Source organism: Schistocerca nitens, chromosome 9 (genome assembly GCF_023898315.1).
Source record: "Schistocerca nitens isolate TAMUIC-IGC-003100 chromosome 9, iqSchNite1.1, whole genome shotgun sequence".
In the NCBI taxonomy this organism is placed as follows: Eukaryota; Metazoa; Arthropoda; class Insecta; order Orthoptera; family Acrididae; genus Schistocerca; species Schistocerca nitens.
Window position 1 is genome coordinate 170,147,804 of NC_064622.1, and position 72,089 is coordinate 170,219,892.

General features: G+C 43.2%; 1 pseudogene; it reads right to left on the minus strand.

The window, feature by feature from the left end:
- Window positions 1-16,856: 16,856 nt before the first annotated feature.
- LOC126204821 (5S ribosomal RNA) lies at window positions 16,857-16,974 on the minus strand (annotated as a pseudogene).
- Between the last annotated feature and the right edge of the window lie 55,115 nt (window positions 16,975-72,089).

Here is a 72,089-nt window from a genome sequence, read left to right on the forward strand (position 1 = left end):
ACAGAATTGAAAGATTTAAGATAAAGAAATTTCAAACACAGCGTCAGCTTGACGATTCACAGCAAAATGCGGAATCGACCCGAAAATTTGTGGATGAGATAAACAAACTCACCCCGTTGTTCAGTAAGGAATTTAATTTCAACCCCAACCATTCTGGATCCCATAAAAGTGTGTGACATTGCAATTCATACCAAGTGGAACCACGGGACAAATTCAGTCTCTGGATGTTTCTTTCCATACCTATAAAACATATTATTGTACTGTCTGCAGCTGTACCTCAAAAGATAGCCAGTTTCACAATAAGCTCCATACAGACTCTTTGGCATTCGGTGGCATGCCATAACATTCCATCAGCTCTCATCATCCCATTACACCAAAATGATGCCATAGGCATTCTTTAAGAGTGCATACCTAGCTGAACGTCCTGCAAAGTTTGTAACCCCAACCAGTTCGACTTCGATCTTCATGGTGCAAACCTTTTAGATCACTGTGGCGCGCCATTTGTCATCCGGTGTTCGTGGTGCAAGTTATGGTTTTGTTTAAACATTTCTTTAAAGTAGATGCTATCCATTTTGTGAAGTGTAATGCATGTATCACATAGAAGGTAGATCTCTGCACCTTCCGGACAATGATTTTCTGTCGCCCTCCTGATGCACATGGTGAGTCATTAGCAGCTAATATTTTTCGTGTCGTAATTCTTAACATTTTCAAATGAGCCCCACTAAAGACTAAACTTGCGGCCTCGCACTCAAGGTGTTCCTTGTAATCAATCTGTTGCAAACAGCTGTACCATCACGGCAATGTGCCAGGAGTTAACACTCTTTAAAGGCTGGGTGATAACTTTTGCAAGGGGCATGGATTGTAGCATGTCTGAGATTGAAAAGAACTCAGAGTTCTGAGGTCAAAGTGCCTTAACGAGTCCTCAGTATTGCAGAGACAGTGTTTCCATTCGCATAAACTATAGCACATGACTATCATAAGTGTCTGAGGAAAGGAAGTCACGTCGCCTTTACAGGGCCGTACCAGATAGGATTGACGGAGGAAAAAGAGAAGATCCAAAGAAGAGCAGCGCGTTTCATTACAGATTCATTTAGTAAGTATGAACGCGTTGCGGTGATGCTCAGCCAACTCCAGTGGAAGACTCTGTAGGAGAGGTGTTCTGTATCACCGTATGATATACCGTTAAAGTTCCGAGAGCGTACGTTCCTAGAAGAGTCAACCAATAGAATGCTTCCTCTTATGTATACATCTCACTAAAAGAAAATGAAAGTAAAATTAGAGTGGTTCGAGCTCACACGGGGCTTACTATCAATTGCTCTTCGCTAGAACTATTCGTGACTGAAACAGGAAAGGGAGGAAGCGAACCACCACGACACACTTCACGGTGGCTTCCGGAATATAGGTTACATGTAGATGCGTTGTGAGTCAGCTCTGCGCCATTTTGAATGAGGTGTGTTAGGATAAGATTTCCACCATGATGACAGAGGCCAACACACTGCATGAGCTTTAGCATCCCACGAACCACTCGCTTCCCTTCGCTTTCCCATGATTTCTGGCCGCTTATTGTATTAGGTAGGTTTGTCTTTGCAATAACACGGCCAAGTAAGTCAACTATCTGTTGAAATTAAAAAAAAAATCGACGTGTCACGTAATGTATTGTCGCCATGTGGTTTCCTAATTTCGACTCAGTATTGCTCCACCACATATCACCTTTTTTTAAAGGAATCTATGCTTCACTAAGGGCTGGGCCTTCCGATTACAGAACTTGTATTATTTTCATTCTTAAGTTTCCCAGCGGACAGCTGAGATATGGAATGAAAAGACACTTTAAATGAAGTAGGTGAGGAAAGAAGTCTATTAGATAATCCTTGCCAGAAAAAGGGATAGGTTATTCAGATGTCTTCTACAGTACCCAGGAATAGTCAACATAAGTCGTGGACAAGGAGGGCAACCAGGACAGTTAAAGCCACCCTGAATTACTTTCCGTCACCCCTGCCCCCTGCCCCAAGATGGCGGATCCGGCTCCTTTATTCTGGTGAAATTCAGGAATAGTGTAGGTGTAATTAGATTCTTATGAGTTCGATCCCCAGAATTTTAATAGCAGCAAAAGGCTAAATCCACCATCTGAGGTTGGGAGAGAGGGTGCAGACAGGGAGAGCATGACCTTAAACTGTCTTAGTTTCCTTCTCATCCACTACTGTCTTGACGCTCGAAGGAGCAGTGAAAGAGCAAATTTGTATGGGCCTACAAAGAAATAGTGTGATACACAAAATAGTTTATAGAGGGTATTAGTACATGTGCAGAAATGAAAAGATTAGAGAAAGCTAGACGGCATCAAACTCATCAAGAGGCTGATGACGAGAACGTTCCCCAGATGCGCTGCTTACCAGAGCTGTATTCATTTATTTGTTTTAGTTCTGGCCTGTTGGTAGTCTGTGTCAGAGACATATTATTATGTAACTATTCATTACATACCTATAAATATTTAAATGAAGGAAAAGAAATACAAAGATCGACACACGGAGCTCTAAAAATTTAAACCAAATGTTATGGGGACAATAATAAACATTCAGTAGAACTACTACTAGCTAAAAATGTTGCAACACAACACATTTCACATAAGGTATTCATACGTGAACAATATTTTTCTATTTTCTATTCATTTTAGTGAGTCTTAGCTACCAAAGGAAGAACTTTACGACCCTGTGACATAACTACGTTATGGTCACTAAATAGTAATCATACAGGGTGTACAAGAAGTTCAGCAAAAGAATCGATATGAAACTGGATGCAAACGTGGTTCGTTTGTACAGCCTTAAATTTTTGCCGAAGCCCTCTAAAACGTATATTTCATAGCGAAGTATAATTATACTGATGAGCACGTACGATGTAATCGCTCGCAGTGTAAAAGCTGTGTCGTCTGTCTTGCGTTCACGAATGGATGCTGCTGTTGATGTCCAACAAGTACATTTTGTTAATGACAAATCTCGTAAACGAAGAGATGTTAGTGTAAGAAACACTAGATTCCTAAGTAAACAGATAAACGTTTGTGAATTGACAACATGTGCAGTTTCGAACTTTTATTGCCTACTCTCGGCCATTCTTCCGATAGTATATCCTTTTCTCATTAACTTTTACAGAATTGATTTCGCATCCTGACTCTGAGACGCACAACAGCGTTACGTAGTTGAATACCGTTGCACTGCCATTTTACTTTCAGACATCAATAGAAGTGAAAGTAGAAGTAGTCGCCTTCGCAAGTCTCGGTACCTGTGAAGCTTCATGTGGGATCCACATCGCTTTCCCCATCCTGCCACTATAACCTTTAACTCATCAAATCGTGTAATAGATAAATGCTGTGAAAAAGGTGGCCTCCCTTTATATCGTGACCTGTTTTTATAATCTATCTGTCTATCTCTAGACATACTAGTAACCACTATGTATCATAATAACGTACCGAGAGCTCGTTTTTCATGAGTTACACTGTTTCATATCGTGTGATATGAAAACTGCCAAATTCTTTGTCCGTAACTTCAAGATAGTAGTTACGTTGCTAGCCACATAAGAAACGGACGTGCTTTTACAACATGGTAGCAATATCTCTGAAACGCCTTCCAGCCTTATAAGTTTTACAGGTATTTTTTTCCGTCGCACTGCTGTGGTTTACACAATTTCTCTTCAAACATTATCGTGTCGTCTTTCTTTTTGTATCTCCCCTTCCTGTGATTTCTAGTTGTTGAGAATCAGTTTCCGAAACTGTCGAATGTAATGCCTCGTGACGGTGCACTTCTATAGAAACGCACCTGGCTTCAAGTCGCATCAAGTGTTTGAAATATCGGCTAACTCTCGACGAAGTCCACTGTGTCATTGCCGAGGAGTAATTGAATACCATGTGATTAAATGACGTCATCTTTATAAGGATGGTACCCATTCACCACACGATGTTCAGTAATTGCCCGACAACGGCAGGCTCGCACTCGGACAAGAGCACGTGGTAGTTTTAAATAACAGATTTGATTAGAAATCATAAAATTTTCTTGACTTTCAGTAACTACTTACCGAACTTAGTTCAATGAAAGTATGCGGTCTCCATTCTAGGTAACAGATATAGCCTCCTGATGAGATTACATTCGTTTTAACGTTTAGTACATAGTAATGACACACTTCAAGCAGACGCTGTAACTGTTACAACGCGAGTTTGGCAGATGTTTCTCTCTCTTTCTCTCTCTTTCCCTTTCTCTCTGTCTCTCTCTCTGTCCGTCTCCCTCTGACTTACCCCCACTTTCTCTCTGCATACTTCTTTTCTCTTCATCCTTCTTTTCTATGCTTGATATGTTGTCGATTCTAAGTTAAATACAGGCAGAGCGTTTCAGAGTGGGAAACGATAAGATCGATTTTAGGCTTACGTACGAACGATTCCATGGATTCTCTAGTGTGCTGTTTGAAGTTTCCAAATGTAGCACATATTCGTAATGGTCTCTGGCAATACATCGGACTGTATCGCTGCAACTCCACAATACATCCACGGACCACGTGCTCGTTGAATTCTTTTACAAGTCCATTTCATTCCTACTCTATCTATGACCTCATGTTTCAGCTGTTACTGACTGAAAGGGGTCGGATATTCTGATCCATGTTACATATGCACTTGCGGTGCAGAATCACTAGGGTCGATGATTTAGTGTTATAGGTCTTTTCGAACTGATTTTGTACGCTCAGCGTTCGATTCATCAATTCTGAAGACAGTTGAAGATTCTAGAGATAATTCTCCGGCAGTTCACGTTAAATGATAATTAATCATTTGTTTCTCGTTTCTTTCAGCTGTTGTGCTGCCCTCTACTTGTCTTTAGAGCTCCTTGTTGTTTATAATAGTGCAGGCTGTGTATCTCCTTGCTAAAGCGGAATGATAAGTCTTTTCCACGGTCTTTAACTATTTCCAGTATCTCGAGTTGGCCGTTTCGGGCGTCTTTGAGGAATTTGCACATCCTGTATAGGACGGCGAGTGGGGTGTGGCCGAATAGTGGAGATGGTTTGTCAACGGCGACTTAAAGTCATGAATACACGGAAACAGTGTGTGGGTTTATTTTAGCTCATGTTTACGTTGGTAGCCTACAGGAAGGATGTAGTTATACAGTACGTCAGCCACATAGGCAACTGGGATCAGTGGCCGCAACTTAAAGTATGTTAGAAAGGACCGGTGACATTCAGGGGCGAAAGCAGAACCGCGGAGAGGACAGACACATTTAGAAAAGAAACAGTGACAGACGCAAGTTCGAAGAAAGCAGTGGCAGATGGCGTAAGCCTTTTGCACTGCACAGAGTTAAAACCAGAGAGCATAATTCAGAACCGTCTCTCTGCAGCCAGACAGGGGAAGCAGTCTCATGGCCTATCTCCCACGCGTCCTGACTGGTTACTCAGAAAATACTGCGCTATCCCGTGTCTTAGTACCGCCCCTGTACTGCCACTGCACTTTGGTCCATCAATTCAGCACTCATGTAACGGTGTCACGTGTATATCGACTGAGTACTGAATGTAAAATCTTATAGGATAAAAAGGCAATAAAAATTAGTCTATTAATTTCTAAGTATCCATCCGCGGACTGAGAACTACCGTTGTGCAATCCAGTATCATCTTACTGCAATGCTGTCCGCAGCTCGTGGTCGTGCGGTAGCGTTCTCGCTTCCCACGCCCGGGTTCCCGGGTTCGATTCCCGGCGGGGTCAGGGATTTTCTCTGCCTCGTGATGACTGGGTGTTGTGTGATGTCCTTAGGTTAGTTAGGTTTAAGTAATTCTAAGTTCTAGGGGACTGATGACCATAGATGTTAAGTCCCATAGTGCTCAGAGCCATTTGAACCATTTTTTTTACTGCAATGCTGCTGTGCCTAAGTTTGAGTGAAAGGGTCTAAACGTGGATATGCTCGAGCTTACATGATCAGTTCTCTCCATTTTGATACCTGCCTTAGTCACTGCAAGGTCCTCACCAGAGTTATCCATTCTTGAAGACATTTGTAGGCTTATATGGTTAATATCTGCAGCTACTCTTCCTCGGTTGCTGGTGCTATGTTGTTTGCTTTTAGATAACAATGAATGTTATTCCGGGTAATATTTATACTTACAGGATAAACTGCATTTGAAGGAATTAGCCCTTTATATCATTTGCCTCATTTTCTACGTTCTAGCTATTTATCCTGTAATTAAGAATAAATGTTATTACGAATAACATTTGTTCTTATCTACAAGATAAAGAATATTTGAAGAAGTTAGCGTTTTATATGACTCTGGCGCCCAGGAAGATTAAGTAAGACGCTTTTCTAATGCTGCTCAGGAACTCCATTTTGATAAACACATTCTACTGTCCGATTACTTCTGGTATGTGTTTCAGGAGGGATAGATGATGATTAGTTCGTTCCGCAGGCGATACTAAACTCTGAGATCATACGAAAACCAATATAGCGACTGTTTGTTGGATGTAGATGTAGATGTTAGCTTGTACTTTTTGTCGCTGAAACTTAAGACAGTATTGTCACTAACACACACACACACACACACACACACACACACACACACACACACACGTTTTTTATTTTTGTCTGTGGCAATGGACAAAATTTTCCCAGAAATAAATTTAAAATAGTTCAAACTCCTTGCGTCCGACCAAGATATCCGTGAGATTGCCCATGGTTGTAAAGAAATTTCTATATCTGGTAATCTCGTCCTGCACATTCCCATTTGGGAAGCTCTCAGTTCAACTACCAGAAGAGCCAAAGAACTGTGGTACTAGATAGGGTTGCATGTTCAGCAGCTCACTCCACCACTTGAATAAGAAAAAGAGAGTCTGAAACTTTGAAAACAAACTTCAAGGTTCACTTTATTACGGAATCTTCTGGCAGATTAAAACTGTGTGGCGGACTGGGAATCGAACCTGAGACATCTGCATTTCGCGGGCGAGTCCTCACCGACTGAGCTATCCAAACGCGTCTCGCGACTCGCTCTCGCAGCTCATGCCAGTAGGTTGTCACCTCACTTCCAAGCTTCATTGAAGTTCTCCTGCATACCTTCCGGCGCTAGCACTCATGGAAGAAATGATGCTGCGGAGACGTAGTCGAGCCCCAGCCTGGGGGATTGTTTCTAGAATTAATTATTACCTTGCAGTGGCTTGTAAGGCGCTTGTTCGCCCTATTGTTGAGTATTGTTCATCCGTCTGCGATCCCTATCAGGTAGGACTGATAGAGGAGATAGGGAATATCCAACGAAGAGCGGCGCGTTTCGTCACGGGATCGTTTAGCTAGCGAGAGAGCGTTACGGAGATGCTAAACAAACTCTTGTAGTCCTACTGAATAGAATGGGTATAGTTATGGGGGAAGAATATAATATGAGAATTAATAAATCAAAACAAAAGTAATGGCATGCGACAAAAAAGATCAAGTGAAAGTCCAAGTTCATGTAGGCAATGAACTGCTTGAACAAGTTGATAAATTTACTTATCTGGGCTGTAATATTACCAGGGATGGAAGGAGCAAGGCAGAAGTGAGAAGTAGAATTGCTCAAGCAAAGGCTGCTTTTAACAAGAAGAAAAACACCTTAACATCTAAGAGCATCAGCCTTGAAATCAGGAAAAGAATTTGGAAATCGTAAGTGTGGAATGTAGCATGCTATGGGTGTGAAACATGGACTCTCGGGACAGAGAAAGACCAGAAGCTAAATTCTCTTGAAATGTGGTGCTATAGGCGCATGCTCAAAATAAAATGTATCGACAAGGTCACAAACGAAGTGGTTCTGGAAAGAGCAGATGAGAAGAGAAGCTTCTGGAGTTTCATTGTCAAAAGAAGAGTGCAATTTACAGGCCATCTATTAAGACATAAAGGACTCCTGAACATAATCATAGAGGGATATGTCGAGAGAAAAAGACCAATAGGAAGACCACGGCTGAGGTACATGGATCAAATCGTGGAAGATGTGGGATGTAACACCTATAAAGAAATGAAGAGAAAAGCTGAAAGACGCACAGAATGGAGACAAGCTGCCATTGCAGCTGTTGCAAACCAATCCTTGGATTGACCACTACAGAAGAAGAAAACTAACTCCACTGGCAGACGTTACAAGAGAGACGTTGTGCATCACGGAGAGATTTACTATTGAAATTTCGGGACAGCACTTTTCAGGAGTCGGACAGCATATTACTTCCCCACACATGCATCTCGCGTATTGACCACGAGGAGAAAATTCGAGACATTAGAGCCAATACAGAGGCTTACCGACAATCATTATTTCCACGCACTATACGCGACTGGAACAGGGTTGGAGGGATCAGATAGTGGCACTGAAAGTACCCTCCGCCACACACCATTACGTTGCTTGCGGAGCATGATGTAGATGTAGATGTAGATGCAGTGCAGTGAGGGCTGATCTGATAGTTCCTGACAGATTAAAACCCTATTCCGGATCGGAACCTGAGCACTCCCCAGCGGAAGGCAAAGGTCTCAGGTTTGAGTTCCAGTCAGACACACAGTTTTAATCTGCCAGGAAGCGCAGACGCCACTGCAGAGTTATAATTAATTCTGAACACTTTTTACCATATTATCACTCACTTTGCGACCTGCTTTCATTACATTTGTTTCACGGCGTGGCCCTTGTCACGGCTGAGCTCGAAGCGTCAAGTCGTAAACGGCTTGCGCTGTACGCTGGGCTGGGCTACCTCTCCTGTGAGCCCTGGCGCCGACTAGAGAGGGAGAGTGTCGGAGCCGGCCAGCTGTAGCTTCAGATGTCCGCGCAGCTGCCGACGTCATCGCGTGGGCGGCAGTCACGGGTAGATCAATTAGGCACACGTAGCGGCCCCGCCCGCTCCGACGGCAAACCGAACGCCCGTGACTCGTGGCGAATGCCTAAATGAATTTCCAGAATACGGAACCTACTGGCCAGACAGCCGACCTGCCGCCGTCCGCGATGAAAATAGACGTATGAGTGTCTTTTCAGCAAATAACCTATTGCACATAGATATGTGAAGGAATGCACTACTGTTCGATAACACGGGAAACCTGGAAACGGTACCTACCGTAAAATAAGCAGGAGATAGCATCCGGAGCAACTTGAAGTGGAATGACCAAAAAAGAAACCAATTATAGGAAAAGAAAATGCTAGGTTGAGAATCATTTGGAGGGTCTTTCGTAAATGTAATAATCAAATTAAACAATTATTTGCGTCAGTCACTCTTTTTAATTCGTACCACAATGCGTTTCAACAGTTTACACTCTCATCTTCAGGTGGAACAATGATGTTACGTTACATTTTTGCTAGCTCGATGCAGCCAGTTAGTTTTCATGCTTTCATTTTGCTGCAGAGACTTCTAACAGGCACTTGTTAGTGTAGTATGGAATTAAGATCATACATTTTAAATTCTGACAGAGTTAGTTACAATCGAGTGCACACAACCCTGCTGTTCGTCATGAACACACGTGTTAACGTAATTTGTCTTACAGAACACGATCCAATAACATAAAAAAGTCAAAGATTATAACGATGTAAGGATATAGGGGCTTGCCTCAGAGATCATTCATTACGAACTCACACTGTGGATCATAGATACATATAAGCTTTATAAAATCATTTCAGTCTTTACAACAACTTGTTAAAAGTATTATTATTTCGTACATGACGGTAATGACACAGATAAAAATAAAATGAAGAAACTTAAAAAAATTAAAACTTGAGGACTTGGTATCGACGTAAATAATTTCTTACCTTTTCTTTACAGTGCTTTGGTAATTATCTTTTATTAAGGTCATTAAGGAAGTAGAAAGTGGAAAGAATTATAGTGCATCATCTAGCATACCTGAGAAGAGGCTGAGCTATAGCGCGTCATTTAGTATATCTGCGGAGCTCTTAAAGAAGCTCATTGGCACTGCCTTTGAGACCTTCACCGATATACTTGATGATGCACTATAACTCTTTCCACTTCTCCTTCCTGAGTGGCCTTAATAAAAAAGTAATTCTTGAAGCACCGTACAGAAATAACAAGAAGTCGATACTAAGCCTGCAAAGTTTACATTTTAATATATTTTATTTTATTTTATTTGTTTCTTTACTGTGAAACAGTATTGCTTTTAACAAGTTGTTGCTACGACTGAAACAATTTTATAATTGTTATATGCATCTATGATCCATAAGGTAAGTTAGAACTAATGATCTTTGAGGCAAGGCGCTGCATGTTTACATCGTTACATCTCTGACGTGTTTATGTTATTTCTTCGTGTTCTGTGAGACAAGTATTAATAATCTTAGCGGACTTCCCAAAAATATTCGTCATATATCACGATGTTGAGACTGTTGTACGCTGTTTGGTTCAAATGGCTCTGAGCACTATGGGACTCAACTGCTAAGGTCATAAGTCCCCTAGAACTTAGAACTACTTAAACCTAACTAACCTAAGGACAACACACACATCCATGCCCGAGGCAGGATTCGAACCTGCGACCGTAGCGGTCGCGCGGTTCCAGACTGTAGCGCCATAACCGCTCGGCCACCAGCGGCCGGCGTACGCTGTTTGCCCTTGTATATTCCGACGCCGGTGAACACTCTGAGGCAAATTAGCGGCCTACTTACGACGCCACTGGCAAGCAAAGCATTGCTCTCGAAGAAAACGTGAGCCTTCTCTATTGTCAAGTTCCGCTTTACTTCGAGAGTTCATGTATTTCATATACGGTTTCAGATGCCGCAACCAGGTTTCAGCGAAGTGAATGGTCGTAAAGTGTCGTGTATTTCGCAGTGTATTAACACTTGTGGTTGTTTAAATGCTGGCGTCCTGAAAGAACTAAATATTTTTTAACGGGCCGACGTACAGATGCATGTAGTAATGTCTGAAGTGTTGTGTGTAGAACACAACACCGTTAAACGCTCGCCAACAGACACCCATAAAAACAGCCGGAAATCTGTTAAATACGAAACGACGGCTATACAGTCCTTATCTTTGCTACATCTTTCGTCGTCTCGAATTCGATGGGCCAAACACTATACAAATTTCTTTCCTCCTTGCAACAGCTCTGAAACGCACCTGATTCCATTAAAAACATAAGTGCTCTCGAATATTTGTAAACAGAAAAATGCTAGAGCCAAAAGCACTCGAGCCTTTCTTAGACTTACTTAGTGGAAACCTTGAATCGACTTTACAGTGAAACATCAGAAGTTTTCACGTTACGCGAGTAATTGCAACTACTGATAAGGTTTGTGTTTCCTCAAATAATGATACTTTTTGCTGTAGTGAAATTTTCCTTAACTTAAAAACTACGCAACGACAGAAAGCGTAAACATACTAACGAAAAAGTGAAACATTCTCACTCATACTAAATACAGGGTTGTTAGAAACAGTCTTTGAACATTTGTGAGGCTGTCGCAGGTTAATTTGTGCTGAGAAATAACTGTTACCAAAAAAATCGGTCAGTTGTGCCATTTCCGGGAATTAGAGCTGACGTTAGCCAAAATGCAAAATGGACAGACAACTTTGGATGCGGGATTCGCTACTTGTTCGAATGCTCGTTACCAGTCAAAATGTAGGGGACGTAGATTGAAGCTAGGCGAGCAAAAGCTACTTTTGTTCTCTTTATGTTCATATTTTTAGAGAAGGTTGCGGGACTTAGCTGTTCGGTAGAGGATGTCAAATTACACGCCTTTCAGCCGTCAATTTTCAACCTTATTATTTCAAGTGTGTAACAGCCGGCAGGTGATGGCTGAAGTGATCACTGCAACAAATATCTACTAATATCAGTATTGCTGGCCCCTGTTTTGATCACAAGCGTGGTAGATTATTCCTACACGTTGGCCAGGGGCCTGGGGATGGCGTAGTAAAACGCTGAAACTGGTTGCCCAATAAAATAAGGCTGAAATTTGACGGCTGAAATTCATTTTATTTGACATCCGCTACTTTTGTTCGGTTTGAGGAAACCAAACGAAGAACACTTTTGATGACGCTATCTGTGGCAGGCTGCTTGAATTTCCTCGCGCAAACAAGCTTCTTCAGACTGTTTCTGACCAACCTGTATAAGTGAGAAACAAACGCGTGCTACACGTACAGATAATGAGTCACAGTTTCGACAGTTATCAATGGGAAGATTCAGACAGATACGATGTAAAATGTAAAATGGTCACCGAATAAATACAAGTAAGTAGTTGCATAACGTTATTGAAACAGCAACAATGAAGAATTATTTAACAAGTGAAGAACCCACAGGAGGAAACGCACTGTGGAAATAAAGTAAAATTAAATTCGGTTCGTAAAGGCAGAAGACAATTTCCGTACTCGAAGACTTGTAGTGGACCGTGACTCATTCTTCATTATTGGGGAACTATATGAGAGATTTATTTGCAGTAGATTCTGCCTGTGGACTGCTGAACTAACAAATGCCGGTCACGTAGACAAACTCGCCCGCATGACGAGAAAGAGAAAGCGTGCTTTTAAAGTAGCGCAGACGTCACCGGCGCTCTGCAAGACGCCTGACAGAGATCTCCCGTTCCGGACGACAAAAAATACCCCAACAGAATTGTATGTAGAACCCACAGGAGGACGGGGAACTGTAGCGATTCTGTTGTATATTAAGTGAATGGAGGTCTGCCGGAACCTTATTTCATTCATAATGATGAAAAACGAAATTAAGAAAAATACAAAATGCCAGTGGCAACTTCGCGAAATGAATTATTTCTGTTCTAGCAGCTACCCTTGACCTTAAGCGCGACTCGCGGAAATTACAAAATCGTTCCCCTTATTGCGTGCAAATAAATGTGATTAACAATACACGCAAACATACCCAAAAATTATTGAATGGATATGGTACCCACAAACACAGCGGACGAGTGCTTCTTTTAAAGTAGGATACAATACATTATGCCGCCAGTGAGCCATTATTTGGACACGTATACGGGGATAGCACATACATGGTAGCCTGTGTAACACAGGCATTTCAAAACATCGTTCATTGTTAAATAAATCTGCAATACTGCTTTGCGTAGTATATAAACCAGTAGCGGGCCGCAGTGGCCGTGCGGTTCTAGGCGCTGCAGTCCGGAACCGCGGGACTGCTACGGTCGCAGGTTCGAATCCTGCCTCGGGCATGGATGTGTGTGATGTCCTTAGGTTAGTTAGGTTTAAGTAGTTCTAAGTTCTAGGGGTCTGATGACCTAAGATGTTAAATCCCATAGTGCTCAGAACCATATAAACCAGTAGCTATGCAAATGATAACACGCATAGGTCTAACTGTTGCTTGTAGTGTTTTATCATAGTGAAGCAAGTAATTCTTCGGTCTCTCTCTATGAAACAAAAATAAATTTTATCCTAGAGTTTTGTAAAGAGTGGGCTTGTTCCTTACAGCTAGAATATTTGCCGACTGCCTCTGTACCTCACAGCATTAATGAAGTACTGGCGACTGCAAACGTTGTAGTGATAGTGAAAATGATGTATTTCTATGAGAAGTTTTGCCCGAATCGTAACTGATTCTTTCGCGTTGTAGAAACGGCAAGGTTACACAAAAAATTTTACGAATTAAAATATTTCTCAGATTGTAACGAATGTTTCACGTTTTAAGTAACTGAAACTGTGCATTTTCTTCTAATCTTTATTCCATGTTTTTCGTGATTAATTCACTGGCAGTATCCGTCTAAATATAAATAATTTCCTTTCCAGTACAACTATTGCCGTGTCCTGCGCTGTGTATCTGCTGTAGCCTATTGTAAATCTTGCCAAGTGAAATTGATCATACTGATACCTGAAAGCCTGTTACACGACAAACAAAAATTTCAAGAAGAAACTGTGACTGAATGCAATACGCTCTCCTCCCCTTCAGGAGTTCTGGGAACAAGTGTGATGCAAAACTTTTTTTGATGTGTGTAGTTCACTAACTGGCTTTCGGCTGTTACGCCTTCATCAAGTAGATGAAGGCGTAGCAGACGAAAAAATGTTCCTGAAATAAATAATAAATATTATGGAATATTACACCAGTGCCGCGTGTGTTTTCATTCACAATTCCGAAAACGCTTTGGCCTGTTCAGGATCCGGACCTGAACCGAATGGAACACCTTTGGTATCAATTAGAACAGGGGTCTCCAAACATTTTAGTCCGCGGGCCACATTGACTCCTCCACGAAGTCACAAGGGCCAAGAGCTACCAAGTGGGATTAAAGCACCCTAGCACTCCATGATCACCGTAATGTAAGGCTAAAGGAAAGATGAAATCGCAAAAATCTAAGGTTGTGGAAATAGCTAGCACTGAAACGAACTACGATTTTTATTTAATTACATAATTTGGATTGGTGGACGTACCTGACCGAAATTCTGGCGTATTTTATTCTGGTGAATTTCACCGACAAAAAGGTATGTCACTGCACATTCTTCACGAAAGCGCCCTGCAAAATTAACGAAATCTCAAACTCATTGTTAGCAACACTATTACTGCAAGACGTATCAGAGGTAGAGTGTGTCAAGGCATTGTTATTTCAAGCGGCGCAACAATATGTTTAGTTATGCAGTCTTGTAGCGAGTAGGAGAGCCAGAGCATATATTTGATGGTTCTGTTGCGTGATTGTGTCTATGTTGCGAGAGTCTAACGTGTTTTTTAGTGTTTTATGCGGTGTACTAGTAGGAGAGACGACGAAGTGTGGAACAATTCAAAGTTTGAATTCGAAGAGACAAGGAAAATCTGAAAATCGAAATACGTATAGCACGACTTGAGTATTTTTTCACTATATTATTTGTGGAACTACAGTGTAATTGTATTTAATTTAGTAAGTAAAGTACCTTAAAATAAATTCATTGCATTTTGTTGAGGCAGAGTACTCCCTAGTTTTATTAGTATTAAATAGCGCAATTTTATTTTCAGGTTACAATCTTTTGTGAAGTTATGTACAAAGTGGAAAAGAATCGAAAGGTTCACAAAAAAAATGGCTCTGAGCACTGTGGGACTTAACATCTATGGTCACCAGTCCCCTAGAACTTAGAACTACTTAAACCTAACTAACCTAAGGACAGCACACAACACCCAGTCATCACGAGGTAGAGAAAATCCCTGACCCCGCCGGTAATCGAACCTGGGAACCCGGGCGCGGGAAGAGAGAACGCTACCGCACGACCACGAGCTGCGGACGAAAGGTTGACAGTGAATGTAGAATTTTTAAAGAGCAGTGGGGATGTCAATATTTCGTGGTGGAGTCAAGCAATAAACAAATGTGTATTATTTGCAATGAAGCGATATCAGTCTTCAAAGAATACAATATAAAACGTCATTATGAGTTGAAGCACTCTCAGAATTACTCCAAGTTTACAGGATGCGAACGATTAGAAATGTATGAGTCTCTGAAACGCCAGCTAAAAACCCAATTGTGGGCAGTATAGGTACCACATCAAATATTTGGCGGGCCGGATAGCGGGGATGTCCGGCCAGCTAACGCGGGCCGGTTTCGGCCCGCGGGCCGTAGTTCGGAGACCCCTGAATTAGAACGTCGACTTTCCTACAGAGCTCAGCGTCCAACATCAGTAACTTCTATTATTTCAGCACCTGAGGGCGAGTGGGCTGTCATTCCTTCAAAGACATGCAGACACTTCATTGAAAGTGTCCGCAAGAGAGCCGAGGCCGTCGTAAACGCGAGGGGTTGACACAACCCATATCAGTGACCTTTAGTACCTGTCCGGACATTTCTTAGGTTTCTCAGTTAATACTGGTTTTTGAAACTTCGCCTCTGTACTTCATCACCTCCCCGAACTTATCCGGCGAATAAAGCAAATATCAGTGACTGTGAGTGCTGGCCTTTGTATATTTACTGGCCCATTCCAAACGCTACCTACTAGCACTGATGCTCTTGAGCCACTGCATCGAGAAGTCGACTGCACTCACTTTGCTCGTCGGCTCGCAGAGGCTGCCGGCTACTGAGCGCCGGGCGGCGCGCGCTTAACTGATTCGCCGCTTCACGGGCGCTCCGCGGTGAGTGATAGCCGCCCGCCGCGGCCGCTCAGTGAGAAAGCCCGCTGCCGTTTGTTATGGAAATGAGCCCGGCGCGCCGCGAGCGGCCACCGGCGCCCGCGCCGCGCGCGCTGCCTACCGGCTACCGTCTTATGGCTGCTGGTGCTGGCTGGTTAAGGCGCGGGCGCGCCGTGACTGACGCCGGGTGATTGGGCCCGCGGGCACCTGCGCCGCCAAACGCTCTGCCATCAACGAGGCGCGCTGCTGTTTCACATGTATGGGAAACTCCTGGGCGTTCCCTTTATTACAGCCCGTTTTCACCGCGCAGTTACCTGTACTGATTTACGGAACTCAAAGAGATGAAAATTTTGCTATTGGGGTGCAGACTTGAGGAGAACCGTTCACGTCTACTAGCCTTTGTTGCCGAGGTCGCCGACGAGCAGTAGTGCGGTTGCGAGCTTGATGAAGCAAGAAATTCTCATATGCCGTAGTTCTTAAAGTCTAACCAACTACTCTTCCCCGTCACTGCAGTTAATATTTATCCGTATGCTCTTTCCTCTATAATCTAAATCTGTACTTCACTGCCGGCTACGTCCTGGTTCCCTAGTTTTCATGTTTCCATTACTTGCTCTCTCTGTCTCTCTCTCTCTCTCCCCCTCCGTTTTTTCTTACATCGAACACGAGTCCTCCGGGTATATGATGGACTCCCTTATTGTACTAGCACTCCGTCTTCAGGCCACGAGTAGCCTACCGGGACCATCCGACCGCCGTGTCATCCTCAGGAGAGGATGCGGATAGGAGGGGCGTGGGGTCAGCACACCGCTCTCCCAGTCGTTATGATGGTATTCTTGACCGAAGCCGCTAGTAATCAGTCGAGTAGCTCCTCAATTGGCATCACGAGGCTGAAGGCACCCCGAAAAATGGCAACAGCGCAAGGCGGCCTAGATGGTCACCCATCCAAGTGCCGACCACGCCCGACAGCGCTTAACTTCGGTGATCTCACGTGGACCGGTGTATCCACTGCGGCAAGGCCGTTACCCCCTTTATTGTACTAGGGGCGGTTATAATTAAAGTGCACCTACTGACAGAGGTCCAGAGAGGGCTGCAATCATCGTATGGAAGCGAAAACTGGTAGACATTCTAATGTGTTAATGCAGAACCGGTTTAGGATATGAAAAAAAAAATAGTTCTGATATTGAACACCAGGTGCAAATCTGGCGCTGTGATGGTAAGAAAACTCTTATAGAAATGTTTCCACCTGAAATTGGTTAGGAATGGGGAGTGGGCAGAAAAGGTCAAAGAAATGATAAAGACGTAATATCGATTTTATTACTAACGGCGGCACATACAATTTGTTCAATGTAAGGACCAGAGATGTCGACAAGATACTGTACCGCGCCAGATTTGCACCTGGTGGCCAAACTTGTAACTAATTTTTCCACCGTAGATCGGTTCCGCATTGACGCATTAGCGCATCTTGCACGTATCGCTGCCATACGATAATTACAGCCCATACCGGACATCATTCAGCAGGGAGAGAGAGAGAGAGAGAGAGAGAGAGAGAGAACAGAGAAAATCCTAAAATTGTGCTTGTGTGTGTTTGTGCGATGACGACTGACATACATGGTGTCCACCTGAAGAGTCGTCAAGAGCATTTTCAATGGTGTTTCGTTTTTGCAACGCGCAGGTGGAGTCAGCCCGAACAAATACTGCTCATCACGTCATTCAGCCACCCCCCTCCCCAGTTTTGATGGAACACGTTGGTTTCTTTCGCATTAAAATAATACTAATAATAATAAAGTAAAGTGGGAATTTGCGTGCACCTTAGTTACGGTAGTCACAAATTAGTCTAGAGCTACATCTGTTCTCTCGATTTGTATTATAACAGAGCCAGCAGAACATGAGGTTAGCTACTACTCCTGTAGCGACTGAGCAGCGCTGTTGCACCGTGGTAGCATTCAACGCTGCCCAGGGCTGTACTGTCGTCGTTGGACTACTGATTGTTCTTCATGTTTCGTTCTCCCAGTTAATACATACGGATGAAACAAATATCGAAATAGACCAATTTGTTACAGCTGTATGAAATGGGCATGTAGAAGACAACTTTAAAAATATTTGGAAACAAACCGACTCTTTCCGTCGACATTGGACACCGTATGAAAGACGTGATGAGTGGTGTCTGTTTCGGCTCATTACTGCTACAGAACGTGCGTTGTAAAAACGAAATTGCAAATATCCGCCGAAACACCGGACGAAATTCGCCTCATAGCTCTTGGGAGAGATACGGGTAAATGTGAAAAACAAAAATGTTTCGCAGTCCAAACGTGAGAAGATTCCCATGTTAAGAACGGACAGAAACTGACAGAGAAGGAAGTTTGTATAGGTCTAATTTCACGGTTTCCTGATTACTCGTTCTCTGTGACACAGTGCTGTTGTATTAGACTGAGTCGAAGGAACATCCTGTCCAGAAATGAAAGGACTACGGAAGGCTACGAAGAGAAACTGGTCGCAGCCTCTTCAAATGACCTATCCCATCAGACTTAATCGATTTACATTGAGGTAACAAAAGTCATGGCATAGCTATATGCACATGTACAGATAGCGGTAGTAGGTGAAAACGCGCAGTGAGTTGATGGAGCTGTCACTTGTACTCAGGTAATTCATGTGAAAATATTTCGTACGTGATTATGGCCGCACGACAGGAATTAACAGACTCTGAACACGTAATGATCGTTGCAGCTACACGTGGGGACATTCTATTGGGAAATCGTTAGGGAATTCAATATTTCGAGATCCACAGTGTCAAGAGTGTGCCGAGAATACAAAATTTCAGGCATTACCTCTCAAGATCGACAACGCAGTGGCGTTTGCGTACATTTGTCAGTGCTTATAGACAAACAACACTCCGTGAAATAACCCCAGAAATCAATGTGGAACAGTGCGGTGAAATTTGGCGTTAATGGGCTACGGCTTCAGACGACAAGCGCGACTGCGTTTGCTAACAGAACATCATCTGCAGCGCCTCTTTGGGAGTCGTGAACTTACTGGTTAGAACCTAGACGACTGGATAGCCCTGGCCTGGTCAGATGAGTCCCGATTTCAGTTGGTAAGAGCTGATGGTAGGGTTCGAGAGTGGCACAGGCTGAAGCCATGGACCCGTGTTGTCAACAAGCCACTGTGCAAGTTGGTGGTGGTCCACAATGGTGTAGGCTGTGTTTACAAGGAATACACTCTGTCCTCTGGTCCAAGTGAACCGATAGTTGAGTGGAAATGGTTATTTTCGGCTACTTGGAGATCGTCTGCAGCGATTCACGGACTTCATGTGCCCAAACAACGATGAAATTTATATGGGTGGTAGTGCAACACGTCAGAACATTCTGGACAATTCGAGCGAATGATCTGGCCACCTAGATCGCCCGGCATGAATCCCATAGAACAGTTATGGGACGTACTCGAGAGTTCAGCTCGTGCACAAAATACTGCACCAGCAACGCTTCCGCAGTTATGGACGGCTATAGAGCCAATACGGCTCAATATTTCTTCAGGGGTCTTTCAACGTCCGTTTAAGTCGATACCACGTCGAGTTCCTGCACTACGCTGGTAGAAAGGAGGTCCCAAACGATGTTAGGAGGTGTCCAACGGATTTTGTCACCTCATTGTACTGGCAACGGAACCCGCTAAGACACTATCTTTTTTCTCACTAGCTGCTTATATTTTATGACCCACCGTCTAATTTCTTATGGTGGGTCGTATGTTGCCACTTAGTCGCTGTGACTGGGTCCGGGGTCCGGAGTGACTGGAAGTAACACCACACCGGCTCCCGTCCCCACTCACACCGTTGCCCATGTCCCGCCACGTGGAGACGGGCTCTGTTTAGATCCATTTGATATCTTTTTTTGTGCAGCATTAGAAAACCTTATAACTAATACAAAATCAAGTAACATATTAATAAACAAAACGACAGACGAGAGTGCTAACTCGCTGCTTCCTGGATTCGGGTAGGCGCGCCGGCACCGGATCGAATCCGCCCGGCTAATTAACGACGACGGCCGGTGTGCTGGCCAGCCTTGATATGGTTTTTAGGCGGTTTTCCACGTACTACTAGGTGAATACCGGGCCGGTACCCACGTCCCGCTTCAGTTACACGACTCGCAGACATTTGACAACACATTCACACTATTCCACGATTTACACTAGACGCAGACAGCTGGGGTACGCTGATTCCATCCCAGGGGGTATGGGGTGGCGGCAGGAAGAGCATCCGGCCAACCCTTAAAAAGTTAGCCATGGTAATCCTGTCCTTAAATCTGCTGACCCTGCGCACATTGTGCGATAAAGGCAGTAGAAAGAAAGAAAGAATTGTGCTGGCAACGGACAACATTGATCTGGTTTTGCTGGCGGGGATGTGAAGTTCAGTCGTCCAGAACGCGACGGTAGTGTCTTAACAATCCCGGCTCCTCGCTCCGCCCCAGAAGACGGACAGTGACGGCAGCTACTCGGAGGATGAAAGAAGTGCGACTTCATTGGCCCATTGTGTTGGCGGGGAGCGCTCGCGGGTGAATGAGAAGGCCCTGCCCGGCCCGACTCCCCTTTGATCGGATGATCGGTCGTATCGGATCGGGCACGCGCCTGCGCCCAAAATCCTAGCGGCACGTGGCCGGTTGCTGGCTGCTCAACAGTGGCACCTGCCGGCGCCGTACCTGGGCGGCGGGCCATTAAAATCGGCGCTACCTGCCACGGCGCGCTGGGGTTCGGCGCTCATTAACACATCAACGGCGCCTCGCTACGGGTATCTGGCGGACGCCACGGCGCTGAGCGCTCGCCGCTGCCGCGGCCGCTCCACTCCGGGCGGCGTCCAACTGGCACGGGACCAGCGCCGCCCACCAGGGGCCCCCGCCAAAAGCCAAGTCAGCCGCGAAAGCGGCCGCGCTGTTTCATTCCCACAGTCTCCACTCCTTCACTCTTTTGACACGTTCCCATTGTGCAAATGAGCGGCGCTTCCTTCAGCACTTGTGAAAGGGTCCTGTAGCCACCTTTCATTAGTCCGGTAGCCCATTTTAACTAGCATTTCTCCTTCTTTTCCTTGTTTCTCTTTCCTCATAACTCTCATAATGGTGCGATTGAATGAATGTGGTTGTGTGTCACGTTGCTAGACGGTGGCGTAGTCTGCTGCAGAAAGTCTGCGATAGTCATACAGATTCAGCAGCAGTTGTACAATGACTGGCTCGGAGCACTATGGGACTTAACTTCTGAGGTCATGAGTCCCCTAGAACTTAGAACTACTTAAACCCAACTAACCTAAGGACACCACTCACATCCATGCCCGAGGCAGGATTCGAACCTGCGACCGCAGCGGTCTCGCGGTTCCAGACTGCAGCGCCTAGAACCGCACGGCCACTCCGGCTGGTGCAGTTGTACAGAATAGCCAACTCTCCTAGTGGTCAATTAGGCAAAGAGGTTTGCGCTACTTGTGAGAAATCCACCTGTGTTAGTTTGGTGGCGGAAATGGCATCTTTGGGTTTTCCGGGTCACGGGGAGCGTGGAAGAGGCTGGAGAAGTAAAAGGGAGGCAGTCTGCCGCCGGTACGGGAAGCGTCCACAGCTGTGCTCCAGTCGAAGAAGGGTGAGTTAGACTGACCGCGTGGCGCGTTGTTACTTGGCGAGGGGAGAGCTGTTAGCTTTCGGTCTCGCTTTTCAACTCTGAAAGATTGTTTTGCCTTGTCGCAGCAAGTTATGCAAAAACTCTGGCAGATTTTTCTTTTAGTAAATTTCTATAGCAGACTTGGATCCACCGGAAGAGCGCCACACAAAGGTGTCGATAAGAAGTGAGCACTCGCCTCTGTATGAATGTCTGTTTGCCTTCAGCTGTGCCTGTATAAGCTTTCATTTTTCTAAATATTAATAGCTTTGCCTTCTCGTAAATTTTCCTTACTTGATGTATCTTTCGCCCGTGGGGAGCCGACCACGTGGTTGGGATACCGTCATCACTAACTGTCCGGTCTCATGTTTGTTTTAAAGAATGTTAACTGTTCATGATTGTGTGATGAGATATTGTTTCAACTTGGCCACGATACCTAGAAATTGCGTCTCCACAAACCACGTGGGCACGCGGGTGTACTGCGAAACGTGTACCGTTTCACGAGTCATTGCGATCAGTTATCAGGCAACAGCAGTTGTATGAATGATTCACACCAATGATTTTAGGTTTAGATTATAACGATGTATGTTTTGATGCTTTTCTTTAACGTTTTAGGAATTAATGTTATCAGGGACTGTGTACATGCCTCACATCCATATCGTAGGAATAAATGATTTTATACACAATTTTCTCTTGCATTCCGAGGTTACGTTTTTGCACCTAAGCCACTCACCTCGTAGCTTTCCTGTTAGCACATCCAACGCGTTTCCTTACGCACAGGTCCAGTGATTAGTTTCCCCTTTTATTTTAAAACAAATGCTTTAGATTAAGTCTTATTTTCAGGTGTGTTGCTGGGATCTGATCTTCTGCACAGTGTTCGTGCATGTACTATTTTATTTTAAATGGTTGATTCTCGTGGACAGTGCACGGGAAATACTATTAATTACATCGCATCCCCTATGAGCGATATCACGGCGTACGTATTTTTATGAGTTTTTGGTCTGTGATCAAATTAATTTATTTTCCGACTCGGCCAAACCTTTGATTAGTTGTATGGTTAGGGTCGGTGGCGACCCTAATCTTCTCACGTTAATTTCACTCTCTATAAGCATTTCCATTGCCACTCTTAACGTAATAACCCGTAGAAACGGGTTAGTTACACTTGTCGTTATTAATCGAAAGACAGATTCACAGTAAAGACACCCGTCTATTCCATTATTTTGTTACTGACCATAGTCTTCATCAAAGTTATTTTTTCCCAGTATGGTAATGGGCTCAATAGCTGGATTCAAAGATAAAATCGCTGGTAATAACTGGGTTCCAGTACCATTTACGTATGTCCTGCGCTCTGCCCACTCTGTACTTCATAGTAAATCGTAACAGAACTAAGTAACGGATGAATAACGAAACTTAGAGCCAGCTTACGCGAGCATGGTCGAAATGCTTCCGCGAGGGAAGTTCGTGCGTGACGTGACCGACCAGTTGGAACTGCCAGTCGCCGTTCGCACTTCCTAGACGCACTTGGACAATGCCCAGAAAAAGTACAGACTTATGGAAAGTAAAATCTACTATGGAAAGTAAAATCTACTGGTAAGAGCTCTATCTCTTGGAGGAGTACGAGAGGTTGAGGTACTATATTATTGCTGTGCATGCTTTTATTATACATTATCTGTTGAGATGTATCCCGATACCTATTGAACATCCCCTAAGGGAAATTTATAAATGATTCTGCTGGTAAACCCCTTACGTTATTTGATTTTCAAACAGCTGAGCAGAACTGAACGTACTCACACATTTCTCTCTTTACTTATTCTGATCATCACTAAACTGACACACAATATTTTTAGCGCAACGCAATCTGACTTTCAATAATCCCTACAAAAGAATGGCCCTGACTAACAATAACCTATAATTTTGCAAAAAGAGACATAATGTCTTATGGGATAACAGCAATCAGTGATTATATAATGTTACTTAAAATCCGTCTTGATTGCAAATTTTTTATTATTCATATGAGCGGTTTCGGTTCATTCAGAACCATCTTCAGATCCGATATTTCAGTTACAGGAGTAACCCGTCCAAATCCAGCAACTTCCACATGCTACATCACATCCAATTGCCCAACACTACAATAGCAAATAGTCCAACAATGCAAACCAGCCACAGACTTCACACAGTGCAGTCAGTGATTTTCATATAGAGCGCTACGTGGCGTTACCAACATAATAACCTAAACAGCCTACTTACACTATCAGTGGACATTAATTTAGAACGGCTGGAGATCTGCTCCGGACACTTTGAATGACTTGTGCTGAATGTCTGTAAAGGAATGGCAGCCCACTGTTCCTCACGATAAGAGATACTGCTGTGGGTCGCTGGAATCTGCAACTAAATCGACGTTCTAGCTGGTCCCGAACGTGTTCCATTTGGTTCAGATCGGAAATCAGGGCAGGCTAATCCATTTCAAGTCTCTTACTGTTTACAAACCATTGACTTACAGATCATGCTTTATTAAAGGGGTGCATTGTCAAGCTGATACAATCATTCTCTCCGAAATCTTCCTCTACTGTACAAAATGCTGCAAAAATCGTTCGTATCCTTCCGCCTTTATCGTTTTCTTCAGCGCAACAGCGGGCCCGCACACTACCACGATAAACACAGCCATGCTGTAACACACCTCCTCCGTACTTCACTGTTGGCTCTACAAATGATGGCACGATGCATTCTCGATGCATTCGCGAAACACATCTTTCCATCCGAGTGCTTCCGGGTATAGCATGATGCACCAGACCTCGAGCGGTTCTAGGCGCTTCAGTCCGGAATCGCGATGCTGCTACGGTCGCAGGTTCGAATCCTGCCTCGGGCATGGATGTGCGTGATGTCCTTAGGTTAGCTGGTTTAAGTAGTTCTAAGTCTAGCGGACTGATGGCCTAAGATGTTAAGTCCCATACCGCTTAGAGCCATTTTTGAACCAGTCCTCGTCACTCTTTGCCGGTAATCTAGTATCCAGTATGTCGCTCTTTATACCACCTCAATCCTAACCTTTTACTGACTACAGAAATATATGGCATAAGGGAACCTGCCCCCTCCACTGCTCGCGAATTAACTCTGTACGCCGGCTGGAGTGGCCGTGCGGTTCTGGGCGCTACAGTCTGGAACCGAGCGACCGCTACGGTCGCAGGTTCGAATCCTGCCTCGGGCATGGATGTGTGTGATGTCCTTAGGTTAGTTAGGTTTAATTAGTTCTAAGTTCTAGGCGACTGATGACCTAAGATGTTAAGTCGCATAGTGCTCAGAGCCATTTGAACCATTTGAACTCTGTACGAGCATTCATTTTGCTGGCTCGAGTGATTCCTTCCGCTGATTCCATACGACTTTTTACAAGCACTCTCTACGGTGCTCCACGGTGCTTGTCCGTTACTAAAAGAAGTGTGACGGGTCTCTGTTATGACGTGGTTGTTCCTTTGCGTTTCCATTTCACAGTCACATCACCGACAGTAGTCTCGCGCACCTTTAGAAGTATTGAAACCACCCTGGTTGATCCAAAATTCAGCCGACATCCAATGACTAGTTTACGTACGAGGTCACTGAACTCTCCCGACCGACCCATTTTGCTGTTATTGCTTCACTGCTGACAGCACGCTACTCCCCGCCTGCTTTCATAGCGGCGGGTCCGCCTCTCGTGAAATCTAGTGGCCTGTACCCCATCAAAGTGAGCTGAATAAACTGCGGAGACTACAAGGCGTCTTTGGATAGAAAACTGCGACGATGTTTTTCGGGTACGCGACATTGGCAAGAAGCATTCCAGGTTGTTACTACTGCTTGTGCTTGCGACTTTCGAGACTTTCTTTCATTGAATCACAAACTAAATCTAGACATCGTCAAGTAGAATCAGTAAACAGTAACTGCATTTCTCTTTTTGAGAAGAAGATTTTGACAGCCCGTCCCGACTTGTCACGGCGACAGTGATGTATTGCGTCACGGCTCGGCTTCCTGTAGTAGTCTCTCCAGTTTAGCACTGAGCCCACTGGCGAGTCCTGATACCTTTGATCGGATACTGAATGTATTACAGTGAAATGCCGAAGAGACTGGTATAAGAATGCGTATTCATATACAGAGAAATGTAAACAGTTCGGGTACGGCGCTGCGGTGGGCAACGCATATATAAGACAACAAGTGTCTGGCGCAGCTGTTAGATTGGTTACTGCAGCCTCAATGACAGGTTATCAAGATTTGAGTGGGTTTGAACGTGGTGTTATAGTCGGCGCACGAGCGATGGGACACAGCATCTCCGAGGTAGCGATGAAGTGCGGATTTTTCCCGTACGACCATTCACGAGTGTACCGTGACTATCACGAATCCGGTAAAATATCAAGTCTCCGAGATCGCTGCGGCCGGGAGAAGATCCTGAAAGAACGGGACCAACGACCACTGGAGAGAATCGTTCAGTATGACAGAAGTGCAACCCTTCAGCAAATTGCTGCATATTTCAAAGCTGTACCATTAATGTCAGCTTGCGAACCATTGAACGAAAATTCATCGATCTGGGATTTTGGAGCCGAAGGCCCACTTGTGTACCCTTGATGACTGCACGACACACAACATGTTGCCTGGTCGGACGATTCTCGTTTTGGCCCGGTTACGGATTGGACACTGCCGGTTCAGCCACCGCCATCTGCTGACGCCTGCGCCGTTGTGCCCCTGTGGGCAATTGCTGACGGTACGGCACATTCTAACGTCCTGTCCGAATTTTAACACACTGCGCATTGATCTTGGCCTGCCATGTACTCCGGAGGAAATTTTAGCGTATGACCCAGGAGCAGCTGCTCGCGTTCTTCGTTTTATCCACTTGACAAACGTGTCTTAGGACATTTGATTATGCTGTTTTCTTTTAATCCCTTGCCTGTTAATGTGCCTTTTATAGTGTTGTCCTTTTTAGTTGCTGTTTTAACCTTGTGCCTCGCAGTGCATTCTTAATTTAGTCTGGGCGTTAATGACCACTGTAGTTGTGCGCCCTAAAACCACAAAAAAAGGATTCTCGTTTCAAATTGTATCCAGCGAATGGACGTGTACGGGTATGGAGACAACCTCATGAGTCCATGGGTCCTGCATGTCAGCCGGGGACTGTTCAAGCTGGTGGAGGTTCTGTAATGGTGTGGGGGTCTGCAGTTGAAGTGATATTGGACGCCTGATACGTCTAGGACACGGCACTGACAGGTGACACGTACGTAAGCATCCTGTCTGATCACCTGCATCCATTCATGTCCATTGCACATTCCGACGAACTTGGGCAATTCCAGCAGGACAATGCGACATCCCACACTTAAATAGTTACTTCAGAGTGGCTCCAGGAACACTCTTCTTAGTTTAAAGACTTCTGCTGGCCACCAGACTCCCAAGACATGAACATTACTGACCATATCTGGGATGCCTTGCAACGTGTTGTTCATAAGAGATCTCCACTCCGTCGCACTCTTACGAAATGATGAACAGCCCTGCACGATTCGTGTAGTCGATTCGTCCACCACTACTTCAGACAGTAGTTGAGTCCATGCCACATCGTGTTGTAGCGCTTCTGCGTGCTCGGAGGGGCCCTACACGAAATTGGGCAGGTGCACCAGTTTCTTTGGCACTTCAGTCTATGATCATGTGAAACTTGACGCATCGTGCGCAACTCGATCAATGACCCGTTGGGTCTATGCTCCAATTTTGGGTCATACACCGCGTCGGAAGGGGGAGGGGGGAGAGGAGGTAGAGAGACTCGAATTAAGAAATCTCTGTCGTTGGAGGAGGCCCAGAATGTCAGTAAAGCTCGGGTCTCCGTTGACGGCCCACGCCAAGCCACGGCACGCCGCCACGCGCGGTCAGCGCGGACAGGCGACACGGGGACCCCGCCGCTCGCCGGCTCGTAAAAGCTTACGACCCGCAGGCGGCTTCTCGGAATGACTTTCATCGGAATGCGGCGCAATGCGCTTTGTTGCTTTTACACCAAACGTCCTAAACAGTGTCCCGTCACCTTTATGGGCTCCTCTCTACCATTGTTTCGTACACGGCCGCAGTTCTGCCGAGAGAAAGGCGCGATGGGGAGCAAGGCGGCGGAGTGAAGACGAAGAAAGAGAGAGGCACAGAGGGGAAAAAAAAGGACGAGTAATGTGGGAATTCCGTTCCACCGCTCACAGGTCCAGCCAGCGTCTTTCATTCGCCGCTCGCCGCGAGAGGTTGTAAAGTGACTGCATTACTAAGTGATGGCAAATGAGCTGCGATAAGGTTATTGCCACCTCTGAGGCCTCGTGACTCTCACTTGACGTTCGTCCTGCACACCTTGTGCACAAGCACACACACAAACACACAAAACAAGTTGCCAATACCTCACGTATACAAATGTCGCTTAATAAAAGGAAATTATGTTTGCATAATGAATGAGAGGGACAGCCTCCACGGCTCATTCATAAGCTCGCGAAGCCAGCTCAGCCGAACAGCCGCCACATGCTACAAGTCCGACAATCTTCTCTGAGAGAGCCCTCAACCAGTCCGACTGATCGAGTCGTTTCGTTCCAGAAAAACGCTTGCAGGCAAGCTCCGAACGTCGGCATGACAGTGTTTGTTACTCTGGCGGAGGGGAGCTCAGGAAGAGCGCGAGTTCGCTCCTTATTGGTCGATTATATCACAGAAAGTCGTCAGTGGTGTATTCAAGACAATAATAGCGTCATTCGCTTGACAAGGTCAGTGAAAACATGGATAAAGTAAATCTGAATAACTGGGTGGGTATTCAAAAGTCAGTACTCAAAATGCGATCTCACCCCCTTAACCACTGCTAAAACTCACCCGATTCAATTATTGTCTACACTGAAGAGCCAAAGAAACTGGTACCCCCGTCTAATACCGTGTAGGAACCCGGCGAGCACGCAAAAGTGTCGCAACACGACGTGGCATGGACTCGACTAATGTCAGAAGTAGCGTTGGAGGGAACTGACACAATGAACTCTGCAGGGCTGTCCATAAATCTGTAACAGTACGAACGGGTGGAGATCTCTTCTGAACAGCACATTGCAAGGCATCCCAGATATGCTCAATGATGTTCATCTCTGTCGAATTTGGTGGCCAGTGGAAGATTTTAAACTCAGAATAGTGTTCTGGGTGCCACACTGTAGCAATTCTGGACTTGTTGTGTGTCGCATTGTCCTGCTGGAATTGCGCAAGTCCGTCGAAATGTACAACGGACATGGATGAATGCAGGTGATCAGACACGATGCTTACGTGCGTGTCACCTGTCAGAGTCCTGTCTAGACGTATCAGGACTCCCATATCATTTTAACTGCACACGCTCCACACCATTACAGATCCTCCACCAGCTTGAACTGTCCCCTGCTGACCCGCAGGGTCCATGGATCATGAGGTTGTCTACATACCCGTACATGTCCATCCGTTCGATACAATTTCAAACGATACTCTTCCGACCAGGGAACATGCATCCACTCATCAACAGTCCAATGTCGATGTTGACGGGCCCTGGGGAGGCGTAAAGCTTTGTGTCATGCAGTCATCAAGAGTACACGAGTGGGCCCTCGGCTTCGAAAGCCCATATTGATGATGTTTCATCGAATGTTTGGCACGCTGACACTTATTGATGGCCCTCTATTGAAATCTGCAGCAATCTGCGGAAGGGTAGCACTTCTGTCATGTTAAACGATTCTCTTCAGTCGTCGTTGGTCCTATTCTTTCAGAATATTTTTCCGGCCGCAGCGATGTTGGAGATTTTATGTCGTACCAGATTCTTGATATTCACGGTACACTCGTGCAATGATCGTACGGGAAAATCCCCACTTCATCGCTACCTCGGAGACGCTGTGTCCCATCGATCGTGCGCCTACTATAACACCACGTTCAAACTCCGTTACATTTTAATAACCTGCCATTCCAGCAGCAGTAACCGATCTAACAAGTGCGCCACACACTTTTTGTCCTATACAGGCGTTGCCGACCGCAGTGCTGTATTGTGCCAGATTACAAATCTGTGTATTCGAATTACCTTTACTGGCGTCGCTCCATCTACACTGGTGTCATTGTAGACGCCTGAATGCAAATTTACTTAATGTAGAGGATAAAATAATAGGCCGCAGCTTAATACATGGTTCAAATTGGCTGATGTCGAACTGGAAAACTTTAAGACGAACCACGTCAGAAAATTCTCTTATAGCCACTTGCTTACATTTTCAAGATAGACGGGAGGAAGCTGAGTAGGTAATATGCCCTACTACCTTTTAACTAAGATGAAAAGGAAAGCTAACAAGAAATTAAAATAAATATGAGAAAATATGTGCACAAGAATTATGAGAAGATCTACATCCACTTCTGCATGATGACTCTGTAATCCATACGTAAACGTTTAGCGGACGATGCATTGGACCATTTTCAGACTTCCCGCTATCGTTCTAGCCTCGAATAACAAGCGGGAAAGAATGAAGACCTAAATCTTTCCGTCCGAGGTCAGATTTATTTTATCATGTTAGTCGTTTCTCACTAAGTACGTGAAAATCAACAAAATAGGTATACCTTCCTAGGAGTAAATTTTTAATTGGAACTTAGTGAAGAGATCTCTCCACAACGAAATCCGCATTTATCTTAACGATTGCCATCCCACCCGCTTGACACCATGGGACCTATTTCGTCATAATGTAAAATGAACTACTTTTCTTTGATCTGTTTCGATATCCTCCGCAAACTCTATCTGATGAGGATCCAATATCGTCCAAAAATACTGCACAAGGGATCGGACAGGAAGAGTCTAGGCAGTTTCTTAGGTAGATTTGTTGCACCTTTCAAATGTTCTGCCAATAAAACTCAGTCTTCGGTTCGCCTTCCTTACAACATTTTCTGTGTGATGGCTCCAATTTACATTGCTTGTAATTCTGGTACCTAGATCTGTAGTTGAATCGACGAACTGCATATTCCTGTAATTTATTGTGTAACAGAAACTTAATGGAATTGTCATCGTATTCATGGCAAGGCAGGACCAATCTCTCAAGCTGAGAAAGATGTGAAGTTTCATAGGTATGTAGTGCACAATCTTTCTCTTCCTTCCCAGCTATAGCTCCAATTACGTCAGTTTTTATAGGCTTAAATAACCGCAGATTAATTGTAGTTTATGCAACCATCAAAAAAAAGTTTTGCATCACCTAGGTTCAGAGAGTTCCGGAACCTGTACAGAAAACTGGAATAGATATCAACATAAACATCATTACCGCCCTTTTTATTGCTCATGAAAACTACAAATTGCATGTTGTACCACCATACAGCGAGACCTTCAGAGGTGGTTGTCCAGATTGCTGTACACACCGGTACCTCTAATACCCAGTAGCATGTCCTCTTGAATTGATGCATACCTGTATTCGTACCTGTATTCGTCGTGGCATACTATCCACAAGTTCATCAAGGCACTGTTAGTCAAGATTGTCCCACTCCCAACGGCGATTCGGCCTAGATCCCTCAGGATAGTTGATGGGTCACGTCGCCCATAAACAGCAATTTTAAATCTATCCCAGGCATGTTCGATAAGAGTTCATGTCTGAATAACATGCTGGCCACTGTAGTCGAGCGATGTCGTTATCCTGAAGAAAGTCATTCACTAGATCTGCACAATGTGGGAGCGAATTGTCGTCCATGAAGACGAATGCCTCGCCAATATGCTGCCGACATGGTTGCACAATCTGTCGGAGGATGGCATTCACATATCGTACAGCCATTACAGCGCCTTCCATGATCACCAGCGGCGTACGTCGGCCCCATATAATGCCACCCCAAAACAGCAGGGAACCTCCACTTGCTGCACTCGCTGGACAGTGTGTCTAAGGCTTTCCGCCTGACCGGGTTGCCTCCAAACACATCTCCGACGACTGTCTAGTTGAAGGGATATGCGACACTCATCGGTGAAGAGAACGTGATGCCAGTCCTGAACGGTCCATTCGACATGTTGTTGGGCCCATCTGTACCGCACAGCATAGTGTCGTGTTAGCAAAAATGGAACTTACATGGACGTCAGGAGTGAAGCTGCGCAACATGCAGCCTATTGTGCACAGTTTATGTCGTAACACGACGTCTTGTGTCTGCACGAAAAGCATTATTCAACATGGTGGCGTTGCTGTCAGAGTTCCTCCGAGCCATAATAGTAGATAGTGGTCATCCAATGCAGTAGTTGCCCTTGGGCAGCCTGAGCGATGCATGTCGTCGACAGTTCCTGTCTCTCTGTATCTCCCCCATGTCTGAACAACATCGCTTTGGTTCACTCCGAGATGCCTGGACACTTCCCTTGTTGAGAGCCCTTCCTGGCACAAAGTAACAATGCGGACGCGATCGAACCGCGCTATTGACCGTTTAGGCATGGTTGAACTACAGACAACATGAGCCGTGTGCCTCCTTCCTGGTGGAATGACTGGAACTGATCGGCTGTTGGACCTCCTCCGTCTAATAGGCGCTGCTCATGCATGGTTGTTTATATGTTTGGGCCGGTTTAGTGACATCTCTGAACAGTCAAAGGGACTGTGCCTGTGATACAATATCCACCGCCAACGTCTATCTTCAGGTGGTCTGGGAACCGGAGTGATGCAAAACTTTTTTTGATGTGTGTAAAAAGTGAAGTGCGTAAAGCAAATACTGCTATGAAAATCACCCTGCGACCACTGAGAGACAATGACAGGTGTAGCTCAGAAACTCTCACATAAAAATCGTCCGTTATAAACACAGAAAACAGAAGCAGTCATTTTTTTAAACATTCGCCTGTTGCGTTCAATAATTTCCAACCTCTCCAGTATAATCAAACTGCATTAAAATCGAAATAGAGACACTGTCATCAGTGTTAATATGCGTTTCCTTAGCTCTATGTAAGTTCGTCACCCCAACCAAATAATACTGGGGTGTCTATAATTAAAATTGCGAACACTAATAACGATCGAAATATAGCGAGACGAGGCGGAAGAGTGCAATAGTTACACTTATCTGCATGTTGTACTTGTGGCGATAGTGTACCTGTAGACTGTAGGCTCGGGAAAATAGACGTTACCTTGCACTCAAAGAATTTTGTGAAGGTTAATTACAACAAAATTTTTATGGATGTACAGGGTCTAACGTGAAAAGTTAGCCTTCATAGTTACTGAAGCTATTTCATTACGACAGTTTAGTTCTCATCTCCAAGCCTGATAGCCAGCCCTTCTCTTTCTGAGCTGGCCGGGGTGGCCGAGCGGTTCTAGGCGCTACAGTCAGGAACCGCGCGACCGCTACGGTCGCAGCTTCGAATCCTGCCTCGGGCATGGATGTGTGTGATGTCCATAGGTTAGTTAGGTTTAAGTAGTTCTAAGTTCTAGGGGACTGATGACCCCAGAAGTTACGTCCCATAGTGCTCAGAGCCATTTGAACCATTTTGATCTTTCTTCGATAAACGCCGAGCTCACAGTTCTGTTACATCCGGTGTCGAACGTGAATGTAGGATGGAAATCTGCAACGGTCAACGCAATAAACAGTAGGCAACTCGGGTGTCGAACCGCGGACAGGATGGCAAGCAGTCGGCGTGTCCGCGCCGCGCAGTTCCTAGTATTGACGCTGCGGCGCCGCCGCCTCATTTCCATAATACGGGGATTCCCCTTTTTTTATCATTCCGTTTGCCGCGTCTAAGTAGCGCCGTTTAGCGCTGCCTGCGATAATTAGACGGGCGCCACGCGCTTTTTTCAACCTGCTCGTCGCCGCGCATGCGCCGGCTGCCTCTCGGTGCGCTAATTACACGCTTTTACGGCGATTCCGGTGGTTATCGGCTATTAGATAACCGCAGGCCGGTTACAGGCGAGCGGCTTTAAGTTCACGGCACTTTGCTCCGGTCCGCGTGCACGCAATGCCCCGGCCGGACAGGCGTGGGGAATTCTTGACTGACGTCTGTGCGTCCGACTTGCAGACAAGCCGCGGCCGGGGTTCGGCGTTTAATATCCCCGTTTAAGCGCCGCTTAGTAAAACGGGGTTGATTTTCAACTGTGCGAGTTTATCACGCCTCCACCTTCTGATTTTTTAAATTATAATTCGCCTTCTCATAATCCCGTACCACGACAGCGTAAAAAAACTGACTGTGCTGCGAAAATGTAGTAAATCCTACTTTAGGCGCTACACTGTGAGTCGGATAGATAACTGTAATCCTGAAGCGTTAAATGGAAAATAAATTGCCATTGTATCTGCGTTACTCTTTAGGAGTGAGGTATAAATCAGTAACACTCCTCCCACCACCAAGTCATTAAAGAATCGAACTCCGACGTATAAAATGCCTGATTACCTTACAAATGAGCTAATGTGTAAAATTTTCACGTTAAGCAGAGAAGCGAGAAGAACTTTAGAAAAGGTTTGAAATTATGTTTAAATTTTGTTGGAAGTCGCTAAGTCCTCTCATTAAAAAACACTGGTTACTTATAATCGGTCTTGATTGCAAAACGTTTATTCATATGACCGGTTTCGGTTCATCTAGAACCAACTTCAGACCTGTAACGATAATGATACTAATTTACTATTTCACGAATGCAAACCTTTTTCACCCTATCTAATGAACATCAATTGTACCAGAACGTTAGATAGGATGAAAAAAGATTTGTATTCGTGAAATAGTAAATTATTATCATCATAGTTACAGATCTGAAGATGGTTCTAGATGAACCGAAACCGGTAATATGAAAAAACATTTTGCAACCAAAACGGATTATAAGTAACATTGTAAAATCACTGATTGCGGCTACCCTATGAGACACTATGTCTGTTTTTGGAAAAAACACTGGATCGGTATAGTGTGGGTTAATTTACTATCTATTTCAAGCAAACGTCAGATTCCCGCGCGTATCAACGTTTTAAGCCGTCATATCTCCTGTAACATACAATGAAATAATTTTGCACGTATATTTAGTGGTTTTCCTGAATAATATCTGCAAAATAATTTGCGAATAGTTAGTAATAAAGAAGTAATAAATTAAAAGGCCATTCATTACGTATGGCCGGCCGCGGTGGTCTAGCGGTTCTGGCGCTGCAGTCCGGAACCACGGGACTGCTACGGTCGCAGGTTCGAATCCTGCCTCGGGCATGGGTGTGTGTGATGTCCTTAGGTTAGTTAGGTTTAAGTAGTTCTATGTTCTAGGGGACTTATGACCTAAGATGTTGAGTCCCATAGTGCTCAGAGCCATTTGAACCATTTGAGCCATTACGTATGAGCAGAGAAACTATAGTAAGCAATGAACTTCTTCATTTCATCTTTTAGTGGGTGGGGGCCGGGGGGGTGGGAGGTAGTTTCGAAAAGGTTTGAAATTCTTCTATTTCTCAAATACTGGATGAATATACACTTGTTTTCAGTAATATTGAGTTCCTATTCCTAACTCCGTAACAACGCAAAATGGGAACTAAAGTAAGTCCGAAAATCGTTCGTTTGTAAGTTGTTACTGAAAGTTAACTTCCAAGGCGTTGCAAGGTTTGTTCGTAACCAGCAATTAACATTATTAGTGTTGTATAATCGAGTAACGATTTTACTGGGCGGAAGAAATTTCTCATGGTCAGTGCAGGCTAGCCCCAGCAGAAGTTTGAGATTCATGTGTGGGCCTGGTGTTGTAGGCTACTTTCCAGCTACGCCCATATGTTTTCACAGTACATCTCGGAAAATTTGCACAGACCAAAAGTATAAACGACTGAAAACGGAACATGTAGATTACTGTTGTTGCTTTCATAGTTCTAGCAGATATGAAGATGTTAGCTGATATATCTCTTATGAAGGAGAATAAAAATCATTTAGTACCGCATACATTCATTTTTAACTCCAACCACCTTTGTTTATTAACTTCGTATATTTGCGATCGATTTCAAAGGTAACATAAAAGAGAACAAAGAAAATAAGCCATGGCATGGAGGCAAACGAGATGGTTCTGTCTTACGATGACCTGATACAATTGCAGATGTATAATACCCTGATTAGCACGCTAATTGTACGAAGATTAAGCTTTTTCGTCTTGAAGACCATTAGAAGTCATTAAGTAAACCCGGTTGGAGACAAAGGTTGCAATAACTGAGAATAAACAGTGTTCCTTTACCGTAACAAATTGTAGATCCCTGTCTTTTCTCATCAACTTTATTCGCTACACGCTAACCGAGTGTTTGCAAGTTATAAACGAGCGCCTCTTGTTTGCTTGCTCATACGAGTTATGATAAAGTCTTCTTATAGCAGCGAATGATATAAGTAAATGATAATGGCGTCAGTACGAAATTCATGATGAATTTTTTTGCCTCTGTTCCGTGAATTTCACCAACTAGCAGTGTGTCCAACTGCCTGAAGTATTGTTTTCTCTTTTTTTTTTTTTTTTTTGAGTACAGCCGTGTTCTGTCGGTTGAACTATTTCCCTACCGACCTGTCTCGTATCACAACGGGGCCGACTGAACGGCTCGCTCCTGCGGTCTCGCCCCTTTGTTGTTAACCGTCCCGTGATATCTGTGTCGTTATCGACGGCGATAAACACAGCAGCATGCGTGTAAACAAGCAAGACAGAGGAAGAACGATATGGGACACTGGCCGCCTGAACAGGAAAGCTTTTCAAAGTGTGCTGAGGAGCAGAAGAAATGTGGAAGGCAAGTGCAAGAGAAAGCGCCATGAGCCGTTAGAGGATAAGTAAGATCTCTCGGCGAGGATAATGGGAGGACCGGCCAGAGGATTAAAAAAAGTAGTAGGTAAAGCAGCAAGAGTGAGCTGAATGGGATTGTGGGTCTCTATTGTCTGTAATTCGAATTGCAGTACCAGTTCACCGAAGCGGTGGACTACTTAAAAAGGAACGGGATAAAACTAGAGACCCTATTTGTAATTAAAAATAGTGTTTTTGTTGCATGTACGTGATGATATGACAAACATATTACTTGTAGGTAAAACAAACTGAAATTTTTCTGAAATTTGTGTGAAATACTTTTCTAAAGATAAATATACGTATATGTAGTGGAACTTCCCATCAGAAAAATTATACATGACTGTGCTTAAACTGACACACAATGTTTTTAGCGCAACGCAATCTGATTCAAAAATCCCTACAAAAGAATTGCCCTGACTAACATTAACCTATACCTTTCACAAATCACTTACCTCACAAAAATCTTCGTTACTCGAACTAATGCAATACAGCGAGCGCCACTACTGCCAGCTAAATAAAAGATTCAATCTACGGAAGGCACTAACTACTGATAGGCATAGTTAGCAAATGAAAGATTTTGATAGAGAACAAACAATGTATTTACCTTAATAGTCATAATATATATAGCAGTTCATGACATCCAGTCTTACAAATTTTAAAACTCCGCCATCTCACTCCCCACATCCACCACTGCTGGCGGCTCACCTCCAACTGCGCAACGCTACGCCAGTGTTGCCAACTCTAAAAAACCTATGTCGCTAGATTCAATATCAAAAGTCGCTAGAAAGTCGCTAAAAGTGGTTTTACTAGGGGTGTGCTGAAAATTTCGTGCTGTGAATGGTGCAATAAGCCAGTGAGGGGGGGGGGGGGGTGTAATAAAATATTAATAAAAATTCTCATGTGTAATTGCTATATTGTCTTAATTAAATGACGCATCGCTTGCAACAACATACATATAAAATACGCTAACGTTTAATTAAACATGTTATCATAATTGACGCAACACGTAAATTGTTGTTTCAATAACATTAGTCAAATATACTAGAAATATACAACTATATTTGTAACAAAAGAAAGTAAGAACTCAAATTAGGTTACAAAATATATACATACCGGTATGCGAGCTATTCATCGTCGTCACTCAGAAGATCGAATGACTCTTCTGTTTCATGCTCTGACAGAACTGTAGTTCATGTAGAGGGTTGAACGTCGATCAAAAGATGATGTTGCAGTTCGACTGGTTTTGTCGCAAAAGAATAAGTTTTGTTCGTTCCAATAAGCTCCAATACGTCTGACGGTATGTTAGAAGATGCACAATCTTTATTTTGTTTCTTCAGCTGGTCTCTCAATATGATCAAAGCATTAATTGTCTTTAACGATAATCTGTTACGTTGTTTAGTTTTTATAATGTTCATAGAACTGAATATTCTTTCCACTTCTGCATTTGAATGCGGTAGGCATAGAACAGTCATTGCCAGCTGTGAAATCAAAGAAAACGGCTTCTCCCCTGCGGCATTTTTATACTGCAAAACCTCACTCCAAAATCGAACAGTGTTAGTAGTGTTATTCCACATAATGAAGTTGATATTGTGCCGTTCTTGCAGCATACCGTCTATGAAATCGCCACTAAAACCCAATTCTTTGGCTTCATCCGCTACAGCATTATTTTTATTCACTTTTAGTGTTTCTTCAACATTCAGCATTGACATTTTTTCCAGGATCGTAACGTTACTTGGCAGTCTTTGTTGAATTTCTTTTATGCTATTTGTACGTCTTTTAAAGCATGTTTAAGGTAAATCGTGTAAAGATGATTTGAGTCGTCACAATACATCTTGTACAAACGATCGGCAGTGTAACAATTGTCTTGAACCATAGCAAGTGATAAATGTAGCTTTAGTTCTTCCCACTGCTCCAGAATTCTTGGTATTGCTGGTTCAATTGAAAGCCAACATGTTGCGCAGACCTTCAAAATTTTTAGTGGCTGTTTTCCACAATTTATTGTCTCATAAACATTTTTATATTCCTCTTGTCTTTTGGGTGAAATGAAGAACCAATTGTAGGTTTCCCGTACAAGAAACTATGTTTCTAGGTATGGTATTCACTGAGGTGTGCGAAACTGCAAGCTGTAGAGTGACAAATACAACGTATCAATACCAAATGCTTCAAACCATATTCTCTCTTGAGTTGTTCGAAAAGCCCATTGTTTATTCCAACCATTGCAGAAGCATGATCTGTGCCAATTCCCACCATATTAGCGATTGGAAGTTTGAGATCTTTCAAAGAATTCACAAAAACAGAACCAGATTTCTTGCATCTGCAGTTTCTACTACAGCGAGTTTGAGAAATGCTGATCTAATGGTTTGGTTGTTTACACTATAGTACCGTATAATGATACCTAGAATTTTAGATATTGATACATCTATGGATTCATCTATTGGTACACTGTATTTTTGGTTACCTATATCTTCAACCAATAATTGTGTAAAATATGGAGCCAAAATTTAAGTTATACTGTTGGTGCACTTTGTACGATGTAATTGCATGTTTTTAGCGCCCTCATCACCGGAAATCACCTTCTTGCACAGTATTCCTAAATGATCTACAGCTAAAATAGAACAATTTTCAGCAATAAATAAAGAAAGGGTGCCTTCCGCTCTGCTTGCTATTCTAACTGTAGTTTTCGGAACAATTTTCACAGGTAAGGTGGTTTGTGTTTCTTTTTAAATCAATTTATGCTTAATAGTTTTCGAATGCTTTCTAATATCACACAATTTAGCGTAAAACTCTGTTGCACATACTTGACATCTTGCCTTGGATAAGTCTCCAACGACTGGTTTCAGCCAACCATTGAATTCAGGTTCTGCTTCTCACTTATCTCGATATTTTTGAGCGTACTGCTTCTTCTTCTGCGGTAAATCCATTGTATAAGCCACCACAACATAAGTTTCACCAATTTATAATCACTGAAAATACATTAAAACTCAGGCGAACTAGAGGTCAAGAAACAATCTTCTCACTCGGTAACTCGATATCAGTCATATTGTTCATTGTTTAAAACGTAATAATGTCTGAGATACCCCCACCGAATTATTCTTGCGTTACCACTGTGCATGTGGTAATAATTTGACTGCGAGTTAGCATTTCGAAAAATTAGAGGTTGCTGGACAGAAATGTATTTTATTGTACTCAATATTACGTATGTTTTTTGTCAATTCGAAAAATAAAGGGAGTTAAAAAGTTGAATTATAGATCGATACGCTATCGACGATAACAGGCTAGTGGGTAATGAATAATGAATTGCTCTATAGTCAAGGTTTTCTTACTCTTTAGGCAATTCCCACATTCAGGTTTACTAAATGCTGAACAGTGCTACATGATCTGCTAAGAACTTAATTTAACTTAGTAAATCTAGAACAAAGTCAGTGTAGTACCCATTCTATCGTTAAAATCTTAGTTTTGTTAATGAAAATATTGGCCCAAAATAGTTTTGATTTGTGCTTCAAAAGTCGTCAGTACTCCAAAAGTCGCCAGATTAGTCGCTAAATAATTTTTGTCGCTAAAAAGTTTTCTTTTGTCGCTAAGACGAAGGCAAAAGTCGCCATTTCTAGCGACAAAGTCGCTAAATTGGCAACACTGCGCTACGCGCTGTTAACAGCCAACAGCCCAACACTACAATAGCGAATATTACAACAATGCCACCCAGCCACAGACTGCACACAGCACAGCCAGTGATTTTCATACAGAGCGCTACGTGGCGTTACCAATATAAAAACCTAGACAGCCTACTTACAGTAGAAATACCTTAAAGGAAATCTAATGACACTGTTCTGTTGTCTACAATTCAGCTGAAGTTAATCGACTACAGGAGCAAGGCATTACTGTAGGATGCGTGAAACAACAAATGTATCAAAGGCTAGACTGATAGTGAAGACGTAATTACGACTATTATGGAAGCTACATGGAGGTGGTCGGGAAAAGTATCCTGGAGAATGGCTGATAGCTTGACAAAGGATGGTCTGTACTGGATTCCTAAGGTTAAGGCCGAGAAGGTCGAGACGACGGTCTGATGGAAGGTGGACAAATGATGACAGAGAACGTACTAGAGGAGCAAGATTGCGTGTGAATAACGACTGTAACTCTTAACGAACTCTGCTGAGGTCCTTCATCCAGTAGGTTTGCTAAATATTTTGCGGTTTCTATAAAATGACTGTCCTTCATCGTCTGCGCGTTGCGTTTTCGTGTATAAAAGAGAGCTGTTTGAATGGTTAGTTGAAAAAATCGTTTCTTGTCATTTACTATAAGAATTATGAAATTAGAGCCAGGATATATTTCTCTTGTTTTCACGAAATGTCATACAAGAGTGTCCATAACAGTTAAAAGACAAAATTTTCGTAAAAAAGCAGTATTGTTATACATTGCTCTTTCCAATCTTCATGCCATTGCAGCAGCATAAATTCGAGTATATTTGTCATATTGTGTTCATATTTGTCAATTTGTGTTCGCCCACCTAACAATAGTCGACGGTGTATAACTCAGTTGTGTAACGAAGAAAAAAATTACCGGTCTTATAATCCACCTTCACATAGTTCATGTACAAAGAAACGACTGAAGGGGTGTTAGCGCATTGCGACTCGTCTATGTGCTGGTCAGTACAGGTAGAGTACACACTCGAATCAGACAAGGGTCTCCGCAGTTCATGGTCTCGCGGTCGCGTTCTCGCTTCCCGAGGACGGGGTCCCGGGTTCGATTCCATGCGAGGCCATGGATTTTCCCGTGCCTCGAGAATGACTGGGTGTTTGTGCTGTTCTCTTCATTTCATCATCATTCATGAAAGTGGCGAGTTTGGACTGAGCAAAGGTTGGGAAATTGTACGGGCGCTGATAGCCTCGCAGTTGAGCGCCCAACAAACCAGTCGTCATTATCAAGAAACAATGATAGGGAAGGAAGTCATCTGTGACCTAGTTCACAGAACCATACTGGTATTCTTCTCAGGTGGTTTACGAAATCAAGGGGAGGTGAACAGGCTGCTTCGACGCCCATTCACCACGAATGCGTGCAGGCAGTGAATGCATCCAATACAGTTTTATGTGTTCCCTAGTTCCTTTCTTCTCCTGTTCAAGGTTTCCAAATTTTGTAATCTGTTCCTAAATGTACTTTGTAATTATGTGTTATATTAAGGAAAGTAACGTTCGAGAAACTTAGGTTTCTCACATGTTTCTGTTCTGTCATTTCTAGAATTATTTTCTGTGTTCTGTGGTAATATTAAATAAGTTTACGAAATGGCACGGCACCGTAGAAACGTCGTATTTCCCGGCATGCAATATCAGCGAGTTGTTGATACTTTACTTTTTCCTAACTTTGCTACGAAGGCTATTACAATAGAATTCCGTGCTACGTTAAACGAGCAGTGAGCAGAAGGAATCGATTTATTCCTGGATCATTACTGGAACTACCAACATATAGTAACAAAGTGTTAGAGTCTGCAGAAAAAATGTTGTGAGATATGTAATACTAATTATTGTTCATTTTTTAATATGGTCATGGAGGAAACAATGGAAGCATCCGAATAATCTCTAAAGTTTGAAGGAATAAGTGGAAGAAAGGAAACAACCAATAAATCAGATGTTAAGTTTTTACCGATGGTCTTACCCTTTTAGACAGTAACCGGAAGAATAATGGAGATCTTGCATGAAATGTTTGAGAAAACGCGTCTATAAGTTTTATATGAAGATACAGAATATATGGAACTCAGACAACAAGGAGAGAAATGCTAGGGGGTAAACTATGAGAAGATTATATGTGTGTGTGAATTCTAAGGGACCGAACTGCGGAGGTGATCGACCCTAGACTTACACAGTACTTAAACTAACTTATGCTAAGAACAAGACACACACACACCCATGCCCGAGGGAGTACTCGAACCTCCGGCGGGAGGGGCAACGCAATCTGTGACATGGCGCCTCAATCCTCGCGGCCACTCCGCGCGGCTATAGATTAAAATGACAGATAAATTCATGTACTTGGGGAAATATACTCAAATCCATGGGACTGGACAAAGAGGCAGTCAAAGGGATAAAATTAGACTTTGCTTAAAACTAACACAGGGCAGGTACAATAAGCGAGCGATATCGTTCTAGCCCAAAATCAGGCACTATATTTCATTTATAAAACCAGAAATACTGTATGCTTCGCAGTGTGTTACTTTAAAAAAAAAAAAAAAAAAACAGGTTGAAGAATTTGAAAAGAAAGGTAGGGGGTTTCTCCGGAAAATCCTGGGATCCCAGCAGACTACTCATGGCAAAAACAAGGAGGTTTACAAGCGCATAGAAAAGATCACGAATACAATGCAGAAATGGCGGTAGGAATTTTATGGCCATCTAGTAACAACTGACGAAAACTGACCGGCCAAAAAGATTTTCTACTAAATTACATCATTAAACCACACCTCTAAGTAGGTAGAAGATGTCAAAAGAGATGCACAACGAACTGGTATTACTATAGACGTCATCCAAAACAGAGAAGTATTCAGTAGCAAAGTCAATATTATAATATAATTTGAAGATAATGTACTAAAAAGAAGATCCAGACTTTGTACTTCCGACGAGGAGAGAGAAAAAAAAGAAGAGGAAGAATGTAGAGGTGCTGGAAAGAGAGGAAAAGGAAGGCCAAGGGAAGAGATGAAAAGAACGGACAAAAAGAAACTTTAAATTCTTCGCGGTCCATAGCCAGATTTGGAAGGAAAAAAAGGATGTTAGTTATAGCTGTTTGTAGCTTTTTACGCCAATCTAAATATTCATCATTTAACATCTATGTTAAAAACATCGATGTTTGACGACGATTATCGTTAGCTACAGATGAGAAGACATAGATGATGAAATCGAAATCAGCACCGGTGATATGACTACTTCGCACGACACTACCCTTTTTGCATATTGGATGAGGCTCGTCTGTATGAAATATACTGCGACCTGACGGCGGTACGCTCCGCTAGCGAACGCCAGCTCGCCCGCAGATTTCGCTGTAGCAGCCGGCGCGGAGCACAATCGCCGTGTTTTGTCAGCACTGCAGACGTTCCGCCGCGGAAACAAAAGGCGGTCGCGGGCAGCACGTGATTGTCGCAGCGGCGGCATCTCGGCCGCTTTTGTATGGTAATCCCAACCAGCAAAGACACACACCTGCAGCCAGCCGGGCCGCAGGCCGACCGCACAGGCCGGCGGAAATTAAAACGAAAGGAGGAGAAAGAAAAAGAATGGCCGCCCGTAATTAATATCGCGTTACAGGTGTCTTGTAATACCATCAGCGATTACCATCTACACAGCGCGCAAAAACGCGCCTTACTCTGGCCACTGTTGTGTTCCGCCTCGTTCCTTTTTATCGTGTTTTCCGCTTTTACTTTCCGGGCACTCCCGTCGGCGGAAATTGGGCGCGAGGGGCCACGTTCGGCGGACGACGGCAGCAAGACAGTGGTATCGGTGTGCGCTATCGTGCAGGAAGTACGGCCATTATTTGTGTACCCCTGGTGTCTATGTTTAGACTGTTGACAGCCTTTTCCTTTTTTCCTCCGGCGTTTGACTTGTTCCCTCACTCACAACTCTTCACGGATAAGTTAGGACTGATTACTAATCGCACAGTAGTCCCTTAGAGTGACATCGATATGATAGACATTAAATAATACTGTACGTTGTCCTTGTCGCAGACTGACAGTCAGCGTTTTTCGAAATCTTGAAAACAACACGTGAACTCTGAAACGTGCAGAACATGCAGAATGAGACCTTTACTCTGTGCATTGCGAGAGCTTTACCGACAAAATTTCGTTGGCTTTCGTTACAAAACGATCCGAGAAGCATATTGCTTTCTCCAACATACCACGTACTGATGATGGCGCTGGAAGTGGAGAAACCCGGACTCGTATACAGCAGTACCGTCAGTCCTCCTTCTCGCGCACCAGTCGTAAATCCCATAAAGAGGTGGGAAACTTATATCGGTACATTATGATACCCTGCGCCACACGCGTCAGTATATGGTCCAACACTATTTTTGGAAATACGAATTTCTTAATTTTATTCCTTGTTTTGGAAATATCGTCACTGAATATGAAAAAAGGAGGGAAGATTGGGGTTTAACATTCCATTAACGGCGGTTTCATAGAGAAAGACCTTCGCTGACTTGTGGAATTCACGTGCTGTGTATTTCAATCTTTGCGCTTTCGTGCTAAACGTGTGAATAGATAACTATGCTGTCTTTGGCTGTGTAGTTTACTTTGCAGGCGTTTAAAGCTGCTCAAGGAAAAAAGATGGATCGGATTGTTGTTCCAATTTCGACCCGCTGTTCAAAATTAAGTACAGCTAAAACGAACGTTTCCACAGTAGATATGGGTCGTTCAAAAGTAACATAGGATTTTCAGTGTAAGCAACCACACGTAAGAATTCAGTGGTCCCCTAGAAGGTGCGATACGCTGTTGTGCTTCGTCATTTGATGTGGAAAAAAAGTCATAATTTCTGTAAAATCTTCACTTGCTGTAAACTGCACATGACACAAACGTACGTCAACCACAGATAATCGAAGTACTTGCCGTCAGCACAGTGTATGAGGCATTAACATCTACCTGTTGGGTATAAACTAGGAACGACTCTTTTCTAAATATTCACAATAATTAACGGTGAATCTGAATGGGCAAACGGTGATCTGATCTGCCGTCCTCTAGAATACAAGTCCAGTGCTCTATCACTGGCACACCACGTCGTACGATGTCACTGTAATAATTAAGAAGAATTTTATAGAAAATGACCTTAATTTAAAATAGAGCGGCCGTTATAGATCGTTTGGATACTTTTTCAGAGGCTCTATTTTCTATGATACCCACAAACATTATTTTGTGCGTTTCCTCGTGTCAGTATGGTATCCCTTGATGTGCACAACGGGTGAAACACAATGTAAGATCTAAGGCCGCAATTTCAGTGAAGACGATTCATATACGGTGCATCACTACGTTTCAGGAAACGTGACACGTCAAATGAGCCGACTGTGAAATAAGAGTGGACGTATCTTAAAGAGTCCCCACCGATTTAAATATGAAATAATGCCCAAGTTGGTGTAAATATATTTTAAATATAAAACTTTCAATTAACCCACCGTCTAACTGCACTCAAATTTCTCCCATGGCCTTTCTTAGCTAGAAATACAATAGTGCTACAGCACGTTACATGTTACAATTTACAATATCCAAGTGGCTACTGAAAGAGGAATTGCACGTGTGTACCTCAAATTTGCATGCAGCACATTCTCGTCCCAGCAGTGAGCAACGAACTCTATCACATACCACGTGGATCATCTTGTCGGTCTTGAGAAGGTTTTGAAAACCGGCTTTCCAGTTTTCCGTCATGTCAACGGGAGTGCCGTATATTTTACTTCTAAGGAGACTCCAGACAGAAAATCTAAAGAACTTAGATCAGTTGATCTTTAAGTCCAACGTACAGACTTTCTCGACTCACCTATCTAGGGCCATATTAGTGTGCTAGTGCCCACTTATACATCGACCGTGTAGCTGTGAGTCATGGATGAAGATGAGCACAAGTGGAAGGGGATGTAATCGAAAAGATTGCATTTCAAATACATCTGGACAATTTCTTTAAAATGCCTTACACGCTGCTGTTTAATTAAAACGTAACAGCTGTTGACAGCCGGCCGCGTTGGTCTAGCGGTTCTAGGCGCTCAGTCCGGAGCCGCGCGGTCGCAGGTTCGAATCCTGCCTCGGGCATGGATGTCTGTGATGTCCTTAGGTTAGTTAGGTTTAAGTAGTTCTAAGTTTTAGGGGACTGATGACCATAGATGTTAAGTCCCGTAGTGCTCAGAGCCATTTGAACCAGCTGTTGACAATTACTACTCACATTTGTAATAACTAGGACGATATTTCGTGCTGAACTTCATTGACAGCCGGTTATCATGTGCTAATATACTACAGCACACTGTAAATATGGCACTAACCTTGTGCCATTTCTCTTCAAATGCGAGCTGTATGCAAATAAAGTGGACGAAAACGTGTTCCGTGGCGCTCTCTCCACAATAAGCAGAAACCAGTGTCGAGTGCTAAATTTATTGAAGCTAAGTCCCTCTCTCCCCTCTTGTTTGCACGCAACACCGATATAACGTACAATTTTTTTAATTGGTTGGTGATCCAACCACATGCTTAAGCATGCACCATCACTTGTCGAAAATATTTTTTTGTGAGAAATGCTTGTCTTCCTTCATTAATTTTCTTTGAATTTTTTAAGTAATATAGCTTCATATTATGAATATTCCTTGCAGATACTATACATCACAGAGAATTTGTCTTGAGGATCAGTTTTTAACCAGTCATATCATTTCTTCAATCCACCCCAGTGAGTGTTTTGGCGTTCCGATCCGGCCACAAAGTTCACTATTAAGAAAACGCCTTTTCATAAACATGAACGAAAAACTGAGCAAAAACCTATTTATTGGCATTCAATAAAAAGCAAATATCGGTACGGTAGGAACAGCAACGAAAAACGATAACGGAGTGCAGTCAACACCAATGGTTTAACTATGGCAAAACGATGGAATGTTTTCGCTCAGATCTGAAGGCAGCGAACTGTGTCGAATATTTTCATTCGGTTGCTCCCACAAACTGGTTCCACTCAAGAGAATGAATTCAATCGATACGTGCTAAATGAAACTTACTGCGAATGGGTAAGAAGAGCAAACTTGTAATGTTCGGTTACAATATTGCTAGTGTTCTGCTTAACACAGTCAAGTCGTGTAAATATCTGCGCGTAACGCTGGAAAGCAATATGAAATGAAACGAGCAACTGACAACTGTGGTAGGGAAAGCGAATAGTCAACTTCGGTTTATTGAGAGAATTTTAGCAAAGAGTGGTCACCTGTAAAGGAGACCACATATAGGACACTGGTGCCGCCTATTCTTGAGTACTGCTCGAGCGTTTAGCATCCGTACCAGGTCGGACTACTAGCTTTGTTACCGGGAGGTTCGAACAATACGTAAGTGTTGCGGAGGTGCCTCGGAAACTCAACCGGGAATCTCTGCAGGGAAGGCGACGTCATTTTCGAGAAATACTAATGAGAAAATTTAGAGAACCGGCATTTGGAGCTGACTGCCGAACGGTACTACTGCCGCCAACGACTGCATTAAAGACCACGAAAATAAGATTCAAGAAATTAGGGCTCATATATGGGTATACAGAGTGCTTCAAAAACGACTTTGCAAATTTAAAAAATCATATAAATTTATTGAAAGAAGATATAGAGTTTGGTTCAGTGTTATTTTGTGGGGAAACACATCGAGATTTTTACCCTAAACTAAAGATGTTGTATGTGGCTTCCGTTGCTTATCCTGCACACATCCCATCGGAAGTCGGTTTCTTCCCAAACTCGCTGTACCATTGCAGGTGTAACTTTTTCAGTGGTGGCGTAAATTCTTGCTCTAAGTTCAGGTAGAGAAGCCGGCAAAGGAGGTACAAACACAATGTCCTTGATGAATCCCCATTTTAAAAAAAAGATCGAGTCGCGTCAGGTCTGGAGAATGGGGGCCATGCAATTGGCGCATCAAGGCCAATCCATTTACCTGGAAAGCGGTCACTGAGAAAATCCTGGGCGTCGGTCAATTTTTGGGGTAGCGCACCATCTTGCATGAAGTAAGCATTTCGTTCTTGGTCATCCTCAACGATCCGTGGTATCAAAAATTGTTGTAACATATCCAGGTACATTATCCCATAGACGGTCCTCTCACGGAAAAAAAGGGGCTGTACACATTGTTCTTGCTCAAAGGACGAAAAACGTTCAGTTTAGGGCTATCACGAACATTGTGCAATGTTTAATGCGGATTTTCACCGCCCCAATTCCCACAGCTACGTGTGTTAACTTTGCTACCTAAGTGAAAAGTAGACTCTACAGAAAAGATGATTTTGTGCAAGAAATGTTCATGCCCATGTAATCGATTTAACATATTCGCACAGAAGTACTTGCGAACAATTTTGTCAGTGTCTTTTATAGCTTGTACGTTCGTCAATCTGTACGTTTTCAAATGCAAATGATTTTTTAACACGCGCCAAAGAGTCTTAGGTGGGATTTGCAGTTCGCGACATGCACGCCCGGTCGATTTCGTAGGGCTGTTGACAAAACGTTGTCTCACTCGCTCAACAACGTCGTCAGATGTGCTTGGACGACCTGATGGTTCTTATCGAGCACCCTGTTCCTACAAAACCTTTATCCCACTCATAAACTGTACGCCTATTAGGAGGATCTTTAGCTTACTTGGTACAGAAATTACGCTGTACTGCTGTCGCCGACTTGATTCTTCAAACCAAAACACACAGCTAGCACGCTCGAGTCCAGTGGAGGAATCCATATTTAATGCAACTGCCGCTAGCGCTCCTTACGGTGCGATTCGGCACTAGCGAACTACGTGTGACAAAACTTCATGTATTTCCCTACAAATTGACACTATGTAAGGGGTCCGTAGGCCCTTACTATAACTTTGCACTCGGCACAGGTCGATAGGGCGAACAATCGACTGTGACCTGTTGAGAGAGCGAGTGTCGAGATGCGCCAGAGTGGTTGGGGGGAATGGTGTGTATGGAGGCCATTATTGGAATACAGGGTTTTTAACCGAGAAGGGTGTCACCATCATCGTGGTTAGACCCCTACATAATACATAAATACCGGGAAAATGATGAAGTATCTTTATAAAAGTGATCAGTGACGTTACTTGTGCCGATATTTCATTTCGCGTCTACCGCGCCGGCCTAACCTTGGATTGATGTGTTGGATGCAGTGATGGATTAGCGTGTGACGATAATGGCAAATGAAGAAAGCCTGTGCTGAGATTAGCCATAATTAGATATGTATGACGAAGGCAGTGGCTGTCTCCTTTTTGTGTTTTGAGAAGAATATAAGTTCGTAATTAGTGAAACTGTTTTGGTGTTCCTTATTACCATACAAAAAAATGGTTCAAATGGCTCTGAGCACTATGGGACTCAACTGCTGAGGTCATTAGTCCCCTAGAACTTAGAACTAGTTAAACCTAAGTAACCTAAGGACATCACAAATATCCATGGCCGAGGCAGGATTCGAACCTGCGACCGTAGCGGTCTTGCGGTTCCAGACTGCAGCGCCTTTAACCGCACGGCCACTTCGGCCGGCTATTACCATACATTCAGTGTTATAATATTGAACAGGACGAACTGGAAAGTAACAACTTCCGTAGCAGTCAATTCCGATTACCGGCCCCATTAGGTTCACGGTCATGTTAATAATAAATATAGGGCTGCTTTTCCATCAGATCAGGTCGGGATAAAAACGGAGGTGTTACAACTACAATAACGTCTGTAAGTAATTTGAATTAATTTATAGGAATTTTTAAAGTTTTAAAGTCCTCTTTGAAACACCCTGTATAAACAGTCGTTTTTCCCTCGCTCTGTTTGCGAGTGGAACAGCAAGGGAAATGACTAGCAGTGGTACAGGGTACCCTCCGCCACCGTAGCTTCCAAAGAATCGATGTAGATATAGATATAGATGTAGAACAACAACAGATTGAATAGATTGTTTAAGTTCGGTTGTTTTCATCACTATTCGCAACGCACAAAATCAGAAGCCCGGCAGTCAAGCTGGTTTCTGTCACACGATGGCTGAGCCACATTTGCTTAACACATCTTGCTTTTATTTTGCTTCTGGACAGAAAGTTACTACGGGTGGTCAGTGGGTGACCCTGTATAAAGATGGAGGGAGCCCATTTGCGCAGTTTTAGGGCGGGCTCGGCCGCCCCCAGTCCGGGGCGGGTGGCGCAGCTGCGTTGCCGGCGCTCAACAGGTCTGCGCGGTCGCCGCTCGGCGCCCCCGCGTATTTGCGGCGGTCATTAATCGAAGCCCCGCCGGGCTAATCCCGGGGGCTCTGCTGCCATTCAAAACGCGCCGACAAGTAGTATTTAGTCAGGTAACATATCATAGCTAATGCCGGAAAAAGCGCCGCCGCTCGGCGCGCTGCGTAATGCCCGACGCAGCGCTGCGGCTTTCGAGCGGCCGAGGATGGCGGAAGCTGCGCGGGAATCACACGCCCGCGCACGTAAAACCTGCCCCCGGCTTTCAACTGTGCGCCGTACTCGGCAGTTATTTCGGGAACTTTTCAATACCGGTACATGGCTTCCGGCTGCACCCCGCTGACAAATTGTCCCGTTTTCCACTGGCAAAGGTCCATTTGCGAGAAAAGTAAGGGAAATATTTGCCCTTTTGCGCTTGGACTGGTTTATTTTTCTGTTACCGGAGCCTAGAATCTGGTTAGATTGTGCCCGTAGTTAGGCAGATTCACCCTCCAAACGTTTCTACACAATTACAACTGCTAATCCGGTGCCTTCCGTACGTTATATTTTACTCGGTGTGTTTCGAGTTGACACGCGAAGGAAGCATATACACACCAGATACTGATTTTGCTCATCTTTGGCGCCATTGTAGTAAAATAATAATAATGTCGTGTGACGAGGGCCTCCCGTCGGGTAGACGGCTCGCCTGGTGCAATTCTTTCGATTTGACGCCAATTCGGTGTCTTGCGCGTCGATGGGGATGAAATGATGATGATTAGGACAACACAAGACCCAGTCTCTGAGAGGAGAAAATCTCCGACCCAGCCGGGAATCGAACCCGGTCCCTTAGGATTAACATTCCAGGATGTACCAAATACTGTTCCAGTAGAAGCGTTTTCGAGAAATCGCACGTTTTATGAGCTCCTTGAATACCATACGAGACCGACAGCCGTCTAACACCAGAGTCAATGCACTCGGCTGAGACTTGAGCCACTGGAACTAATCTTATTTGTTTGGAGAGGAGCAATGAAAATAATTATGATGAAAGCAATATGATCTTCACAGTGACAGTAAGGTGGAAGGCCTCCAAAAACAAGTGCATCGCATCGGTGAAGTGGGATGTGGAACACCTGGAGATGTCACTGTATTAAACACAAGACCGGCTGTTGTTCGGGAAAACCCTCCTACAACAGCTTACCCAGTGTCCCTTACTAGTAAGATGCCCATAGGGACCAGGTGGACGAAGGAGTGAAATGTGAGACACAGCCAGAAAATGAAGAAGTACTGGAAGAAGAGAAGAATAAAATGTTTACTGAACAGACGATATGGCCGAGCGGTTATAGGCGCTACATTCTGGAACCGCGCGACCGCTACGGTCGCAGGTTCGAATCCTGCCTCGGGCATGGATGTGTGTGATGCCGTTAGTTAGGTTTAAGTAGTTCTAAGTTCTAGCGGATTGATGACCTCAGATGTTAAGTCCCATAGTGCTCAGAGCCATTTTTTTGAAGAGACGATATTAGCTCCATGATTCTCAGTGGGCTCAGACGACGACGACGAAGAAGAATCAGCAGAAGAAGAAGAAGAAGAAGAGGAAAAAGATGTTCGTAGTGATGCATTCGTGGCGAGGTACAAGAACTAATTGAGACGGAACAGACATTTATTTATCGGCACATCCATGCACCTATAATGAAGGTAACTTAGTGAGTTATTAAACTTGTAATTCTTCTATAATTCTTCTTCGTCGGTGTAAGTTCGACAGCATTTCGGTTTGTATCTATCGTAAAGCATTTCGGTTGGCGTCTGTCGTAAAAGCTTGTAAAACATGGTAGAGAAGTGCACCAAGCCCGTTTTATGAATACCGCTTTCTGACGTGTGCATTTTATTCCTTATAACTGTAGCAAAATAAAAGGAAAAACTGATTAACATTTAGAAAGATCCAGTAATATCCTTCCCGTCCCCTCAAAGAATCGTACTGCCGTGTATAAAACAGCGTCGAACGTTTGATTATCTTACAAATGAGTTAATGTATTAAATATTTGAAGTTAATCATATAGAACCACTGTGGTAGAAGATGTAATGTTCTAGCTTTTACGAATTTCGGATTATGCACAGTATGAAAATAGTGTGGGTAATTTGAACTCCAATTTTAGAAAAGCTAATTTTTCACGCATCTCGATGTTAACGACGTCCTATACTTTATTGCATGCTACGAGGAAAGAGTAGAAACGAACCTACGTGCACTACCAAAATATAATTTGCCGTATTATTGATCACCGTTCTCTTTTAGGTCCTTACGCCGAGGCAAGAATCATCAAAATAGATTAACTGAGTGTCAATGCAAGAAAAGTTTACTGAAGACTTGTACTTATCATGTCACTAAATGTGAAACACCTCACGCAACAAAATTTCCAAGTCGTCGTTTCCTTACTGTTGAACATAAGGATACTTAAAGAGTGGTTATTAATGTATATTAGGGATCATGCACAAGAAACTGACCGATAGAGATAGACAGTCTATCGATAAAAAAATCGCTCCTTGACTGCTGTCGTTAGCTTCGTGTAGCATCAGAGATGTTTGGAAGGCAGAAATCCCCAAAAACAGCCGGCCCAGTCTTGTAATTGTACATATGTCGACGCAGTGCATTACTGCGTGGTCCCTGGGATGTATTTATTACGCGGGAGTGCAGAACTTCATGTAAATTTAATCGGGAAAAGGTAATAGTGCTTGTAGTCGTTGTCATTAGCGAATGCTTCATGCACTCTGTTCATTCGCGCAGTGGTTTACCTAACCCACGTACTTAGAAACAAAGACAAACTTTTCTGTCACATTATATCCTTCAAAAAGTGGCCTATTGTTTGGTTTCTTCCGCCATTCTTACAAACGTATACATATTCATTTTCTTTAAGATTTTCTTGGTTATTTGTTTCCCTCTATATCTACCACTACGTAAACAGCAACTTTTGAAATGGTGTTATTCCTGCTAAAACAGAACATGATGAAACGTTCATGGGTTGAGTGAAGAGTATATAAATGTATGTTGCATGGCATTACATTTCCGTACTTCCGCTGTTTAAAAATATTACAGGAGTCTAGAGACGATGTAATTTGATTGGATGGAAGCAAATGACCAATTCCGCGTTTTCTATTGCCTATACGCTGCGATTATTTGACTTGCAGTATATAAGATAAATGAGTCTTAGATGCACCGATAAAACGGTATGCGACCTCCCGAATAAACGAAGGGCCGTTTAATATTTGCCTCAGTTTTTATGATAATGTACTAGCTTTTACAGCGTACTTGATTAATGTCTAGACACTTATTGCTGCAAAAGTCTGCAAGTTTTCCGTTCGCTTTCTCGAGCAGAGATTTCTAACTTCTGTTCAACGTTAACACTGAAACGGCTAGTGACAAACCTTTCATAGTCTTCAAATTTAATCCTTTCAGGTAATTACTTTATAAAAACGGAACAATACGTTCCGTTTCGTGTGGAAATTCAGTGTTTACGAGCTTGTTATGGTGCTACAGTTAATAAACTCTTTGTTAATGTGTTCGTAGTTGCTATTAAAATGTAAAACACCGGGCAAAAAAAAAAAATGGCTCTGAGTACTATGGGACTTAACATCTGAGGTCATCAGTCCCCTAGAACTTAGAACTACTTAAACCTAACTAACCTAAGGACATCCCACACATCCATGCAGGATTCTAACCTGCGACCGTAGCGGTCGCGCGGTTCCAGACTGAAGCGCCTAGAACCGCTCGACCACACCGGCCGGCACACCCGGCAACATTTATTGACAAATTCGTGCTCAGTTGGAGATTACGTGCTTCGTTATCTTCTGTTGATACATTTTTCACATTAGTTGATATTCACTTGTGATTACCTGAAGTAGCGATACTAAGAGGCTGATATCAACAGGACACCAAGCGAATAAAGAGGTTCACATATGGCAGTTTTTCAACGGTTGCCACATCTCTTATTTGTTGCTTTATTTACAAATTCCTCTCCCATTGTGATTCTCTGTACAGTGTTTCCTTTTCGGTAGTTTTGACACATCGACAAACTGAATTGTACGTTATGGTGCTTGTTACCCTTGAGAACTTCATTATTATCACATTCGCAAAGAGATGCTTAAGGTAAGCAACATCGTATTAAGCAAGAATTATTGCGTGAAAGTCATTATGGTTCAAATTGCTCTGAGCACTATGGGACTTTACATCTATGGTCATCAGTCCCATAGGACTTAGAACTACTTAAACCTAACTAACCTAAGGACAGCACACAACACCCAGTCATCACGAGGCAGAGAAAATCCCTGCCCCGCCGGGAATCGAACCCGGGAACCCGGGCGTGGGAAGCGAGAACGCTACCACACGACCACGAGCTGCGGACGAAAGTCATTATGAAAACAGAAATTTTCCAAACCGGTATCTTTAATACTACCCGTCCGTCGCTGTGTATATAACATAGATATTCATGGATCATGCCCAGCCGGCCGGAGTGGCCGTGCGGTTCTAGGCGCTGCAGTCTGGAACCGAGCGACTGCTACGGTCGCAGGTTCGAATCCTGCCTCGGGCATGGATGTGTGTGATGTTCTTAGGTTAGTTAGGTTTAATTAGTTCTAAGTTCTAGGCGATTGATGACCTCAGAAGTTAAGTCGCATAGTGCTCAGAGCCATTTGAACCATTTGATCATGCCCACATTACGTGTAAATACGTTTACAAACATACCCAGTCAAAAACAACGAAAGATCGGGGATCCTCAAGAAGTAAACTCATCCACTGTTAGGGATCTCTATTGTCATTCCCAGGGAAGTACAAAGTTGTTAATATTTCTTTCAATGTACACAAGCAGGGATCTGAAATTAATAACAGAAAAAAACTGCATTCTTAAGATGGAAAAGACGTCCGAAACGCTAGTAAACAGTGGCTGGTTCAAAGCTACGGCCAGTTCCTCCTCCCGACAACTTCCCGCACTCCCCCTACCCCATCACCTGACAGCCCACGGCTGGCCCACCACTCCCAAACAAGAGACTGGTGGCCTCAGTCTTTATCGAGTGTTAATTAAGAAAGCATGTCGCGGCCTCCGTCCGAAGACCACTTTATCAGCACCAGTAGGCGCTACGTGGGACTCGCCCGCCTTTGCTTCCTCACTCACCACCGCGTTACGCCGCTGCTGTTACCCTCTTAGTTTTATTCCGTGAAAGCGAAGCGACGTTCTTGTTTCTTTTAAAATTTTTATTGCCTTGGCTACACCACTCACTACAAGACAAAAATGTGAGCCGTGCGGTAGTTATTTTGATTCTGTGTCTTTGACACGAGAATCTGTTAGCTTCCTCGAAATTCAAAGTAACCTACGATTTGATTTTGACGCTTATCTGGCAAGGGAAGTTGCAGACCAAATATTTCATACGTTTAGTAGAAGAAGAACCAACTTCGTAATCACAACAGCCGTCAAATAGATATCAATAAGTGTCTGAGAAGAGGAGGTTGGCACAAGAGAGGAATTCGTGGTCAGAAGTCTAATGACCCCCCTCCCCACAAAAAAAATTTATGTCAGAATTCCTATACAATTTTACTACAACCGAACGTTATATCATTGTTAATTGGTGTTGCAGTTAACTGCACATTCTTTTCGTGATCTGAGATCACTCACATCACAATATCGTACATATGTACTGCTGAATTCCTTTATAACCTACAGACATCCACAGCACGCTAGAAAGTTGTTAATGGATGAGCTACATAGAATGAATTTAAAAATAAAAAAAAATAACAATCTTACCTTGTATCTTACAAGCGAGACTTGCACCTAATATTACGATCATGAAATATCATTCTGCGGTCTTTACAGGAAAATTCCAAAAACTTTGTGTAGCCGAGACTCAATTTTTTACGAATTTCTTGCAGAAGTACTACAAAGAAGACCAAATTTAAGCCGGCCGGAGTGGCAATGCTCTACCAACTGAGCTACTCAAGCACGACTCACGACCCATCCTCACAGCTTTAATTCCGCCACTACCACGCCTCCTACCTTCCAAACTTTACACAATTCTTGGGGTTTGTCAAGCTTCAGTCCTCGAACTCGTAGCCGGCCTTAGTGGCCGAGCGGTTCTAGGCGCTACAGTCTGGAACCGAGCGACCGCTCCGGTCGCAGGTTCGAATCCTGCCTCGGGCATGGATGTGTGTGATGTCCTTAGGTTAGTTAGGTTTAATTGGTTCTAAGTTCTAGGCGACTGATGACCTCAGAAGTTAAGTCGCATAGTGCTCAGAGCCATTTGAACCAAATTTAACAATACTTCAGTGGGAGGGACGAAAGCGACGTAGCCACAATTCTCTACTGTGAAACCATCATTTCACAGGATCGTGCGTAACATTAAACATATCATTACAACGTCGTTATTACTGTCAAAAGATTCTGGCTTGGTTATTAGACGTCCTTATGAAACTGAATAACCGTACTTATGAAACTGTTGTCTCTCTTTAGTGCAGAATTTTCGTCAGTGCTGGTTATTTTCTCACAAAAGAGTAGCAAACATGGAAATATGTAGTTAAATACCATTATTAGCGGTTTCAGTTTCAAAATTTTTTCAGAAACTTCCATAAAGATTTCGCCAAAGAAGTACATACGCTTTATATACCTTTACATGTCTCGCAGATAATAATATTTGATACAAATAGGAAACTGATTGTTGGAATACATTGGTTGTTCTCTTGCTTACTGAAATGCCGATAGGAAGTTGATTCAACAGTTCAAACATCACAGAGACCAGCGTTAGCAACCTACCCAAAATAAATGTTTGATACGGAAAAAATTGTATACGCTAGAATATCAAGAAATAACATGTGCTTCTGTAAAGATCTTTAACTCTCGGTTTCGCCAGTAGTTACGAAATGTATATTTTATTATTAAAATTAGATTTAAATGGAAAAAATCTCATTAAAAGACTTTAAATTTTAGTCAGTGGATTGAAGCAGGACTTCATGACAGAAGCGCTTCATCTTCTTTATTGAGAGAATTTGAAACCGAGTCACTGTGTTTTGCATTACGTATGTGTCAGAAAATTATACGTACTCCCACTTTTGCACTATTTTAATCACAATGCAATTTCTCATAAATTTAGCAAGAACGCAGACGATACAGACACATTTTCAACATTACAACCGTCGAGGTTATTTAAATTGAGCACGGACTTTCAATCCAATTACTGACTTTGAACGCTCGTTTCATATTGTGTGAGAGAGTACGTGCCAGTAGAAATTCTGAACACTCCATTTATTTTTTCGTGAAGCTTAATTACTGCTTGTACTCTGTTTCTGTATAAAAATGAAGTTGCTTGACGAAATTTATTATTAGTATTAAATTCGGTGGTCGGATTCTCAGACTGTAAAAAACAACTTAGTAATATAGGAAATGAATTTCCTGTATGAGTCCGCAATCATTATGAATATTTTGTAAATAAAACCGTCTAGGTAGCAAATCAAAATTTCTTTATTTACTTAAAATGAATTTTAGGCTACTACCATCATTAGATATCAAAGAGCTTAGAACTTACAGAAGAAGGTGCCGTGTCAGTACTAAGGATTAGGCATAATTTTTCATATTGACGTAGAACTTTCTTTTGTAAGTTCTAATAAGCTTTTCATATCTGATGATAGCAATAGCTGAAATGTCGCAATAAATAAAGATGTTTTAATAAGCGAGCTAGACAGTTTTATTCACAAAATGTTAAAAATGCTACTAGAGCCAACACAACCTAGGCCACCAAAGGCTGAAAATACTATAAAATAATCTACATTACAGTGAATCTAGGTAGAGAAGATCCGAAAATTATGTACCAGAATTTAGATTCGTCGTTAAAAATCTACCAAGCACAGAAATCATTTGTAAAATAAATTACTATGAACTAGCTGGATTACAAATACTGAAACTTGTTAAAAATGTGTGTGAGTTGTTGTAGCCAAGCAATTAATAGAAATAATCCGCATTCTTTTGAAATATGAGCTGCTACATAAGGAATATTTAGTAACGAGCAATGGTGACATATGCTAACACATACAAGGCTTCAAGTTTATCAACGACAATTTTTCATTGGTATCGAAATCAGAACCGCTTGTAAATTGCTTGGAAGTACAATACATTACTTATTTTCTTCGTGTTGAGGGGTAGTGTGAAGAAAATATTTCTAGCTGAGGCCCAATTTCCTTAACTATTCCTTTGTGTCCCAGCGGAATAGGGAGAAACAGTGGCTCAATATTGTCGTAGGATCCAGTGAAGATATAGATTCTGAAATGATGAAAGCTGCCCTTCAGCTGATGTCAAAAGCTTTTCTGTTAGAGGATATTACTTTGTAACCTCTGCAGAATCACAGATACGATTGCATGTTAACCAGACAGCCAATCGCGAATTAACTTATGACTATCGCTAAACGTTTCCCGTAGGGGAGAGGGGGGGGGGGCATGGTGAAGGTAGTTCAAGACCATATTGAAAGCTTGAGCCATTTGGTACAGGCAAAAGGGCTTCCAGCGTATTTGTAACGGTGCTTCTGAATTAAAGACGCAAATTTGGGATTTTTTTTTAGTAACTTAAGTTGAGTTAGTCACTTTCTGTTCCAATATATGTAAGTAATAGTTTAAGATGTTACTGGTACCAAAAGAGTTAGGAGATTGGAGGTATAGATGAATACATCTGTTATCCGACAACTATCACTTGAATTTATCTATCTATGATTTTATGACTGACCGAACTCCAGGCACGGTTCGTAAATCAAGAAATCGCATACCTCCGACAAAGAATAAAATTGGCCAATTGCGTGTAAGAACTGCGCTCTTGAGTATTCCGTACTCAATTATGGATATGGACACTTCATCGACTCCGGGATACGAAGATCTTGACGATTTTTTCCTGGTTTCGTCACTGATACTGGGAATATATAGGTCCCAGGGAATCCAAGATTTTAGAAAATGTTTTAATTTAAATCTTGAGTTCGTATAATAGATAACAAAGCGAATATTTTTTCCGTGTGACATAATCACAAATTAACAATTTTGTGATTTTTTTTCCTTTGCGAAACTGTTCTTCTTGTTAAATTTCATGATTCTACGTCAAGAGGAAGTAGCCAATAGGCTTTAATGAATGAGTTTGCGACTATCAAAATATGTGACATAAATTTCAACGTCATACACGTATCTATTCCTGAGAAAAACGAATCTTATCAAATGGATGGACAGAGAGAGAGAGAGTCGGATAGCAAACGACATTTTTTCGTGTAATGTAGTTAAAAATTAACAATTTCTGACTTTTCCCTTTACTTTTACTGTGAGAATTTCTTCTTGCCAAATTTTGTCTTTATAGACGACCGGGAAGTACCCGGTAAATTTTGACAAATGAGTTTTCGAGTATCAAATTACATGACGTAAGTGGCTGTAGCTTTTGGTTGCGCAGACATAGGAGCTTTCCTTTATTACACCACAAAGTTACTATAGACCGTAGTACGTAATTTCAGCTTGATACACCTAGCCGTTCCTGAGATAAGGGAACTTAACAGACAGCCAATCAGATAATAAATGACAAAAAGAAATCTTTTGGTGCAATATAATTAATTAAAAATTAACAATTTCGGATTTTGCCCCTTACTTGTGCTGTGAAACCTTTGTTCTTGCCAGATTGCACGATTCAAGACTAGTCTGAAGTACCACGTAGGTTCTGATGAGTGAGTTTGCCAGTTTCAAATTATGTGACATAAATGGCTGTATCTTTTGGTTTCACTGACAAAGAAGCTAACGTTTTTTATATCGCCAAGGCACTATAGACCTCAGTGACATAAATTTCAACTTTATATATCCAGCAATTCCTGAGAGACTGGCGGGACAGACAGACAATCTAATTTTTTCTTTTGTTTGTAAAGTGAGACCTTGCTTCTTGATCCTAGGTCAACGGGAGGTACTCTGTAGCTTTTGATGGGTGAGTTTTCGAGTGCCAGAATATGTGTGTATCTTTTGATTAGACTGACTTAGATGTTTCATCTTTTTACATTGCCAAATGGCCGTAGATCTTAATATGAGACGCAAATTTCAACAAAATGCCTCTACCCCTAGCTGAGAACAAGTGTTTTGAACAGTCGGACAGCCAGACATACAGTAAGGTGGTTTCCGTTTTTACCGATTGAGATACGGAACCTTAAAAACCACTGTGCACGTGAGAAACTGAGTAAACACACAGCCTTGGCAGGTGAAACGGTCAGCGGTCAACGCCCCCGCAAGCACGGACTCCGATTGGCTATCGCCGCGGTGTCGACGTTGCCCCGCTGTTAAAAGTTAGACAAACAGGCGCCGTTTTAAATTATTATCGCGAAACTGCCCGCGCTAATTAAAAATCAACTTGCCGAACGTGGAATTTGCCCGCACCGGCGCGCTCCCCGGCGGGTGGGTGGGCGGCGCCGGCGAAATTATCACCAGCTTATTAGCGTAATTGCTGCACCTCTCACTTCAAAACAAACACGAATTATGCGGCCGTAATTAATATAAGCCCCCGTGTTGTTTGTTCGCGCACGGGCGGACGTAATGTAAAAATGCGATTACACCGCACAGTAGCAGTCAGGTTAAATGACTGCCGTGAAATTGATGCCATTCTGTCGCCATTCTTTTTTTTTTCGGTCTCGTGACAGCCCTGTGCTTTCTTCGAGCAGTTTACCGTTCATGGGATTCACCTCTCAGTGACTGGTTTTACATTCTCTTCCACACTCTTATTAGTTGGTGCCGCAATCTTAACTGTACCGTCGCCTTCGTTAGTTTTACGAATCTCGCTTACACTGTATGTGTCTTCCTAATGGTGATATTAAAGGAGTTTATATGCCTCTGAGCTCCAAGCGCATTCGACCGATTCTAGGGATAACAGTCTTCAGATACGTATGTTTCTTCTTCCAGTAGCGATATAAACTCTCTTTCGTCTTTATGTGGACACTTTCCAATTAAAAGCCGTTTATCGAAATTAAAAAATGGTTGTTTTTAAATTATTCAGACCTCTTTCGTTTCGACGTATCAGTCAACTTCAGCGGGTTCTACGAAAGAACATTCCCCGGAGGTCCTTCTACTCCTTTCTAGCAAACAATTGATGGGGCAGAACGCTATAGCCTAAGGTTGGAACAAGCCAACAGTAGCGTTCAAAGTGAACACTAGGATTAAAAATAACCTCTACTATTCGTGAATTATGTATGTATGTGTGTGTGTGTGTGTGTGTGTGTGTGTGTGTGTGTGTGTGTGTGTGTGTGTGCGTGTGTGCAGGGGAGTGGGTCAATTAGTTACATACAAATAACTTGTGTGAACAATCAGCATAATGTCATAGTTTCTTAGAAAATATTTGATATTGCTAATGGTAACCCTGCTCCACATGTCAGCGGCGTATCACGCACACACATCTCACTCGTGGATCTGAAAATAACTAAGTAATTACCTGAAGACTGTTGGAAGCAAGCAGAAACTCCGTGTAAAGATCGTAGATATTACACGGTATTAAGCTAGGAGATCTCCAGAGCTTTAGTTTCCGTGTACAAAGTTGGATACCAGACTTGCTGAAATGCAACTACATTGCACTATTGTCTGCTTAGCATGGAACGATATTACTGACAATTTAACGTGTGCATTTGCAAAGAGAGGGATGTTCGTGTTGGATACCTTGGTAGGGGTATATTGGGCTGCCTGTTTCAGTGTCTTCCTCGTTGCTAGGCAAATATCATCGCAATATCTACCAGAATAACTTCTCATTCTGTCGGAAACTAACTAAATTTTACACGTTCCACGAAAGCTACTGCATGAGAAGCGGGGCGTTGTTTATTCCGATGACTGCCTTCATTGCCCGTTCATATTCTTTCTCATGAGTCGATTAAACCGTATTTATAGTAGCTTTCAGCTGTTTACAGTTTTCGCTTTTGTTCAACTATGGATGATGATGGTGAAGAACTGAACTATGGCTCAGGTGATTAAAATCTTTAAAAAAGACGCTATGCCCTCAGGAACAGGGAAGGAAAATGGGAAACGTAAACTCAGTTGTTGATATTACTATTGTAGATTGGTGTGTCGATGGAGGTACTCGGCGTGAATTTTAAGTCCATGCTAGACGACGTATGAGAGATTTAACGTTTGTCTGTACTCCATCACGGAAGTGTACATCACTTTTCAGTTGGCTGTTCCCTGTGCTTATGTTGGAGGATCTGTGAACCCGTTAAGTGGTTGGAAAGCCAGGCGTATCATCTAAATGCTGTCATAAGAAACCACCGTTCCACCATGTGCTGTGCAACATCTTAGTCACATTCAGAATCAGTTATTTCATTTCCTTATTATAAACTGCACAGCATCCAGAACGATATAACAAGTAAGACTAGCACACTTGTTGCACTTGCGTGTGCATTAAGGCAAAGGCTCGAGAACAGCTATGAAATGCACTCGAACTCCCCTACTTTTTCCCAACTACACGCTAAGATTATTATTTCATGGTTACTACGTTGCTTATTGACACTAGAAAAAAGCATGACTAATAGTGACGGATTCAAAATCATTAACCAACAGCCACATCATTCTTCTCCGATTTTGGTCAGACTAAACAAAAGTGTAACAGAAAAGTGATCTAGGATGTTTGACGAGAGGTTTTAATTTTCTCAGACAAAATATCTACAGTAAGAATACTGGATTCTATAAACTACTCACATAGGCAAGTGATGGACCAAATAAGAGTGAAACGTCCCCTTTGAACAATTATACAAAACTGAACGTACTCAAACATTCACTATAGTGACACACAATATTTTTAGCGCAACGCAATCTGACTTTCAATAATCCCTACAAAAGAATGGCCCTGACTAACATTAACCTATACCTTTCACAAATCACTTACCTCACAAAAATCTTCGTTACTCGAACTACTGCAATACAGCGAGCGCCACTACGGAAGGCACTAACTACTGATAGGCATAGTTAGCAAATGAAAGATTTTAATAGAGAACAAACAATGTATTTACCTTAATAGTCATAATATATATAGCAGTTCATGACAGCCAGTCTTACAAATTTCCAAACTCCGCCATTTCCCTCCCCACATCCACCACTGCTGGCGGCTCACCTCCAACTGCGCAACGCTACGCGCTGTTCACAGCCAACTGCCGCTGCCCAACACTACAATGGCAGACAACAATGCAAACTAGCCACAGACTGCACACAGCACAGCCAGTGATTTTCATACAGAGTGCTACGTAACGTTGCCAATAAGAAAACATAAACAGCCTACTTACAAGAGTAATTACAACATGTACTTTCATGGCAGTTATTTCCTCGGAATAATAATTGGAACTAAAAAAAAATGAAAACACAGAAACCTTCGATATAAAATTGAAGGGGCCTTTAAAGGATCAATTACTGTAATTGAATTTTAACAATTGTTATTTTCGCACTCTATTCATAGATAAAAAGAAATGTTAAAAGTGTGCCTTGCAGTTCAGTCCATTCTGTGGAATACAGGAGTCGTTGCAAGATGTAACAGTTGCGAATGAGATACGCATATTCTCAAGTTTCTCCCCTTGTGTGGCCTTACCGAGACTAATTGGTTTCAGGGTAACAGCTCTGTTATCCAGTCTAGTTGACGAAGAAGGAATTAAATACGTGCTTCGGGGCAGTTTAAAGAATCGTAGGAGAATTCTCAAGAAGTGTAGTCCACTATAGCAAAGAAGACGATAGCTTTCAGATCTCGTCGATAGATATTTCTGTGTACTGTTCTTCATTCTGGGATCCTTATGAGATAGAAGTGGCAGAGAAAATAGATCTACAGAAGGGCAGCGCGTTTCGTAACGGACTCGTTTTATAAACGCGAGAGTGTTACGAAAATATCCAACTTCAGTGGCAAATGCTGACAAGGAAATGATGTGCATTGTTGAGTGATTCACTGTTGAAAGTACAAGAGAGTATGCCACTAAGAAACTGAAGCAACATATTGCTTCGTCCTAGATATACACTATGTGACGTAGAGTATCCTATCACCCCTATCTAATACGGAATTGACCAACGGATGTCACGCAAGGCGGATCCGCAAGTATAAAAGGAGGTAGAAAGAACTGCGTAGTCACCTAAGAAGAAGTAACAGCAGAAAAGGTCAGTTAGGAGAGCTCAGTGACTTAGAATAAGGACTAGTCACTGGATGCCACATGAGTAGCAAATCCATGTGGAGCATTTCAACCCTTCTAAAGGTGCCACAGTGGACTGCTACTTATGTGACTTGAAGCGTAAACGCGGAAGAAGAGCCATAGCTAAACCAATGTAGACACTGTATATTGTGACGGACAAGGACCATCTAGTATTGAAGAGGGTTATTCTAAAAAAATTGCATGAAATCAGCAGAAGGAATCACCCGTGAGTTTCAAAGTGCTACGACCTAGCACGTTTACTCTGCACAGGGAGTTGCGAAGAACAGGGTGTAAGGTCGAGCAACTCGTCATAACCCACACATTTATGTAGTCAACGCTAAGTGACACATGAGGTGACATAAAGAGCGACATCGCTGTACAGGTGATGAGAAAACGAGTGACTTGGAGTGACGAATTACGACCCTATGTAGTGTCAACGGCACGGAGGTAGTATTGCGGAATAAGAGTGGTTTTCGTTGTTGAGGTGTGGTCCCCTTATTGTGCCTAACAAAACGTTGCGTGTAAGAGGATATGAACACATCTTACAACATTGTTCATTGCGTACAGCTGAGAAGCAGTTCGGACACTACGATTGGTTTTTTCAGCATGACAATACACCCTGTTCAGCACCTGTGTGGCATGGTTCATGGACAATAAAATTCGTGAAATTGACTGACCTACGGGCATTCAGATACGTCATTGAAATAGACCATAGAAGACTTCGAGCCGTCATCAAGGTGAAGAGTGGAAGCCTTCAGTGAGGTGTCTGTATGTCTGTGGAGGAATGATACCCCATTCTTACGCAGGAGCCGAAACCAGACGAGGCAGTGATGTTGGACGTTGGCTGCTGGAGTGAAATCGACATTCTAACTCATACCAAAGGTGTTCCATTGGGCTTAGGTTAGGACTCTGGAAAAGCCACTATTTCGGAACATTATGTCCATAAACCATCGCCCCACAGATGCTGCCTTATGTCAGGATGCCCTGTCATGCTCATACAAACAGTCGTAGTCTCCGAACAGTTTCTCAACTGTGTGTAGTGAACAATGTTGTAAAATATGTTCGTATTCTTTCACATTGGGGCTTTTCTAACGCCCAACAAGGGGAAGACACCGCAACCACAACAAACACTTCCATACTGTGACACCACTTCCCCTGTACCTCACTATTGGCGCTAAACACGATGAAGGGTAACTTTCTACAGGCATTGACCACACCCAAACCCTTCCTTCGGACTGGCAGAGTATAGCATGATCGATCATTCAAAATCACTCGTTTACAGTCACCTATTCTCTTTACACCACCTCAAGCGTCGCTTATCAATGACTGTATAAATGCGTGGCTGATGAGAAGCTGCTCCAACAACGTATCCCATTCTTTTCAAACCCCTACGCACCATCATTGCGTTATACGGACTGATAGTATCACTTTAGAACTCGCAAGTTATTCCTCCCATTGATTTAGAATGAATTTTTGCAATCATTCTCCATTCTCCTCGACGTACCCTGTCGACGTAAATGCAGATATAGGTGTAAACTCTCGCCACGGTCTCAGAGATAGAGAAGTGATATATTTGATGGGTTCCGCAATTGACGGACCTTCACCAATACCTAGTGCCCAACGACGGTGTCCCACTTACCAACCAGCCAGTGTCTGGTCTCCCAGCTGCACGAGACATTCCGTGCTCGGTAGGCGAAGCCGGCGCAAGAAAAATGGCCGGAACCCAGAAACAAAACATGCAGACGACAGTAGCCGGCTGGCCGTTGCAAGAAGCTGGCAAGTAATGGCCGCCATTACCGCGTCTCCGTAATTACTCGTGTTTTTGTAATTACGCGGTCGTCTATAAGGACGACTGTCAATGGAGAAGGGGCCATCGGCTGGCGGGCCCCTTCCACGCCCGCGCCAGCGGGAATTTCCTGCAGTCGCAATTACGTCCGGCGACAGCTTAATGCGCTGCCCAAAGTGATTTGTGTCCTCACGGGGCGTAGCAACACATCGCTGGCGCCAGTGCCGGTGGTGGGTGCTGTGGAGGTGTTTACTCCGCCGAAGCAAACTCTTACTGTTGTCATATTTTCCGAGAGTGTGAGGTTTCTCACTATTTTTCGCTTCGAGGTTCTGAGTTACTGCCGTAGTCTGCAAGTCTGTGACACCTTTACACAGTAGTTCCGCCTGTCTCTCGACCGTTCTGCTGGTGTAAAGATCTTAATGTACTGTTGCAGCAAGCAGCCAGCGAGATCTTGCAGTAAATGGAACCATTAATTTATTACTATGTCTCTTTTTCCTTTTCTTTTAAGCTAGATCTATTTATAGAATAGTGCGAAGCTGATGAGAAGCGCCCTCCTCCCCCCCCCCCCCCCCCACGTTATCAGTAGGGTGGCTTTATTGAGATACTGCCACGCTTCGACTAGAGTCATACACATCATACTCCAGGGCAGTGTCCGGTTATTATTATTTCCCCATCTCGACATTTTTCAAAGAAGATGAGAAGATTCAGCTTCCTGGTGCATTAGTTCTGCTGTTTAACTCTTGGCTACTAATATTTTTTTAAAGATATGAATCTATCCAGAATGAAATTTTCACTCTGCAGCAGAGTGTGCGCTGATATAAAGATCCTGGCAGATTAAAACTATGTGCCGGAACGAGTCTCGAACTTGGGTCCCGAGTTCGAGTCTCGTTCCGGCACATAGTTTTAGTCTGCCAGGAAGTTTCATATTAATCTATGATTATTTAAATTAATTTCATAGTCAGAAGTAACAATGTGATAAAAATATTTCCCGGATTTTCATTTTGCAACACGTAGAGAGTTAAGGCGTACAGGACTACTCGTAAGTACCGGGCTTTCAGAAGACGACTGCGCAAAAACTACAAGACGTACAGAAAACAGACGTACACCAGTGGAGAGAGCGCCTCTGCCTCATTACAACTCATATTACAGGTGCACAATGTGGTCTTCGTTTGTGATGTGGCAAACGTTAATGTGTGCGTGCAGCTCATTGAGACAATGCGTCCGGCTAGGGGTGTTCGCAGCCCGCTTTGAAAATCTGGCAATTGGATTGCCCATCAGCAGGGCTGAACTAATTCGATCTGACAATACGGACATGTGGATTAACAATGAAACTGGAGTACAGCAGTACGTACAGGTGCAATCTGTAATTATAAGAATTCTGCGAAGACTTAGCAGCCTACCTCTACCAGTTGGACGGTGATGCTTCGCATAAACTTTCAGCAAATTCCTCCTGGTTCACTGTAAACCTACACTATGTGATCAAAAGTATGCGGACACTTGGCTGAAAATGACTTACAAGTTCGTGGCGACCTCCGTCGGTAATGGTGGAATTCAGTATGGTCTTGGCCCACCCTTAGCCTTGATGACAACTTCCACTCTCGCAGGCATACGTTCAGTCAGGTGCTGGAAGGTTTCACGGGGAATGGCAACCCATTCTTCACGGAGTGCTGCACTGAGGAGAGGTATCGATGTCGGTCGATGAGTCCTGGCACGAAGTCGGCGTTCCAAAACTTCGCAAAGCTGTTCTATACGATCCAGGTCAGGACTCTGTGCAGGTCAGTCCATTACAGGGATGTTATTATCATGTAAACACTCCGCCACAGGCCGTGCATCATGAACAGATGCTCGATCGTGTTGAAAGACGAATCAGCATCCCCGAATTGATCTTCAACAGTGGGAAGCATGAAGGTGCTTAAAACATCAATGTACGCCTGTGCTGTGATAGTGCCATGCAAAATAGCAAAGGGTGGAAGCCCTCACCATGAAAAGCACGACCACACTATTACAACACCGCCTCCGAATTGTAGTAGGCACTACACGCGCTGGTAGATGACATTCACCGGACATTCGCCAAACCCACACCCTGCCATCGGATCGCCAAACTGTGTACCCTGATTTGTCACTCCACACAACGTTTTTCAACTGTTCAGTCGTCCAATATTTACGCTCCTTACACCAAGCGAGGCGTCGTTTGGCATTTACCGGCGTGATGTGTGCCTTATGAACAGCCACTCGACCATGAAATTCAAGTTTTCTCACCTCCTGCCTGTCAAAGTACTTGCAGTGGATCCTGGTGTAGTTTGGAATTCCTGTGTGATGGTCAGGATAGATGTCTGTCCAGTACACATTACGACCCTCTCAACTGTCGGCGGTCTCTGTCAGTCAACGGACGAGGTCGGCCTGGGTACTTTTGTTCTGTATGTACCCCTTCACGTTTCGACTTCATAAACACATCGGAAACAGTGGACCTAGGGATGTTTAGGAGTGTGAAAATCTCGCGTACAGACATATGGCACAAGTGACACCCAATCACCTAACGACGTTAGAAGTCCTTGCACAATGCACGTAATATGAAAACCGCATGGTTTTTTTTTTGGGGGGGGGGGGGTGTACGGATACTTTTGATCACATTGTGTATTGTGTTACACACACGTCCCGTTGGTAGCCAAAGACTTAAAGCTACATAGCCTCTCCTTTTTGCAGAGGTCAGTGTAGGCTCGCCAGAGGCATGCTACTGATGGAAAGCTGCAGTCGCGTTGCAGTGTTGTGATTCCGCGACGTTTCCACTAGTTCCTTGTTGATCACTTTCTGGCTAAGCATGATAGTAACCTTCTTCGTGTAGAACTTACTGTATCACATAGTATAGTACATCGTATTTATTAGTCGAAATCGATTTTTTTTCAAGTTACTGGAGGATTTGATCCTTTCCCTTCAACCACATAATTTCACTGTCCCGTGAACGGCGAAATGTACGATGAACCGTTCGGCCATTGTACATCATTGTACCACACGCAGAGTCATTGCGCTAGCTGGACTGCTCGCAGCACCTTGAAGCTCACTAGTTATTCTTCCCCTGATTTCATGCGTTAATTCACAGCCACCCTCTGCAATACTTGACGATCTCCTTCGGTCAGTATATGAGATCTCCCTGGTGTTAGTTTACCAGTGGTTGTTCCTTCGCGGTTTCATTGCTCATTCACGTCGCCAACAGCCGACTTGGGCAGCTTTAGAAATGTTGAAACGTCTATAATGGATTTTTTACTCAGGTGACGTCCAATGACTAGTCGGTGAGTTCTCCTGATCGACCCATTCTGCTGATACTGTTCCTCTACTGACAACATAATACTCCCCACCTGGTTTTACGCTGGCCGGTCAGCAACTATAGTGATGAGTTCCCCATTGATTTTCCAGGTACTTTTGAATAGATAGATAGTGTCGAAAGTTCCATGCGGCTTTTCGCGGATGATGCTGTAGTATACAGAGAAGTTGCAGCATTAGAAAATTGCAGCGAAATGGAGGAAGATCTGCAACGGATAGGCACTTGGTGGTGCAGGGAGTGGCAACTGACCCTTAACATAGACAAATGTAATGTATTGCGAATACATAGAAAGAAGGATCCTTTATTGTATGATAATATGATAGCGGAACAAACACTGGTAGCAGTTACCTCTGTAAAATATCTGGGAGTATGCGTACGGAATGATTTGAAGTGGAATGAACATATAAAATTAATCGTTGGAAAGCGGGTGCCAGGTTGACATTCATTGGGAGAGTCCTTAGAAAATGTAGTCCACCAACAGAGGAGGTGGCTTACAAAACACTCGTTCGACCTATACTTGAGTATTGCTCATCAGTGTGGGATCCGTAACAGGTCGGGTTGACAGAGGAGATGGAGAAGATCCAAAGAAGAGCGGCACGTTTCGTCACAGGGTTATTTGGTAAGCGTGATATCGTTACGGAGATGTTTAGCAAACTCAAGTGGCAGACTCTGCAAGAGAGGCGCTCTGCATCGCGGTGTAGCTTGCTGTCCAGGTTTCAAGAGGGTGCGTTTCTGGATGAGGAATCGAATATATTGCTTCCCCCTACTTATACCTCCCGAGGAGATCACGAATGTAAAATTAGAGAGATTCGAGCGCGCAGGGACGCTTTCCGGCAGTCGTTCTTCCCGCGAACCATACGCAGCTGGAACAGGAAAGGGAGGTAGTGACAGTGGCACGTAAAGTGCACTCCGCCACACACTGTTGGGTGGCTTCCGGAGTATAAATGTAGATGTAGATGTAGATAGTGTAGCTTAGCGAGAATGAAGCCCGTCGAGCTCGAAAAGGTGGTTATTGTGAAACATGTGCAAGATGATAAAAGCAGTGGAAAATAGACTGGACTGCTTACATAGCACCGAAATGTGTTTCTGGGAAAAAGCTGAGTCTATCTTCTCTTAAGTGTGTTTTCTGTTACTTAAAAGACTGTACCATAAGCCTAAAAAAAATTAGTACCATTCCGGCGAGCTCAAAAGCGTCATTCTTCAACTCTCACAAGCTCATGTTTGTTATCTATCGTTGCTGGCTTGTAATTTAATTGGTTGACACGATGGTAATCGGGGTATATTGCAGTTATTGCCAAATGGGCTGGGCGGAAAAACCCTGGGGGCATGTTGTGCACGTTAGAAAATTGTAGCACGCGATAATTGGACGTTGAACTTGTCTGGCGGTGCAGAGAGAGGCAGCCAGCATTTGGGACACGGCGGCTGGGCGTGTGCCCGCGTTTGCACCTGGCTCCTGACGCCCCCATGGGCCGAAATGCGGGCGCCGCTCCACGTGGGCCCACAGCCGTCTTGTCATCCCCACACCTAAACCTCGCTCCCAGCAAAGGAAAGCCGGCAAAAGACAGCTTTTGCAATTGCAGATTCCGAAAATCGATAGCGCTCTGTTTTGGATGGTGCTATCTGACCTCTAGAACAACATAGACACCGACCATGATTTTGTAAGAAGCATGAAGGTTAGTAGTTTATTTAACTACTTGTTCGTAATGTGTCATAAATAAGTTACAGCTTTATGTTTGGAATCCAATCCTCACACTGACGTCAGTATGCAGAGTGCCCTCCACACATTCGTTCGTTCATTGTGATACATAGAGCCCATGACGAAAGAGAACGTTTAGGAATGTGGAATGAATGAAATAAAACATTAACATGAGACAAATATATCATAGACATTCAATCTGCACACTGTATTAACAATAAGCTGAGACAGTACAGCTCAATGTTATCTATGCTTATTCCATCTAAATGTAATCGAGTAAATTAGTAATAAACGGGATAATTTTAAAAAAGAAGAGGTGCTCCCTTCTAAGTTTTATCATTGAAAAATGGCCTTATTACTCATTTTCAAAGCTGTCACTAGCTCACAGAGGAATCCAATATGCAGCAATAAAAATTTTGGATCATTTGCCCAATAACATAAAATGTTTGACAGGCAGCGGAACAAGTTTTAAATGTAAGTTTAAATCATTCCCCTTGAACAGCTCCTTCTGTGCCATTGACGAATTTCTATATACAAACAGGTAGCCAGTATATATAAAAAGCTTTTTTTAACTGTAGTTGCATGAGCAGGAATAAAATAATAAGTTGTTCATTAATATTAACAGTAATCACGTATTCATATCCTGTAAACTGACTCGTTCCACATCATTTCGATAAAAAAATTGTTAAAATGATGTATGGAACATGTAACTAACTAATTAAGTACAAAAATTTCGACTTTATTTGTAACTGTGAATTTTGTAACAGTTTCAGTTATTTTGTCAACATTTACCTTTACAGGCTGCATACATTCCATCTCAACCCTATTTACTTCATTATCACTTCAGTTTATCATTACTACCAGAACAGGTTTTGTAGTATTATTTCTGACTTGGCCTGACAAATGAAAGACTACTTGTATATAACTACTACATCTGTTTTCAATTTCATCTTCCTCGGAATCACTATCGGTAGTGACAGTTGCTGATTTTGAATCCAAATTTACTTTTACATCTTGTATTTCATTATGTAAGTAAATTTGCATTGG